Raw genomic sequence first — 72089 nt, forward strand, 5'->3', positions numbered from 1 at the left:
GTGATACTTAACCAGTGTTTTTCAAAGTGTGTGCTGACACATGAAATGATTGTTTTATGAAATTACTGCTGATTTACTCCCAGTAAAGCAGGCCATTACCACTCCAGAAGAAAGGGAACTCTTACATATTAGAAAAATAATCTGTTCAAAAATTAATATTTACATTGCTGTTGTCTGTATCAAAGCATTACCTAGGATCATGCTTGGTACTATAATGACATTAAAAGTCAGTTGCTGACCCTGTGCGATTATAAACTAAATAGGTTATGCATTTATGTAACCCAGACTACTTCCTATTCAAGTCCTCAGCGCACCTAAACGGCATGCACCACCAATGCTCCCTGGATGCTCCAAGCGTGCTTCTTCTGGACCTCAAACTCCAATTTCCTTTCTGCTGAACACCAAGGTACATGCAAGGGGAGGGGGAAGGGGAGCAAATGTAGCATGAATGGGGAACATACCAGAGCATGCACCCAGGCTCAGCAGATCAAAATTAGTATTGGATCCACAGTGTTTTTTGAGAGGACAAGGTTGTCCTATACAATTAGCTTTAATGAATTTTTCTTTTGAATCAGCTTAATTTTGGGAAAAAAAAAACCCAACCTTTTTGCACGCACCTTCACAACCTTTCAGATCTGCAAAGCCTTTCAGTTTCTCATGCACATGTGCTCTGGTCAGCAGAACGTATTTTGGGTTTTGGTTAAAGCAAAGCTAGAGCATGATAGTAAGGCTCCAAACAAGTGCAGCAAAACCATTTCTTCTGTCATTAGTGACTTTTTATGTCCATAATGAACCTGGCAGAATGGAGGGCACTAAATACCAAAGTTATCCAGCTAATAATTACCCCCAGGGCACACACGTGCACTCTTCTTTTGTACTCCACCCTAAGCTTTCATCTGAAAAGAATCAGTGATAAAGTCAGCTAGCTATATTTTCCCATTTGAAATCAAACCAATGCCAACCTGATCTTAGAGAAGGTGTCTACCACCTGGGTTTCCCTTTAGTAAATTGGCAAAGAAACTTTGAGGCAATTACCTGATATAGTTTTCCCTAAGGCAGAGAAGAGACAGGTTGGGGAGGGGGGTGCCAGGATACAGAGCCTTTGCACTGCAACCACATGAAGCGGAAGGAATGGAAAATTGTAAAGGAATAGGTATGAATGAAAGAAAAATAGAGAATACAGGGAAAAGATAGAAGTAGATGAATGAAAGAGGTGTGGAGAAGCATGTAAGGAGGGGAAGGAGAATATGGGATAGAAAGGCTGACAGAGAATGGGATAATGAAAAAATTAGAGACAAAAATAAGAACTAGATAACTCCAGGATTTGGGAGCAGAACAGAAGCCTTTTTGGATGTGCTTTGCAAGGTTTTCAGGGGGCTTTTGGCCTTCAAATATTTGTTTACATTTTTGGACATACCACTTTACTTGAGGAAGAATGTGTTTTAAATATCTTGATTTTTAAGAGGCTCAATTTCCTCAGTCACGAATTTATAATTGAAAATAAACATGAGAAAAAGATGGGATTTAATTATGACTTAGCAAAGTGATTATAGGACTTGTCTGTAAAGAAAAGGACCCATGTTAAACTTGCATGTACCTCTTTCCATAATTACACATTCAGAGTTGTATGTATGCTTCTGTGCTTTGCTGGTTGGAATTTTAAAGCTCCCCATTTAGTTTCAAATGTGTCCTTTGAAAGTGTAATTTTACCACTTTTAGTCAACAAAATGCTATCAGTAGCTAATCGCCGAAGATATTTCACACTTCACATCATCTATTTGTTCCATTCACTGGAAGTGTCATATTCTATTTTGAACTCACTTAAAAGCTTGATTTGTCATCATGCTCTCTGGAGGAGCCACTGCATGCAGGCTGCATGAGTCCTGTCCTCCCCAGTACTCCATTACTTGTAAATACACTACAAAAAGAAGAGGCAAGTCTGTCTTCAACAGGCAGAAAAAACTGTCTCGCTGTTACACATGCGTGAAATGATCCGTGTATGTTCCCCATTTAAGGAGGACAGATTTCATGCTCATCAAAGCACTTCGGTGCTCCAATTATTTATGTTCTTTAGAAAGCACAGTCATTCTGTGAGAACTGTAGTGCTCAAATGGTCCATGAAGTCTTTAGGAAAGACACTGTCTATTCCTTGGGACCACCTTGCAACCTAAATCATCCATACAAACTTCTGAAAGAAGCTCATTTTGAGGAATTTCTGTACTCAGATGGTGTTGCACATTCCCAAGTAATTATGTAATAGAATGTGAAAAATGTTACAGCGCCTTTCATGCACAAGGTAGCCCAGAGCACTTTGCAATAAAACACTAATAATGTTGTGTGGGCTTCAGAGGTACAAGTTGTTGCCCTTAAGTGCTCAGCAAGAAGCAACCTTGGATTCAGAACACATTTACACTAAGAGGAAAAGATTGTAAGAACACTGATGTCACTGTTATCTTTTATGAAAACCACCATGGGAAAGCTACTGTGATCTAGGATTTTAATTTTTTTTTTAAAGGAAAGGCAGTAGTCCTTGTTTCTTATATACATATATATGCACGTGCACACATACACACACATGTGTGTGTGTGTGTGTGTGTGTGTGTGTGTGTGTGTGTGTGTGTGTATATAAAGTTTGTATGTATATGCACATATATATACTTCCCTAGCCTGATCTTCCAGATTCAGAATATTGCTGTATGTAACTAAGCAAAAGGTGTTACTAGTTACTGCTTAGTCTTCCTCTGCCAGTTAACATTGATTGCTTCAGATGACCTGATGATGAAAGTGGAAAAGTATCTGTATTTTCACGTATATGCTGCTATCTCTTAGACTAGAATTTATTTAGCCTACATGGGCTTGCTTAGATTTCCATCAATTTGACCTTGAGAGTGGGAAGAGTTACAGAGCTGACAAGTATTTGGTACGGTTCAGTATCCTCTCAGTCAGGATGTTTCTGGCCCACAGCCCTGGCTACGGGCAAGTTCAACGTTACAGCTCTGATACTGCCAGAACAGCGTCTTCTGTTTTGGGTAAAATAAGGACTAGCAGATACATTTTCAAAAATGCCAGCTACTTCACAAACTGCAATTATAAGCCACATTTTGGGTTTTGGGTTATATTTATCTAAAACATTTCATAGAATTGGTAAGTTCAGCTTCTATTTTTACTTACATCACATACACATAGTTTTAAATATGGCACCATCTGTGCTCACAGGCCTGGGTTTAGCTTGACATCTTTCACACAGTTAATTTGCTCTATTATTTTGTTTCAGAATGAGCATCTCACTGGTACATAGAGGCCTGCTAAGTTTGTTCAGTGAAATCAATCCAAATTTTGAGCCCCCTGACTTATGACTTCAGAATATATTTGAGAAGTTGAACTTTTCTCATAAATTTACTGCAAAATGTCTGGAGATTTTCTTCGATGACTCCAGTGACAACCTCTACAGAGATGTGTCTGTGACATGAAAAAAATGATTCCTTAAGAACTACAAAAGGAAAAAGCCTACAGAAACGGCTATAGACTAAAGCAGAAAGACAGCTGATTTCAGTGTAAGAAAAGCTGTAAGGCAGTATTCTGTTCTAAATGTAGTAGCTTTAGGCTTTTTTTCGTTTCCTTTTTCTCAAATGTTCCTTTTACTCTTTTGTTCTGGTGCAAGTACTTGAACATTTTTTTTCTCATGGAAGTACACAATCGGAGCTGGGGAGCAGAGAAAGTAATATACTCCACAAGGAAAACTTTATCCATTCTTTTAAGGATGCTGTTCTTGATTCTAGTTCTGATTTTTTTCTTATTTTTAAATAAAAATGCAAAAATAAAAAGAACTTCTGCAAAAGGAAAGCAAGTTCTTAGCAAAGTGATTAGCTGCACAAAGCAACAAACGAGTGTAAATGGAAAACTACCAGATAAGTATTTTTAGCTGTAGTAAGAAAATCACCTTTCCTTGCTGCACATCTCATTTTCCTTGGATTATAGCACTAGCTTATGAACCAGAATTTCCCAGTGACTGCAATATCAGTAAGAAGAAGGACTGTAATACTGGTTTCTTATTATATGCCAATGGCATCAGGCATTAAACATGGCTAAAATGCTTCAGTTTCAACAAATTTTTAATTTGTTCAAATTATAAAGAGGGCAAAATTACATTTTAATTCTTACAACTTTTACAGCCACAGGAAGAATAAGGTAGGTTACAAGAATAAGGGAGGAAAATACCTAAAGAGGGAGATGAATATGAAAATTAAATATGATGTCTTACTTATTATTAGCTTTATGGTCTGAAAGGAGGGAATTAAGGCTTTGAAGAGAGCATTTTGGTATTTAAAGCTCCCACATCCCTTCTTCTCTTTCTTCCACAGCTTACTGCTCTGTGGCAGACAGGAGCATACACTCATGCTTTAGCACCTGTTGTTGCTCTCCCTCTAACCATGCCTGCCATCCCAGCTACACTTTTTTTGTTGCTGTAATTTCAAGTAAATTGGAGGTTGATACACAGGAGAACATAATGCCTTTCTGAACTTCAGAGTAGCTAAGAAAACCAACTCAACTCAAATTCCTTGAGAACTGCCAGGGCCAAAAGGGCAAAGTTTGGCTCCAAGCCTAGGAAAAGAAGGTATGCAGCACACTGCTAAACCCTTGTCACTCTGACCTCTTGCCTCTCAAGGAGACAAAACTTTGCCAGAAAGACAGATCTCAGTAGCGCTCAGCAAAGCAGCAGCTGTTGTTACAACTAGGAACACATACTAGAGCAGTTCCACCAGTAAAACTGAAGACTAACTTAAAAATCTACAGTATTTCCAGTAGGTTGTCCCCAATTACCTTTTTTATTAAAATGGAGTGTATTATTTTGAGTACAGTACTTAAGAATGTATAAGAAATATAATACTTCAGAGAAGATAATATTACTATTGGATCCACAATAAAGTTGCTCATTTTACCTGAAGGGGCTTTCAGTTGGGGGTCTGGGGTGTCTTTTTTGACCCCCAAGCATTTTCATAGATCCCCATATAAAGAATGTAAAGTGTATTTGCAGTAGGCTTACTTTGCTTGGTTATCTTTTTGTTTTCTTTCTTACCTTACCAATATCATGTTCCAGTGACACAGAGACAGGGTGATTTAAGCATCTCAGTAAAGATACAAGGGCATAATTTCAAGCCTTGCTCAGGACTCCCAGTGAGGGACATCTCCTGTCCACCCATATGTAAATGGACGATTGTTCATTGAGGCCAAGGAGTCAGAGGCAGCCAGAGACGGTGGTAGCTGCATCGCTCTTGTATGCTGTTGGCCACAGAAACTGGTGAACCTTAACCCTATTAGGTTGGCAGGTCACGGATGCTCAGGTGGACTGCTGCCTTTGACCAGTGACATAAAGGAAATACACTGCACTAAATGGCTGTTAAAGCATATTTTATTGTACGGCAATTTGCAATACAGAGAATGGGTAGTTTTTAAAACATATATATGTACAAAATTACAGAGAACGCAGTGATGTGTAGCTTTGAGGCAGAGCAAACTGCATGAACACCACAGTTCTACTTGTAAACAGTATAAATTAAGTTTCAAAAGTTTTTGCACTTTAGAGCCTGCTTATTTATATAATATACAGTCTTTAATAGAAGTTGGCACAGACAACCAACATTCACTGAATTTGTTCCCCATACATGTATGAAAATACACTTTATTTTAAATACTTTGCTTTATACTCACTAGGAAACCTGCACAGCTGGGGTTTATTTGTTATTTAGCCACCTAATGACTAATTTCATTTATGCCCAGCTATCTATAATTACAACTCAAAGGGCTAAAACTGTAGAAAAAGGACTTATTTTTACAAACTGTGTAACACATTTGAACCTACATTCCGCATGGCTGTGTTGAATTTTTGTTAACCATAATGAGCGTTTTCTCACATAATGAGATACGTGGAACAAAATGGCCTTGAGTCATGATGTTACCAGTCCTAAGGATACCAATAAGAAAGAATTAGGCCTGATCAGTAATGCAGTGTGAGCGCAATACTGAAATCTCTGGTGTTTTTAGAAGTTACTCCAATCAATGAGTAGCCTGTACAGGGTCAGACAAATAGTGAATAGTGAGAAATACACACTGTAACAAACACGGCAGGGCTAGCATTAAAGGCATTTAAGCTACGGTTGAGATACTGAGTTGACTTTCAATTAGCTGACACGATCAAAAACATCTTGGAAGTAGTTTTCCCCCCAAGATCATAAAGTGTCTTGACTATATGAATAAATATATCCCTTTGGTTTCTGCTGGATTAGGTATCTTTCACTTTCTCTACTAAAAAGTTATCCTATTCATGTTGCGCAGCAGCAGGCTGGGGAAAAATAAAACCTATGTACCAGGACCTGTGTATGAACAGACTGTCTGCCACCATGCACTGCCGCAGAGCCTTTTAGCTTAATGGGGTCTGCTGGGGTGGGCATCCTCCCAGTGCTCCTTGCAGGAGTGGCCCGTAGATATTTTGCTTAGAGTATATATTTTAACAGGCTGTACAGATGTGAAATTGTGATTTATTTTTGCTAACATAACTGTTTATGCTAACATAATTTTATAGTCAATACAATGATAGTTACATTGAAAAACATTTAACCCATGCTAGGTCATAACCGTACTTCTAAGAGCAATTAAGTAAGAGAAGTTACAGCACATCTCACTAAGCCACTAATGTATGTTGAACAGGCATGAGGTGGATATAAGAACACTCGTCATCAGAATGTTTTTGGAGTATCTCACAGAAATCATTGCCTCAAATGCTTACTATGCCACAATTAAAAGGGTCAGAAACAATATAGGACAAAGTAATACTTCCGAGTCAACTGAATAAAAATAATCTTATTTACAGATTGTCAGGAAAAACACAAAAGGCTTTTCCTTTTAGAATAAATACGTGTATTAAGGGAACACATCCACTAGCTAACAAAACAACTTTGTGCAATTAATTGAACAGTTCTTAAATACTAAATGAAAACATAAAAACAAAAGAGTACAGTAGTGCAACCATGGCAGAGCATAAACCTGATGTTTGCTGTTTTACATTTCAGGTAGAAGGCAAGGTAGCTTTTCAAAGCAAAACAAATAAAAGCCTTATATAATTCATTATTTCCATGTAAAAATAGATGCTTCCATTTCTAATTTTAAACAAATAATTTCATTCCAAGTTCTCTTACTTCACCTTGCATTCTATCTAGTATTAAGGGAATGTTCAGACTTCATGCAACTGATAATTGCAGGATTTCTAAAAACAGCACCAGCTGAGCTATAGCTGCATTTCAATTTGATAGTGCTTTTTCTAGTAATGTTGACCATTTAACTATAACAAGGTAATAGTTTTCAACCCTGAATCTTATTTAAAAAACAACAGCAAAATAAATCCCCTGCTGTTTCAAATTAAAGTTGCTTTATCTGACACAAATAAAAATTACATAGCTTAAAAAAAGAGATTTCATTTACAAAGCTTGGCCAAATAACATGAGAGCAATTTTGGTCATTAAAATAAATTAGAAGAATTCAAAATATCCATGGCCCAATCCTGCAGAGAGAAAAATAGGTGTGAAGGTAGGTCCCTGAAATTACTTCCTTCAATGAGGCTCTCTACAGCCATGGACATTCACATGGCACTCTCTAGGATAAGAACCTTAGAAAGCAGTAACTGCACATGCACACACACACTGCTAACTGTATGGATCTGGAACCTGCACTTGAAAGCAACACCTCACAAATTTTGTAATGGTGATGAGAAGGCCATGGGTGACCCAGTAAGCTATAGCTACTCAAAAAAGGGGGAGTTGCAAAGAACACAGCCAAACTCCTCTTGGTAGCAGCAGACAGTGTAATGGGAAAATGGCTAAAAATTGTGACTTGGGAAACTCAGGCTAGGCATGGGGAAAAGTTTTTCACCAGAAGGGGAGGGCAAGCATGAGAACAGGTTGTCCAAAGAGGTGGTGGGATCACTGTCTTTGGGAGTTTTCACAACTTCTCCTGGAAAGCCACTGCTAATCTGATCTAGAGCTGGCAACAGTCCAGCTTTGAGTGGGAAGTAGGACAAAACCACTTCCAGAAGTCCTTCCAAACAACTTCATGTGAGTCCGTGTACGCAACTAAAATGTATTGGTCATGCAGGTGTGTCAACAAGGTCTATGGAAACACATTTCACCTCACTTACTACAGGCCAAGGCCACAGATGCTGTCAGATACTGTGGTTCAGCTGTCACACAGTAGAACACTGAGCCCCAGCCTAAGCCCTGGAAGTTAACAAGTTAATAACACTGAAAGAGCAATACTTTGGAATGAAAGGAACAGCTTATGATTATGAAGGAATTTTATGCTAGGAAGACACTCCATAAAGCCTACAGTTTGTGAGCTCACACTTCAGAAACCAAGAGTAGGATTGTCTCCCTCTCTCTGTACTGCTGCAGGAGAGAACATCTGGAAGTATAACCCATCAGTGCTCTACTTCCATTTCATTCCTTTGTGGAAAGAGGAGTTGTGTTTTGTTGTTGTGTTGGTTTTTTTTTTTAAAGGCCCTCGATGTGTTCAGTTAAGTGTAGTTCTCTCCTGAGAAAACAATATATGTGCCCCCATCACAATTTTGGTACACCTACATCTCTTTCAGTCTCTGCTACCTACTCCAGAAAAGTCTCAAGACTAGTGAGGCTTCTGCAGTGTTGGGTTGGAGACTGCTACAACCCTGAAATCTCCTGTGTGGAATAAGGTAGGTCTGCATGTGAAGATTGCATCAATACTTCGAAGATGATAAAATTTCTCTTACAAGGCTAGAAGAAAAAGTGAAATAAAATGTCTTAATTCATCTGGCATTGCATTCCTCTGTCTCTTTAGAGTACACTTTCCGTTAGTTGCTTAAGGACTAGCTACTCTGGATGAGAGGTTTGAAAGGACGCCTAAAACACCGCTCTTCTTACTTTAAGACAGTACTTTTTTCAATGAGATGAATCATTCTATTTCTGAGAACTCTGCATTTTATAAAACTCGTAACAAAGCACAAGCTATACAGTGTTCAGATACAGCGCTGATAAAATACCGTAACAGCTGCTAGTTGTATGGGTTTCCTATCAGTCTGTAAAACTTTACTCAAGGCTGATTTAATGAACCATGTTTCACCTTGGAGATGTTTTCTTAATACACACAGAAAAGACTGAAATAGTTGGGTCTAGAAGGGCTCCTTTCTCATTCCAATTAAAATTAGTGAAAGCTGCGAAGAACTGGACCACGTTTGCTGATCGTAGAAATACATACAAATTGTACTAAAATACAGGACTGCTGGGAACTTCTATAAGCAGTAACAATTTAGGTTTTAGAGATGCTGGCACCTAGACCCACCACCTGCTAGTGAGTTTCTCAGAGGTTTCTTAAAATCGGCCAACATTGTTCTCATTAAGATAAGTAGTTCCTGTTCATGCCAGGGATTTCTTTTAATGAACAGCTGATATAGATGCTTGTGCATGTGCAGCAATTCTTTTACCTGTGGGTTTAAAACTTCAAAAAATCATAAAGAATATCAGTTAAAACATACTCCTCAGTACTATGACAACCCCTCAGTTAGTGTCTGAATGGAATACATTTGAAAAACGGAGAAAGGACAATCTGTATCTCTATATAATATTAGTAATAACCGAGTCTAAACAGACATGTAGGTATTGGGTCATTAATTCATCTCAGTAATCCTAAATATCACAGATACTATAGTTTCTCTGGAATTTGGAACTGTGATGATCTCTGCAAATATTTCAATCCATGTAGGATCAAATCAAAAGTCTATTTCTCAGTTTTGAATCAAACCCCAAGCCCCAAAATTAAATAAAACTCTAACTCACCAACTTTTTTGTAATTACAACAGAACTCCATACATCTGCCACTGTGTGCTCGCAAGGGAACCCCATTCCACTTACTGCCCTGAATTTAGGCTTTACTTGAAACTAGGAAACCTTTTAATGGTTTGGAGTTTTGCTGGGAAATGTTTCATTGAGGAATAACTTAAGGCCTTCAAAAAACTACATAAGCAGACAAGAGCAAAAAGAAATGAAATTAATTAAGGCTGGAATTTTTTCTTTGCCTATGAGTGATACGTGACATTATCAATAGCATATTTTGTATGTAAGAAATATTGACGCCATGAAGAAACAAGCAGGAAAAGGAAGTAAAATATATTACAATATTGTATGTACTGAGTATTCTAGCATTGATTCTGAGCTCTTTTCATTGGCTTATATTACTTAGGAAAGGTAATACCAGGGCCTAAAGGACAAACCAAGTGCATAAATGTGAATGAGTAGAAAGTAGAAGCTGGATTTTTTCGATGATATGCAGCTTCTAAATACACAAATGTGTAAGTCCAGTAAAAAAAATACATTATTGAAATCCTTCATTTATCCTTTAAAAAAAAAAACAGTAAAAATATACAAGTAAGTTTTTTAGGTCAGAAAAAGAATCTGTCATTCAAACATTGCAACAGTTCTTCGTGAGTGCCGATTTTTTGACAGGTGTCCCAGCCAGGCTGGTGACTGACCTCGTATCATCTTCATTGTCACTTCGTTTTCTCACTTCCCTGTAAATAAAAAAATAAATAGGGACAAAGCTCAATAAACTTATTTCTATTCATGTTCACTATTCTGTTTCTCTCAGCATGTCTTATACTGCTGTCATTATTGCTTTTTAAGTTAAATTCATAAACTTTCTGTAAAACAGCATATAAATAAATATAAATAAAATTTTCAGTACATGCAATCAAGCATACCTTAAGTTTTTACTTTGGAAATAGCATCAATATTTATATACAAATCACTCTTAGTGAGAGAAATATAATAACTTCTGATACCCAATAACCAGTCTCATGTTCTTCCTTTCCTTTTGCTCATTTTTTCTTTAATTTGGTAACTGTCACTATCACCCCAGAAACTAAACATGTTCATAGCTGAAAGTATAAAACTAAATAATATGCAATTTCAAGTACACATCTATCCTTAGAGTATATTGTTGGATGTTCTGTTACAAATGTAGGCTTAAAATTTTTATATATACCTGTGATTATTGATTTTGTATTCCTATTATGGGCATCCTAGAATGTCAAAAGCCAGCTCTAAAATTTCCTGCTTATTGTGCTATTTAAGTCATCCTTACGTCAGCAGAATAAACTCATCGTGTTCCTCTCAAAATACCATATTATTCAACATAATAATGCTGGCAGAAAGGAACCCTAAAAAGAGGTAATAGGTCAGTCTAGCAGTCAATCTGCTCTAATGAAATGTTACTGTAGAAATTTTATTTCAAAATTCAGAAATGTTCTGTCAACAAATAAGAGTTACTAAGTCTTGAGTAAAGAAAAGAATCACAGCCAACCATTCCAGAATAAAGTCTCTAGGTAATGTCTACAGTATTTGAGGATTGCTGAAGTTAGCAAGGTGAACTGTCAAAATTTTATTTTTGAGATTCTGAAAAACAGAAAGGCTCCAACTGGAAAAAGTTTAATCCTGGAAACAAACAAATTTATCATTTTTAAACATTCGGGGTCATTTTACAACTGTGATTAGTGTTACCTAACTGTACTGTATATGTTCTCAACTTCACAATCTACTGCTGCATTCACAGGCAGGTTCCTGTAAACCAGTCATTCAACAAATCAACCATTTACTTTGCACTGACACCGGGAGATAAATGAATGGCTGTGTTCTTGCTCCACCTTTGATGTACTTGTTTTCCTGGCAATACAGGTATTTTTCAAAGTCCTGACTGAAGAAACAATAATCCTGCCCAGAAAACCAATACTTTTTATTCAAGCAATTTTAATTAAAAGTATTTTACCATGAAATAACCAAATACCAACTAAGTGTCAAAAAGTATATTTTTGCTGCTGCAAAAATTAAATGAATACGGTATGCAATTATGGCCTTAGGCTCCACGTTTCAAATTTAAAATTCAGAAACAGAATCTATTACATACTGCCAACTCCTCAAAATAAAATGGTAATAAAGAAGGGTTTAAAAATGTAGTAAAAGCATCAAGTTTGGCTCATCCTTTATCATTGAAATACCAGGTTGCTGGATGGATACAATCAGAATATCTATCTTTCAAATAATTTAGACAAAGTGACAACAAAGAAAATACCTGGGATTAGAACCATCTGTAATAAAACTATGTATAATGATCTGGTAGACAAATCAGAATGTGTATGAATGCATATGAAAGAATTTAATTATATGTAAAACTGTATGTAAAATGTATTAAAAATTATTTTTGTATATACATACATATATATGTAAGAATTAAGAAAGTAAATCCATGTATCTCATTAAAAAGTCATTCACCAAACAGGTTTTAAAGGTGTGAGTTCCATAACTAAGCTCCAATATTAATATTAAGACAGTAGCGTAACATCTGAAAGCAAAAATGTGTTATCTGATTAAACTGAGGAAAAAATCCTGTTTTGCATTGATATATAATGACTTAACATAGCATCCTTTTTTAATTTAATTTGCTGAATTAGATGTTGGTACAATTTTAAATACATGTGTGTATGTCTTTGTGTGTATATACATATATAATGTGCATTTTATAAAACACACGCAGATGTGTTTATTTGAAAATAGAAACATGGCTACTTACCGAGCAAGATGAAGAACTGCTTCTACAATATTAGAACCGTCTTTAGCACTTGTTTCACAGAATAGTGCATTGTAATTCTGTGAGCAGAAAATAAAATGTTAAGTCCGCAAGGCTTAAATGTTTTTTTTCTAGGTGTTTTAACTTACAACTGGTTCCCTCAGTAACTCCAAAGAATTATTACACACCCATTTAAATGAAAAGGATTCATTCTGGTCCTCTTCCTTCTCTAATACAGTCACTTTAATAGTGGATAAAGTATAATTAATTTTAGTTTTATGGTTTTTATATTCAGTATATTTTAATTAACAAACTGAGTTAAAAACAAATTATACTCTCAATGTCCAATCTAAATCCTCTTGCTCACAAGACTGCAAAATGGGAAAAGAGATGCTGGGAGAGTTTACTGAAGCTACGCTGTTAGCTACTCTTTACCCATAGCAACTGGTATTCTAGCTTAACCAGGAATATTATTCTGTAAGTAACAGACATGATACCTGCCCTAGTGAAGTAATTTGACTGTGCAAGCACTCATCGACTCAAGACTCTATGGTCCACTTGTCCTGCAAAATACAGGACACAGGCATTCTTCCCTTACCACCTAATAAAAATATGGAAAAATTGTCCGTACTTTTATTTACAGCAGAGAGTTACTTCCCCCCGCCCCTTTTTCCTGCAGATCTGGCAGGAATAAAAGACAGTGTCTTGAAGATGAAAATATTTCACTCAAACTAGACAAGCACAAGTTAGGTAGAGAGCCTCATCCCCTCATACTTGCTTTAGCAATTTTTCTCTGGAAGCATAACAGCTCAGTCTCCCAGTCCACGTGCTTTTTGGACCACAAAGACTGTGAAGAACATGTCAGCCAATAATGAAGGTCAGGTCAGTGGACTCCGGCATGAGATTTCAGCCAGAACACGCCATCAGCAGAATAACTTTCTTGAAAAGTATCCAGTAATACTGATGACTAGATTTGAAATTAATGACCAGAAAATGACTTGTGTTTACTAGCACTTCGCATACTTTTCAGTTTAAAGTTCACTAGCACTTCGCATACTTTTCAGTTTAAAGTTCCTTAGAGCATTTTATACTGAAAAAGCAGACATAGACCTTACCATGGCCAGCTTTTCTCCGTAGTTTATAGGCACACATTTTTGTCCTTGTTCTGTAACTGCTTGGCGGAGATCTGCTTTGTTTCCCACCATCATAATTGGAATATTCTCATGAGTTGCATCCTGTAAAGCATATTTTATTTCTTTATTGCAAGAACACTCAGAATACATAAAGATCACTAACATTGTCATGTAACTCGAGCAAGTAATCATACTGATTTCCTTCCCACAAAAAGAAGTTTTGCACACTATCAAAAAAAAATTTTTTTTAAATCATGCTGAGAGCTTTTCATGAGAAAGTCCATACTTTAAGCACCAGCTTAAACATGAGTTTGCAAAGATGTGCATGTATTCCCATAAGACCTGTTAGCCAACAAGGAATTTCATGTGTCCAATTAATCTAATAGAAACAGTCACTATATCTAAATGCTGTATGAGTAAATTACTATAGGAAAAGAGATTGATCCTGCTACCATGATTAAAAAAAAAGTTTTCAGAAGGGGAAATTAAGTTCTCACTAATCACTTTCCCTCCTATTAAATGCATCTGGTACAGGAACAAAACCTTTTTCTTTAAATGTATTCAGACAAACAAACAAGATGTAAAAACAGAATACTGAAAATTTCACTTGGACTATAGCTAATTTATAGAATTTAACATATTGGTTTAACATGCAGAGCACACAAGGAATACTGAAGACATCTACGGAGGGATATCTGAAATGATCTAGCACTCATGTTCATTTCAAAAGGAAGTGGCTGGAAACAGTGTGATTACATGATACTCTTTTATAGAAAACATCACAGTGCACTAATTTTACCACTGACTGAATATGTCAGGATATAGTTTAATACCCTGAGGAATTCCATTTAACTTGTACTTCTATTAGACTTTGCAGTTTGGCTAATTTGCTATACCACTATTCAAGCTTTATAAATCAAGCCAGTCTCTCTAAAAAAGACTTTGGAATTCTGAACCAAATAATGAGCTTCTCAACAGCAACACTCAATTCCTGACTTTAAATAATAAGATAACAACACAGTGAAATACAGCTTGCAAGTTTTATATAATTTAAGTTTCTTACCTCAATCATATCCACCCATTCTCGTACATTAAGAAAACTTCTTTCACATGTTACATCATATAACAGTAAGACACCATCTGCTCTTCTAAAGTATGATTTAGCAATACTTCGAAATCTTTTAGGAAAAAAGAAGACTTGTGTAAGGCCACATTTACAAAAAAGAATTCTAATTTCATGTCATTAACAACATAGCATTACTTGATTACACTACTAAATAGATTTGTCCCATCCACATTGTGTGTTTTCTCACAGCTGAATTCTTAGAAAAGTTTTTGAAAATTACTTAAACAGATCTACAAATGCTCCATAAAAATCCATAGGATTCTATCCTAATCACCAATCAAAACTTTTTTTATATTAAAAAAAACTATAGTTTATCTAGTACAGACACCTGCTTTGCACTGGGCTTTGATTACATGGCAAGGCTTTTAGGCTCACACAAATTCAGAAACTGAACAGGTTACTCTGCTACATTTGAAGAAAATATGAACTCAATAAACTCAGTCCAGGAATTAATTTATCAAGCTATAGAGAGCTGTTTTTTCCATCAACATAACAATGAAGTATGCCAACTAAGCATTTATGTTATATAAGAAATATTTTTCACAAAGGAGAGTAATTGGGTCTCTACCTACTTCACATAATCCACTTAGACAAAAGTAAACACATATGGCCCCATACAGATCATAGCTTGTGAACAGATTAAACTGCCTTCCCAGGTGTCAGAGTAACCTCTTAATAAGCACCAACAGCATTACTTCTGTAAAGAAGTAATGGTTCTTTACAGGTAAGGATGCCATTGGATTTTGTGGAAATCCAATACAGTAATCTGAGCATCCTTGACATACGTTCAGCAATCTGTACAATTCTGCTGTAGATCTCTCCAGGGTCTTTGGAGGAAGAGAGAAGATATTTCATTCACTGAATACAATGCAAATCAGGATCAGGAATTTCAAGGGAAGTGGTCACGAAAATCTCTCAGATTGAGCCTGTTCAGAAATACAGGTCTATAAGGACAAAGCAAGCAATGGAAGAAACAATGTACTCCTACTCCCTCCTTTTATAGTAATGTAAGAGAGGGAGACATACAGATGTAATTAATTAATGCTGAGTTGAATCTCAACTAGTACTCTCTGCACAGATAAAAGGTAATCTCACGCATCGCCATAGTGAACAGATAAATGCTCCACCTGTCTCAGTCACAGCAGAGCAAAATCACATCTGTCTACAGAGGCATGTGGCCAATATCGACATATTTACAATAGGGCCATGTAATATTTATTGCTTTCTTTTTTTTTTGCACCTAGATGAAAAAAGGCAAACATCATTTAGAAACAAAACAACTGAAATTACATAAGTTGCAGAGAATCACTAACCTCTCTTGCCCAGCTGTGTCCCACAGTTGTAGCACTGTAGGTTCTCCATCAACAACTAGTCTTTTCATTTGAAAATCCACACCTGAAAAGAATGTGTATAGTCTAGTCAATATTAACTTTACAAACATCAATAACATTAACAGATCACAGAAAATGAAAAGTAATGTTCCATATAAAAGGGCAGCATAAACGTTACTTCAAATGACATCTCTTTTAATAAATTGTGAGATTTCAATAATTCCTATAAGCCTAAAATGCAGTAATCCCCTGAGTATGGGAATGAATATTCCATTTGACTTTAGAAAAACATTTAAAGGAATATTTTGCCCACATATTTTCCCAGGAGCACTGATACAAATTTGGTGTTATGACAAGCAAACAAGAAGATCCCTCTCTGCTTTATTTTACCAAATAGTTTTATGGAATAAGAGAAAATGTTTCATAAAGCAGATTCTATTTCAAATGCCAAAGAGAGGGAAAAAAAATCAGTTGGAACAAAAATCCTGACTCAAAGCAGATGAAACAAATACACATAGCTATGATTTCACTAGAAGATGAAAATTCAGTCTTTGGAATCAATAAGACAAGTTTGTTAGCTGATGGTTATGATAATATACAGAACAAGCCAGTCAGAAATCCCTCCAGCAGCTTTTGAACTAAAGCTTCAATAACATTTTGAAGAAATGGAGATCACAAATAGAATGAAAGACATCAAATGATAGTATGAAAGACTAAAGAAGTAGGAAAGAGCTGAGAAGACAGGATGGCAATGGAAAATGCAGAAAAGACTTTGTAAACAGGTTCTAAGAACATCACACTAAAACTCCCTTTATTGGTGCTTTATATTGTTCAGGAACAGGTTTCACGCTTTATACAGAGAAACTAAATTGAAGTAGTACCCTATTCTCCACTCTAAATAGCAGTTACACACTTGTAGGCTTTAGCAGACATTTAGATCTTACAGGCTAAGAAACTGCATGTGTATAGTTAGGAAATCCCTGGGGATCACAGAGCTTGTTCTTTTCACCCATCACTGTTGCAGAATAGTATAAATTCATTTTAGTATTTTAAGAAGAAAAAAAATCATACCCAGGGTTGCACTGGTATTGCCTCGAAATTCATTCTTACAGAGTCTCATAAGGAAACTGGATTTTCCCACTGCTGCATCTCCAGCAAGAACTATCTTGTAAGCCTTCTCTGAACTTGGGTATTTCGGAGTACTTTCTCTTTCATCTGACTGAAAGTAAAAAGATTCTGATTCAATTCATTTAAGAAATCTCACAATATAGTTCTGGACATCAATTTTTTATTCATTTATTTTTTAATAACTGGTTACCTGAGGTGGAATAGCAGATATGTATTTCCTTGTGGAGGCAACTGAGCTGCTTCGACTTACTGGTCGTGAAGGCTTCCAGTCTAATACCGTACTGCTGTTGTCAGGACTGTATGTTTCTTCATCCCTGATATCTGGAACCTGAAAGTACAAACCAGTGTGGTAGCTCCAGCAAGAAAAGTATGCTTTTTTTGGAAAGGCAGAGCTAAGACTGAATGAAACTTCTGTTCGTAACAGTTTGAAAAAATATTTCAAAACTTCCTTTAAAAAATTTTCTGTAAGACATAACTCTCCAGAGTACTACTACTAAAGCTAAACTAAATAGAACACAGCAGATAGCTTTAATCAGCACTATTCCTGGCATTTTCAAAAGCAAACTGATTGGACACAGTGAAAGACCTGCTCTCAAAAAACCTGTCTTCTACCATTAATGCTGCTACTCTTGCTACGTGGTCCTCAGTAAAGATCTCCGTTTCTCTGTCAATAAAATGGAGACAATAACCCTTTCTAAAGTGCTCTGACACTTATTGCGTAAACTGATGTATGCACTAACAATATTATTCTTATATATGTCATCTTTCCATTCACTGCCACAGCACAGTAAGAACATTTGAATTGAAACCTATTTTAGTTCTATGGTATTCGCTTTTTAATTAGAAAACGGACTTCTGCCTCCAGGCGGTTTAACAACCTTTAAAAATACGAAACGTACTTTGAAACGCAAATTACCGATTAAAGTCTAACGAAGCTATCAAAACAGTTTTTTTTTTTTTTTTTTTTAAGAGTAAAATTCTACAGAAAAGTTCTCAGTAATCTAATTTAAATGCATATAACCCAAATACTTAGGGCAAAGATCCATTTCATTTTAAAAACAGGAAGTTAATTTTGTCTCCAACCAAAGGTTGTTTTTAGAAATGCAGCAAGTCTAGCACTTACATCAGTATCGGAAGCATCACCACCAAAGCTTTCTTGCATACACTGTGACCTTTGAAAAATCCTTTGATGCCTGTATTCCACTTCTGAATCATATTCATTTGAGTCTCTGAGGGTAGACAAACCACTGTCAAAACAGCTCTCAGGTAAGCTGTCAACCTCACAGTTTATCCTTTGCATAGGATCACAAAGAGCTAAAGAATCATAATCTTCATCCACACAAGAAGAATGAGATGATCTAGTAAGAAATAAAAAAAAAAAAAGAAAAGAAAATCAACAACAACATTTTATTTTACAGTTCTTTTTACCAACAAAATCTGAGCCATTCTGGAATGGTCAATAGATAGAAATGCTAGCTACATATTTTAAGGCATATGTCACTGCCTTGTTTTGCCTTCCCACTTAAAGAGTCTTTTTAATCATATCTGCTCATGTTCACATTCATTTATGTAATCTGATGAAGACTTCCCAAGACTAAGAACGCCTATTTATTCATACTTAAAATAATTGTTTTAAAGAGAGTCAGAAAACAAAGCACTATGAAGATATCAAAGGCAGAAAATGATAGCTCAGTGCTAATGGTTTTGCTAATGTCACATATGGGAAATGACCTTGATGTGCTGTATCTAATTTATATGAATGCATCCAGCCCTTTGCTCACAGATTCATACAGGCCAATAGGTAACAACTATGAACACAGACAAGTAGGCAATGGAGTTCAGAATTTCAGTGGAGGAAGAAGCTGCAGAGACATGTTTTGTTACAGTTTGGTTGGCTATGTAAAACTTAAGGCACTAAACGGAAGTCCCTTCTTTCCATTCTCCCCTCCTTCAAAATAACATCTTTTTTTTGTTCTGGATGTCATAATACATAAGGATACTAAAACGGATGCAGCAATGGCAGCATGGCTTACAGAAAAAAAGAGTTTACTTTTATTTGTGCAAAAGGAGCTGCAGAAAAGAAAGATGAGTAGAGGGAATCTTAAAAGAATCAATCTCTTAAAAAGTGTATTATGACTACAATCATCATCCGGTTCCTGCAGCAAGGTGTGGACATGCACAAATTAAAGTGAGGTAAAAAATGTCTCAAAGTCATGGCAGAGAGGAAAGAACCAGTTTGGCTCCGTCCTATGGGAACGGACACGAAGCACTGAGCTGCTCCAACAACCAAGGCCAGTGTGATTCCTTGTAAAGCTGCTTTGCTGCTGGAGCCAGGCGCTCCCAACACAACGGCACACTACAGAAGAGCACACAGCGGGCATTCTCGGGATTATGAAGCTGTTACCAAGGCCAGTATAATTCCCCTCTGCAAGTGGGCTAACCAGAGATGTTAGAGGCAACATTTTTTTACTGCAACAATATTCAGAACTGTCTTATTTCCATGCTCCCAGCATAATCAATATTCATGTGAAGGAGCATTATCTTTGCTTTGGAATATCACAATATCCATGCTGTTTGTATCCAATATCCATTGTGTACCCACAAGCCTATAGCAAATCACTGAAATATTAAAGAAGGGGGCATGCTATAATAAAGTTAAGAGAGTCAGGCATTCCCTGAAATAAAGTTCTTTATTAGTCAATTTTCAACATCACTGAAGCATGGATTCAACGGTGGGAATTCCATATGTGCTTAAAGCAACTTAGACTAAGATATATTATGCAACTGAAAAAGTATACTTGGTAATGTAAATTGCTTAAAACAGGTTCAAATGCAAATCAGTATTTCTGAACAGTGATCTGATGTTAGGAGACAAACTGCTGAAAATGAACAAGGCATTTTGGGAAATTCAATCTCACTCTCTCCTTTGATACTACTAAATCATACCTGTTGAGGGTAAGTTTTATCCCAGCACATAAACTTTCTTCTAAAGAAGCTTGTGTTTCTCACTTTCATTCGAATGCAAAGGATTGCACCAAACAGCAGATATTAATAAATATTCTCAGAGAAGGATATCACTAAACCTCCTAAATAGGTTTTACTCATCCCTTCCCTAACCTCAGAAAATTACTCAGTCCAATGTGCAGCTTGGTAATGGACACATCTTACAAAATTTGCAGAGGGTCCGACATAAGAGAATTGGTTTTATCTGCATTCAGCAGAAGGACTCAGTTCATGGCAAGCAAAACTTTATAGCCAGCAAACATCTCCCTCAAACGGAGATAGCAGAATCAGTAACAGTACTGAATGAATTTGGATATTATTAGTATGAAGCCAACTTAATCCCTACAAAAGATATTCAACCCACTGGCAAAATGTAAAACAGAGGCTACATAAGAACTCTGTTAAAGATCTCTGTACAGTTTGAAGTAACACCAAAAGAATAAGACAAAACAGTATCAGTTGGGTAAGAACATACATTTTTAATGACAGTTCCAGCTATTTTAAAAAAAGAAAAAAAGTTCTACAGCTTTTGAGGCAGAATCCAACACTCAGTGATGTCAATGAGAGCCTTGCAATGAATTGAGGAAGTTCTGATCAATGACTTGCATCCAGTAAGTATAAAACCAAAGCAGCTCTGATCATTTATATTTGCATTTAGATAACTTTCTGTTCTCTGTGACTCTTACTGTGTTAACACCCAAGTGCACTTACTACTCTTGCACATCAGTGCAAGATGACAATGCGTATTTATTTGAAGAATTAGGCCCAAATACCTTTGTGACAATTATTACACAGGAAAACCAGACATACAGGCTAAAGATATTAATAAAAAATGCTTTATTTTCTATGTACTGAGGAAACTACTTAGTAGAGGTCCTCAGTAGCTTTTTGGCTCCTTGGAGAAAGGGAGGGAGACTGAGAAACAAATTAGAATCAAAATAAGCTAAGATCAAACACAAAGCTGTTCAAATTCTGTGCAAGTTCATTAATTAGCACTGAAAAGAGTTTTCCTGTCCTCTCTGAAGTCATCAAAAAGATTCCTGTTGATTTCATTATACTTTGGATCAAATGCTATAGGTCACACATTCTTTCTGAATCAGACAGAATTATTCTGTTATTTGACAGTATTCGGTCTTCCAAGATGTTTGCAATGTTCCATCCTTTTTAAACTTAGTAAAAGCAAAACTGGCTTACCTGTCATACCGGGGGTTTAGAGGAGACTGTCCACCACTACATTTGGGACTGTTTCTGGAAACAGTATTTCCTGGGGAGGTATTTGCTAGCCGCTGCAACAGACACATAACAAATGCATGATAGGTTTGATACAAACAGTTTAAGCATCCAGGTTTGTGATGATAAAAGTGTAAATCCTCAAAATTACTACTGTGTACTTTCATGTATATTCAACTGCTTACTTTTAATTAAACCTCTTCCTTTAAATGCTCCTGGACATCAACGCATTACATTACATGCAGCACGTTATAGATATCATTTAGGCTCCGTTGTTGCTTTAACACTGGATCTGCTGGCCACACTCAATCACAAAAGATAACGGAATTTCCCAAAAGGGTGATGTCAATGACTATACCTCTAACACTTTGAAATAACGAACTTTGAAAAGTAATATTTAGAGAACAGGCAAGAGAATTTTCCTTGTGTTCTTTAAAAGACAGCCAGTACATGCATGTTGATGACTAAGATGGAAGAGGAAATGTCACTGGCTGAGCTGGTTCCAGTAGAGATACTTTCTGGTTCTTGAGTGGGACTGTGGAGAAGACAGGTCTCAACTGACAGCACCTGACAAAGTCTTTCTTACATTCTGCCCTCCCTCCTTTAAATTCACTCACTGAGAACAGTTTCTTCTCTATTCTCTGTAACCTGCCTCCCTTCCTTAAGTTTATGGGCATAGAGGAAGGAAATGCTCTTGTTGCATCTGTAGTGAAACTCCGGGAGCCTGTATCAGCAAAAGGCACTCACATTCACTGATATGGTATGCTGGAAACAGGCAACGACCACTGTTTTCCTCCTTTCTGGCCAATATGGTCTCTGGGCCCACTGCTCTGGCTCTGTCCTTCTGAAACAATTGGCTGGTTTTGTGGTGACATAAGCCTTGCCTGACCATTGGTTTTGGAGTTAAAAATTTTTCCCAGCATGACAAAATGGTAAACTAAGATAGGCATTTTCACTGCCTTCAATCCTTCCACGCTCTGGTTTGGAGGATGGTAGGTTACAACTGTTAAAATAGATCCCGGTACAGCAGAGATGGCCCCAAATGGTCTGAATGAGTTCTGTACTACCAGAGGTCCCTGCTACCCCTTTGTCCAGTAGCTTGCCTTGATAAAAGTTGAGATTAGACTGAGGCTTTGCCAAGAGGAAAGCAGTTTCCTAAGAAAGTGCATTTTTGGTTGTAGAACGTTTCAATGTAAACAATATGAACACATTCACTTCAGTACAAAGGAAGCTGCTGATTTATTCACCTCATCAGATACATTTGGCCACAGCATATAAAAATTTACTACTTTCTAAAGCACCTCAGAAAGCAGCTGTGCTCTAACATAAGCTCTGTTATTTTACAAAATCCAAGCAAACTAACAAAAACCCAACTATTTAAGTGTAAACCCAAAACGAGTTCATTGAAAGAAACTGAGTTTTCTGAGTATGCACTGAAGTACAAATTTGCACTCAATGTATTCTTTCTAAAACCTACTTGTAAAAGATAATATAATTGTATTATGTTTTATAATTAATAATTAACACATATAAATCATATATTCATATATAAATCAATGGTTAAAACAATATACAATTATGTATAATATTAAAATATAATTACATACCAACGACCTGTTGTACTTGCTCAAACTGTTTTCCAGTGCACTTCTTAAGCCATCATTGCTGTCATGTAGCTTTCTATTAGCTGATCTAACAGAGAAACATAGTTTAATTTGCAAGAGTATAGCAAAGAAAACTTATTTAATAAGATATATAACTTATAACAAAGAAAATCTGAAAAAATACATATCAAAAAAACTATTTTTTTTTGATGAGCACTAAGGAGTAATTTGGGCCAGAACTGTGTTATTGTATACTCAAATGACTGTAGATTAGAAAAGCACTGTGAATTTTAAAATCCAGTGGTGACCTACGAAATGCTGTTTCACTTTACACTTACATGACCTGACATGCTCTGTGATCAGCTGAGGAAAAAAGGACAACACTGTAGGAACAGTTGTAACAAACCACAACAGGGCACTAAACTGGAACAGCCATTTTTGAGATAAAATGTGACTATACTTTAAGCGTTGCTGAGATAACTCTAAGGAGAGATGTTCAGTTACTTAACAGAAAGGATACAATTAAGATAAAGAAATTAACTAAAGATATGAAACTATTCACGGTGGTACTGCTTGAAAACAAAAATCTGTTTGGGCGTGCCTTGTACAGCACTGCACACACTTAGAACTTTCCAGATAACGGTAAGACAGGGAGTTACCGGAGAAATGAAGTCAATAAAAAAGGAGCCAAGTAATAATACTGAGAACAGAATGGATATACTCAGATTTCATTCAGCTTATAAAGTCAATGAGGCTAGTGAAAAAAAGAAAAAAACCCAAAGTGTTATTGGCTCAGTAATCACATACTACCAAATACTGAATTCAAGAAAGTGCCAGCTTTGGTTAATCCTTTTGGGTCACTTAAGTCAGTGGAGAGCTCTGCTTAAAAACCAATGGCATAAGATGATCCTCTATGTCTCTGTTTAACAAGCAGAGAGGAAAAAAAATGGAAAAAGTATTTTAGAAGGCATAAGGAGAGACATCGTGGATTAGCTGCCAAAAACTTTCATGCATAAGACATATAAACACCCGGTGCGCAGTTACTTTAGGCTAAAAACAGGAAATCAAGAGGGCAATTAATGCCACTCCAAATGAGTCCAGACTTCTCAAACTGAAGTTTTGAAGGGACAAGATGTGATCTGCCTTTTTTTGTTTTGAAAAGGAAGAGATTAAATGAAAACACCAGAGAAGAATACAAAACTCAGATAGCACAGCAATTACTTGTCACATGAGCATCCAGCTCAACAATACAGGAACACAAATCTAAGATGAAATGATATAGATTTGCAGAGTCCTTTCTATGAGAATTGAGGCCATTTCAATATTTGACTTGATATTTTTTCCCAAAATGAATCCAAGCCTTTTACATAACTAGAAAACTATCTACCCCTAAACATTGTTGGACAAAATCTGTTACTAGAAGACTGAATTACTGTGAACTTACTGAAGTATTTCAATTTGTCTTTCCAGATTATCTCTGTCTTCAGTATACTCTCGGATCATTTCTAGATCTCTGTAAAAAAAATAAGTAAGTTATTCTTTACAGAGGTCCTCTTGCCTTTTTTTTTTTTCTTTTTTTGTCCTCTGCTAAGGCAGTACTATAACTCAACAGTCAACATTTTTCAAAGGTGGTAAATATACAGTGGGGAAAAAATATAATGTTTTAAGATATTTCTAAATTCATATTTTTCTCTTTTTACATTTTGGATTGCTGAAATATGTTAAAAGCAATTTTATGCATAAGGAAAAAATTTGATTACTTCATTGATCTCAGCCATTGTATGTCCACAAAAGCTGTGAATGAAGATAATAGTATCATGAAACTGTCATACAGGCACCATTAAATGAATATGAATATATGGAAGCAGCTCTCATTTGCTTTCAGGAAAACATGGTTGAGATTGATGTGGGAGGCTTTCAAACTTTATTTTCCCTGACATTCATAGAGTTATTCATGTGAGTGCAAGTCACGGAGGAAAACAGTGCCTGATGCTATAACTTTTACTCCTAACTGAAGTTCCAGTAAAATCAATGGGCTTCCTCACATGATTGTAAGAGTTTGTATCATGTCAGGTACTTGCTCTTTCAGAGCCCCGATAACCTAAGTGAACAGCAGTTATGGCATACTTTGCACACTGTCAAATGCATACTTGTCAATTACAGCAAATTAAGAAAATAAAGTTACCAACTGCATACATAATAACTACAATAGATAACAGATTTCTTCCCCTGTTGAAAATATTATCATGTAAAAATACCTTACCTCTCAGTGTTCAAACTCTGATCTGCATACTCGCTTTTCAAACTATCCAATTCACTCTGCAGAAAAGCTATATTTGTTTGTGCTTCTAAAAGATCTTTCTTAAGTTTCTGATTTTCCTTAAAAAAAAGAAAGTAGATATTAGTTAGATGCTAGCTGTCAGTCACTTCTGTAAAATGTTGACATATTGTAACACTAAAACAAAAACCACCAGAATTATGCTAGTCAATAATCTAGCCTCTAAGAACATTACTGAATTTTGATTTTTCAATTTCTGCTATATAAAAATGAGATTATATCATTTCAAGCCATTTCGAAATATTATACCTGCAATGTGTATCCATTTAAATAGAAGGCTTGTTCCCCTCAAGATGAAGATCCCCATATACCTACCAACAACTTAGAAAGTATATTTCTTAGCTTAATCACCAAAACACCTAGGACAAAATGCGAAAAAACAATCTAAATTAATATAAATTAATTTGTTAATGATAATCATCTCTTACCAGCAACATATCATGTATCCTTTTTTTCAGTTCAACCACATCTTCCTTGTGATTTATGTTTTTGGATTGCTCCTCTAGCTAAAAGAATAAACACACGAAAAATTAATGTATGTTCTTGACTGAACATAAGAACGTAAAAAGTAATGGATGTCATATTAAATTACCCCAAATGTGTTCAGTTATGAAAGTTTTTAAAATCTATAGTTTTCCCAATTGCATGAGTAAGCAGCATGCCTTCCAAAAAAATTCCAGTTTCATAATTTACTTTTAAGTGAATACTTAAAAACATTTAATATGCGCTCTGTACTCTGTAGATTTGCCAGAAGTATTTATTCTGTGTTATTAGTGACACAAAAGCTAGATACTAAGATAGAAACAGGTATGCCGCCACTAAATAAATAATTAAAAAACACGCTACCTCATCAACATCAGTTCTCCGTAGTATCTGTAACACAAGCTTTCATTATTTCGCATGAGAATATCCATTTCTATCAATGCTGTAATTTCATAAGAACCTCTGTGGTTGCTATAATGTTGCTAACACTTGTAGCAAACGCTAATCACAAAATTAAAACTAGATTACAAAATAACCCAAACCAATATTCATACCTGAGATGTTGGTTTGTCTTAAAGAGTTAGGTATTAACTGAAAAATTCACATTGGATTTAAGTTTAGACTAGTAATAACTAGTTCCACTTTTGATTTCATTTTAAGATTACAGTTTAAACCCACCTCTACCATTAACATTTGCAGTACTGAGAGAACTGGACTTGTTTGCCAAAAGGCACCATATTATTATAACATAGTACATCACTATATTTGGCCTTGCCAATTTCACCTAATTCTATGAATTACGAACACTTGGAGGCAATATATTAGGCTATTTCTAATGTATCAAATAGCAGACAACATAATTGCAATATTAATATTAACACAACCTAAAACTTCTTCTTCAAGTCGCCCATTACTAATACACATTAAATTAAAAAGCTATAGTTGTGATTATCCATCTTCCAGAAGGCACTTCATCAGGTCAGCATTTCTTACAATATCTGAGCCATGACTTCAAGCCACTTACCTTCTTAAGTTTTTTTATCGTCACCTGAAGATCCCCAACTTCAGTATCATACTGGCGCTTCAGTTCATTTAGTGCTTCTTCAGCTTTTCGTTTCTCCTGTAATATGTTATCTTATTAAGAGTCAAGACAGGTTTCAAATGTTTCTTTAAAAAATGCAGTCATCAATTTGAAAAGCCAAACATTTTCCTTTTAGACTGATTTGTGTAATTTTGTCTTTCCATTAAGTCAATGGCTACCTTTCTTAGGATCCACAGATATTGATTCTGTTATTGCCATTCACTTATAAAATATTCACAAAAATGAAATACTAAACAGCTGGAAGCAAAGATGTAGGTCAATTTGGTGTTCGTTATTCATGTCATATTCTCCTGTGCTTAACATTCCCAATGTCTAAAATAAAACTGAAAGAAGTATTGTTCAAATTTTCTGTGAGTATTTATATATGAAAATATACAAACACACACACAAATCAGTGTTACACATATTCCAGGAAATTAATCCTCTTTTTCAAAGCAGCCTTCTATAGCTCAAAATACAACGTTCTAATAATAGTTTTATTGTACCACCATCAGTTATTTATTTATTCCTGTTTATCTTTTAAAATTTATCCCTTGTAAGCGTTTGAATATTACAGGCCCATGCTTTGTAAAAGGTATGTGGGTGACAGCATCTTTAATAATGCAGTTTCATGTAGACTTGGACCGAATATTAAACCTAGTGAGTGACTGTTTTATTTTAATCAAAACCAAGAAATTTTGAAAGGAAGCTACCCCAAAAACAGTTTTGAACTGACAATGAAAAGAATGGTATGTTCCCAGGGCTATGCATGAGCATGTGTTTAACTAGCTCCAGTCACTCCCTGGTATTTAAGTACACAGTTTCACTACACAAGAACCCAGTATTCAGCACGGCTACATGGTGTCCATGAGACCAGTTGGGTTTTCAGGCAGAAACAGAGAGACGGACAGGGACTTTGCTCACAATTCAGTTCTTTCCTATGTTATGCTGACATCCGTGTGTTAAAATGGTAATCAACCAAAGTAATCAGTTTAGACTGGATTCTCTTGCTGTTGGCACCTACGTAGATTGCTAATGTATGAGTTGTTGGTAACTGTTTGCTTCTCTTAAAGAAAAATATATAGGGAGATATGCTCAAACTGCAGATACTATCACACAGAAGAAGGTGCTGCAGTTGCATGAATGAGATCATTCTGACAAACAATAGTCTTGAGTACAGGCATTAAGATTAGTGGCTTAGTACAATCCCACAAAGCAAATATCTTACATTTACTCTCAGGGCGTTTTAGTAGGTGGAGTAAGTGGAGCTATGAGCTAAATGGAACATTCAGGAGTAAAAACCGTAAAGAGAGCCATGAGAAACAAGTTACAGCCCATCTTTGATATTTATATCTAGGCATGAAAGGTGAAATACCAACCCACACATTTTTTTTTCTTTCTTTTCTTCTTCTTTTTAGCACTTCAAGCCAAAGAACAGATCTTTCACTAGTATTGCAAAGTACACGGAATTTTGCTGAATCATGAGGCTTTCTTTTTAGAACATGTAAAAACACATCTGTGCATTAACCATTCATATTCAGTGTTTTCACATATTGCTGGTACATAATTGAGGATGTTCTTAAATGAAGACACATTTCCCAGTCATCTTTTTACAGTATTGAACAAGATTCTTCAATTTTGTTTCAGTGATTTACCATCTTGTACAGAAAGGACATTTTCCAAAACAAATGTATTTGTTTCCTGAACATAAATGCTTACTATTTCTTTAAACAGGAAAAATATTTGCACTGAGAGTTGCAGTTTCATTAATTAAATACATTATGATACACTGTTTTTCCTGGAGTGATATTTTAACATTTTTATGCCATTACATTTTCTTTCCAGAAAAACAACTGAAACATGTTATGGTAGGAGTGTTTCCTTCTGTACAGAAAAGATGAAGTTTGAAACAAATCTATCAGAATACCATTTACCCCACTGATCAGTTACCATAAGCTGTTTAAAATCAGCAAGTTTGCTGTTCGCGCTTTGCTGCTGCTTATTCTGCAAATGCTTTGGTGAAAGAACTCATACCAAAAATGTTCAGTATGCTGTGTCCTACCAGACCAATAATAATGGCCACAGTATGTTTTCATTGCTGAATTTATTATGTCCACGTTAGAAGATTTTACAGGAATTTGTATTCTTTGCATATTATAAAGTTAGGTTGCTCATATGTGAATTTAGTAACACTTTAACTTGAAGTAGACAACAAAGATAGGGTGGTTTTATTGTGCTGCTTTCTACTTAGAACAACATAATCACCTGGGGTTCAACTGTATCTTTCAATAAGCAAGGGGAAGAGGATTCTTTGCCATCAAGTCTACAAGTGGGCTAAAACAATGGCTAAAACTTCAGCACACTGCAATAACAGAGAATTTCCCATCAACTTCAAGAGGTTCGGGCTTTCAAAAATATCCTCCCTCTTGTCTACAACTCTTTAAAATGTAATTACAGGATCTGAACATACCAACAGGGGAAAGAAAGACCACTGCTGCAGGCAGATTCACAAATTAAGAACAAATGATCTGAGCTTTAATTTCTACACAAATTCATCTACTACTAGTACTAGAATTAGATTCCTTTCTTTCCTGGTGAAAGGTCATTTTTCCAATCTGCTTCCAATACTGGACTCAGAAACAAATTCCTCTACCTCACCACTTTCTCACAGAAAGGAAAGGAGAATTTTCCTTTGTTTATTTCATCGGAGCACCTGTTCCTCTTTGGAAGAGCATTAAGTGACTATATTTCCTATCTCATGGACAGCTTCTTTTCTTCCAGGCCCTGCCTTCAGTGGCTTGAATCAGTCCATCAGGATCAAAGAATCACTTGGTCATCAGTTCTTCCTAAGACCACTGAGAGTTTGGTAACTGTGAAATTCTGTAAATACAAAATACTCACTTCCTTTTTAACTTTATGCTCTGCAGCCTGTATCCGTTGTTCCATCTCTTCCTCCAGCTCACTGAGCTGAACTGCTGCTTTATCCTGAGCTCTAAAATTTAAAAGTAAATACAGGCTTACGAATTACCCTCTGGCTTCTCAGCAAATTTGTGTTAAACACAGCTGCCTATATAAGCTCAAACAAACTAGACAGACAGACACAGAAACAGCTGAACACTGCCCAGACTTTGGAAGGAGTGCGTTTGGGAGCCAAAACCACAAGTTAATTTGAAAATACAGGCAAATTAGATTTTAAATAACAGTAGACAACAGATTATCAGTATGAAATAAATCACATCTGCATTTCGAAATTTAAATTACAGAAATGTAAGGCCCCCTCTGCTTTCCTATGAAGAGATTTCAAAAGGATAACTATAGTATCTTTCATCACCACACAAAGAACTCTATGAGCTAATCTGTTCGGTTTCAGTAGCGATGATGCAAGATCACAAGGACCAAGTAATTACAATAGGTAAATACATCCTCTAAAGCTGGAGAAGCAAAAAGATGTTTTGTTAAATGAAAGTGTAATAGTAATGCATGCTAAAACTCAATGTTACAGCCAAGGAAGAGAAATCAAAATATTTTATGTATTAAACATAAGAATGTAGCCTTAAAAATTTGGTCCAGGTCTTATCCAAAAATATAAGCAGGGAATCATTTGTAATCTGCTATATGTGCTTATGCACATGTATGCTTATAAACTATACTCTCTGAGCTCAGTTTATGAAAATATTGTTTGGCACATTTTGGCATTAACTCACAGTAATTTATCTCACCAAGTGTGATGGAGGAAAAGTAACTGCGTAACTGAACTAGAAACATCGCTTAATATACCTTTTCACAGCAATGGCTAAGGTTTCCATCTCCGTGCTTTGAAGTTTGATCTCTCGGATGAAGTTCTTAATGACATGTTCGTAAGGCTGGATTAATCTTGGTTCCACTATGTGTATGTTCTGATACAGAACACTGACTTGTTCTTGTCTGAAAAAGACAGATACCATTTTAATACAGTTCCTTGGAACAGTGCTATATACAAAGCATGAAAAATTCATTCCAGATGAGGATGTTCCTCTTTACTGCAGATTTTTAAATTTAACAAGTTAATATAGACTTTGAGCATTTGGCATAATGTTTGCAATTTTCTAAATTATTTTTACTCTTTCTTTTTCTTTACTATAGTATAGTTACCATTGCAAAAAAGCCTTTAAGTCCATTCTTCTTCCTTCTGTTGGTGATGTACTGAAGAGTGTGCCACTGGAGTAATCCATAATATAAATCAAGATTGTTGGTGCCTGTAATGTTAATCGTGATCTGTGGAGATTACATGTAGTAAGAGGCTGCACGTAAAGTAAAAATGAGTAGGAATGCCAGCCACCTAAGTCGTAATGGACATTGGGAGTGGGGAGAGGTTGAGCATATTTCCTTCAATGGGAAAAAAAAAGGAGGAGGAGGTGGCAGCCTGACACTGTGATCTGCTAGCTAGACTGCAGCTATCTTGAAAACTAAATACAGGGAACAGTATTCTCCCAGCCAAATGGGACAAACTGCAGCTTCACAAACTCATGTGGGAATCACCAGCAGCAAAGATTGTTACCCACACAAAGTTTGATGCTCTCTCAACTGTAGGACTTTGAGTTTTTACATCTCTTTTGTTTCAGTGGGTGCAGGATAAGCTGTAGGGGAAAAGATAATACAGCTTTCTGGTTTAAAGAAAACTTCTGTTTCTGAGGACTGCACTCTTAACAACAGCCCTATTTTGAATCAAAATAAAAAAAATCATGTTTATAAGAGATTCTGTCTGTATCCGATTATCATTCGAAGGATAACAGATATACCTCATGAAGAAATAAGACAAAAAAAGTCTCTGTAGATCCTTTAGTTATTAAAAACCTTCCTGAAATACATACTGCTTCTTTAAAGCTGCCCCAATGCAGGAAAACAAAATTCTGATTCCCCTTTGATCTGAACTTGTTTCTATAGATTACATACCATTCTGATTGTCAAAGCCAACAGTTTTGACAAGATACAAAAACAGAAAATAGCATAAGCACCAACACATTATTACACAGACTACTACATAAGGAACTCTAATTTCTGGTGATACCGTTAATAATGTCACCTAACAGTTTGTGTTCATGCTGGCTAGTTTTGCTTATCTCAATTGTTATAAGCCCTTTGATCGGCAAAATTTCTATGACAACAGAATTTAGCAGTCCCAATGGATATTGAAGCCGATTACCCTACAGACTATATACTAGAACACAGAACAGGTGTTCAAGGACTTACAAATCAAACAGACAAAAGAAAAACACACACACAAACACACAAGGAGAAAGTAGGCCTAGAAAGGCAGAAGCAGGCCCGTGATGAGATAATATAGCATACCAGTGGCAGAAAAGCAAACGCAACTTCTGTTGTGCAAGTTCCAGTCCAGCACCCTAACAGATCACAAATACATGTCCTTCTGTTATTGCTATGGGAAAACTTAAACTGCAATTCAATAAAAAGTTTCCAAGACTCTCCTCGTTAAACAGCTGACAATCTCCAATCTTCCATGAAGGCAGCATTACTTAATAGATTCACTATGCCCCTGATATAAACTATCAGTGTATATATCCTCTGCATTTTTTTTCCTGTCTGAAGCATTTCCACAGTTTCAACTATCAACATACCAGTGCTATGTTCCTTGAATATTATTTCCCATTCAAGTATAACTTATTTTATTACAGCAGTGCTGTGATTGTTACCATAGCTCAAATTCCCATTTTAAAAAACGGAAATATTTCCACAAGACCATAAAATATATTTCCAGATGAAATGCTGGCATTCATTGAATATACAGAAACAACAACACAAAGGAACACAGATTTACTGACGCCAGTGGCATTTCTGTGTAGCTACAGTATCCTCTTGCAAAAGGTTTCCTTTACAAAGGCTAATGTTTTAGCTGTATTAAGTCTTTTCAGAAGTTAAGTCAAATTTAATGTTTGTTAAGGTTATCTAAAGTTAAGTCAAACTCTTTGAATATCTTTCAATGTACAGAGTTTCATTTTCTTAACATACTTTAAACAGAATAGTATCAAGGTTCACAGATAGTCACAATAATATGTAGGTTTATCTGACCATCAGATGGTACAAACTATGTATGAATAACGCATCATTAAAGAACTCCCTAAATGCAGGCTTATTCAATTAATAATTCACATTTAAAAACAGATAAGGACATTTTCCTCAGCACAACGTTGAGTTAAAATAGCACTGACATTATCAGTACCATCACCAATACCAAAACTTGGAAAAGCCCCCAAATAAAAGTCAGGTTTTAGATTTAAAATCTGCCACTTCCACTTTGTTCTATTACAACATTAAGCCACGCGCAAGATTTTGCACTAAAGGATTACTGCACAAGGGAAACTGGAATGGTCCTGACATCAGTCTGTATCACAGAATCAATCTGAGATTTAGGTATATCAGACCCCAATTAAATTGCAAACGTACAAGAAATCTGTAATATTTAAATGCTTTGGTTTCCAACTACAAGCAACTGGGCAAACAATAAGCTTAGTATCTCACGGTGTTACCATTTACAGGATTCCTACCACATCTCCAGTGATGCTGACTGGGCTTGAAGCTGGAGCCTGACTGTACTTCCAATATTACAAGATGTGGTCTTTCTCTCTTTGGAATTCTGTTTGGTTTTCATAGTTGGGACTGGGAGCTGGTAACATAAACTGAGTATCTTGCTGAGTGTCATAAATTCCTAGAAGAGCAAACAGAACTACTCAGAACTTCAGGAGCTGTCCTTCGGGGCTGTGAACTCCTGGCCAAAACAGCCAATAGATTAATCCAGAATAGTTTCAGACATTAGATAGATGCAGCCAGTGTGCATATTCAGTATTATCTGCTAAAAGCTGAAGAACGTCACTTCCTCAAACAGTCTGAATACACACATACCCCTTTGAAACAGTGGCAAGTAAAACAGAAATGGCACTAGCCACAGCAAGCCTGACAGAACTTACCAATCTGCCAAAGCAGATAAATTCAGCACTATCTAGGCCAATGTATATGATCTTTAGGAATATGAAATACAAACGTGAAACCTGTGTTCTGAAATTTTCTTTTTTCATTTAAATTGTACCATTGCCAAGAAGATACCTGCTAATAACCTTTTTTCTAGAAAGCAAACACAAACTGTATTCTAACAAATTTTAACTGCAAAATTAGTTGTTACTTGATGCTAGCATAAACCCATTACTTGAGCCAAAGTTTTCCTAGTTGTCTTACTTGTCACAGGTTCCTGAATTACAGCTGGATATTTAAGGACCTACATCACTTTTTTCATATGAGCATACTCACAAGAATATGCTGGGTGATGCTGGTACTCTTATCTTCCTCACCCAATCCTGTGCAGGGTTAGTTAGCTGCTGCCTTCAAACCAAACAAAGGTACCTCCATAAAAATACAGTGTACCTCAGATTGTTCATATTCCGTGTTCAAAAATAGCACGTGTGTGATAATATTGCCCAAGGTCTCCTGCCCAGGAGATTATCGTTGGCCATAGCCAAGGTATGAAGGTATACAGTGCCTTCTGCTGATGGCCTAGACAATCAACCAATTAGTCTGGCCTTTCCCTACTCTATTTTGTGTCAGGAGTAGATGACATTTGTAGTAGAATATTGTAATATTTCTGCAACTTTTGCGTTTTGTTCTCTTTACAAGAATGTCACAGCCACTCCCTCTTGCAGCTTCTTTTCGTTAGAGTTTATGAAAAAATACACGAAAAGATAGAAAGCTGTCTCTCCACACTGCTGTGCCTCTACTATACAGCTAAGTCTGCTTTATAATGCAGTTTTCAGAACACAAAGTAGTTATTGTGAGAGTTTATTCTGGCTCTGTGATACAAAAACCTCTTTATATTCATTCTTCCTCCTCAGCCTAGCGATAGCTAGATTCAAAATGCCTCAATGACCTAGTTTTATGAAGCACTAGTTAGGCTTAAGAAGCAAAACAATACTCATAAAACCGCAACTATCCAAGATCCTGGAAGGGGCCTGGAAGGCTTTTTTTAAATTCAAATTGGCAGCTGAAATCCTTGGTGACACTCACCTGAGTGCTCCTATAGCAACTCTGCAAGAAATCTTAATTAAAAATATGGCATAACAACTACTGCACCAACAGAGAAAGAGAGAAGAATTTAAAGTCATGCAACAATATTGATGAGATTCTATTTAATCACTTATGCCTTTGCTAAGCAGTAATATACCTTCACGAACTGGGAAGACTGCCACTGATTTAATCACTCCAAATATCTGTGATGAATTAGCAGCAAGCACACTGTGGTAACGTTTTATAGATTTGCAGGATTTTAGAAGGATGCAGCTATAGCCACTGTTTATCAACACGCAATAAGTATTTGATTATTATGAGAAGAATTGTTCTGAATCATCTCCTTCCATATTTTAAGACACTTCTCTTTTCTCCACGTACTTCAGTAAACATTAGTGACACCAGTGCAGCAGTACACATTAGTTGGAATGAATATTGCCTAATTTGTTTGTTTCCAGTTCTCCTTGGATATATGGTATTTCTCCTCGCAAATTCATTAGTTATTCAAAATTACTCACCAAGGAAGATTTTGCAAATAGATTTCACTGAGCTGACTCCTGAACACTGAATAGTCAGTGTTTTTGCTGGAAAAAAAGAGGCAACTAAAATGCTCTGTTTCAGACAAATTCGTAAGAAGTGCTCAGGTTTTGCACTCTAAATTAGTCTTCCTTGAAATCCAGAAATCCCTTTTAAATGGATTTAGCTGTGCTCCATTAAGTCCCACACTTCCACTGCTCCAAGACACTAATGCACAGAAAGAGGTTTTTCAATACGATGTGAAAGAAACTCTCTCACTGTGGACTCTCTGGCTCTACCTGTAATTATCTACCACACATGCCTTTTTGCTGCTTTTCCCAGCTAGTACAGGCACAGAGTACTAGAGACCAAAAAAAGTATAGCTTCTGGCCACATACTGCTCTGGTTTTATTTTACCTCATCTCAAAGGTTATTCAGCCAAAGTATAGGAAAGAGACCTTCCTGAACCAAAATGCTACATCCTGACTTTAAACACCTACAAATTCACTCCATCACGTGCTTCAAAGGATCAAACTGATAACGCTTTGCTCATTTTTTGTGTTATCCTCATGAAAAAAACACCCTTTACATACTAGACAACAACAGAATTCTGTGTTGCGATATAATGCTGAGCTTACTATAATTTAAAAAAATGTGCTGGTACTTTATGTAAAAATATTATTTAGTAATTGTAATTAGTGAATATTAGCACAGCTTCACATAAGAGCTAACATAAGCAAAGTTACTACATTCATTTGGTTTCAGAGAGCTGCCCAGAGGACTACAAAATGGAAATAAAACTGCCCCAATGATAACACAGTCTGTGACCTGATAGATTTAAAACACCAAGGCAGGACATAGGAAGAGCAGGAAAAAAGAAACAGGGATTAAATAAAGGTATCAGATACTCAGATGACATTAAGTGGTGTAATTTCATGTAAACCCACAGGGCTACGCCAACTCACACCAATTTATAGTATTATTTTAGTTTGCTGAATGAACAGTGACAGGTCAACTAACAGTCCAGCTGAGTCCTAGTACATACTACACTCTGAATGCAGCTCAGAGGGAGTTGAGGGAATTCATCAGAGAAGAACCACTCCATACTTGCTCGATTACTTGAACATATTCCCTATGCAACTGCCAGAGAGAGGATGTTATGTCACATGGACCCTTAGTCCGACCCAAGGGGCTGTATTCGCAGTATAGTTTTCCACCGAGAGTGAAGCAAAGTGCAATAAGCTAGTGGAAAAAAGGAGAAAAATCAAATATTTGTCAGTGACATTATAATACTACTTTTCCTTACATGGTAAAGATTCAGTGTTTCTGCCAACACTTATTTTGTTTATATTTACTTGGGTCTGCTTCAGATAGGCGCAAACCTACAAAGTCATCAGCAGGATTTCTGGGCCCACCTATGCAGACCACTCTGGAGAGGATAAAGCAGCAAAACAATATGAAACTTAGACTGGAGAAAGCTGTGAACCTCACCATTTGGCCACCACTCTCACTTATTACTCCTCTCAAAAGCTAGCTAGGATGGTATTGGCAAACAGCCTACCCAGGCTGCAATTACCTGTGTTCTCCCATGCATCTGCTTTCAGACAACAGCACTGCTATCCATCCACAAAGGTCAGTGATGCACGTGGCTCCACTGAATATAGCAAGCTTCATTCCCCAAATGTACTGGAGTCACTGATAGGGCTCCTATGCGCTTTTCGGGAACCTTCATAACAGGCTTCAGAGCTCATCAAGAATTCTATCTCTGTGACAAATCAAGGCCTAGACAATCACCAGAGAAACCTCACCAAATTTGTATGAATAGATCAGAAGGACCTATTCTGGTAGAAAAACAAATCTGTGTCCTCAGTGAAAACAAAAGCTTCTGCTCTTCCAGAGGATATGAGGCAAAAGGGCAAAGAGCCCGAGATGTTGTGAACAGCCAGGAACGATGCCTCTGCAAATGACAGAGAACTGGCAGGGCCACTGCCTATACAGAAGCCAGAATCGAGAAAGTTAAAATGCAAATTCATTATTCTTGGTATACGTACTTCCTGAATGGAAGAGTATTTTTCCTATTTGTTTTGTGAAAATATAATGTATGTGGCACTCACAATTTTAAGAAACTCTTCTTAATCTTTATCAACATGAACATCCACAGAACATCATAAAGTAAATATACAGAACTTCACAGTGCCCATTTTAAAACAAATAATAAATAAATAAATACATACAGATCAGGAAGGGTAATGCAAAAGAGTAAAGACATGACACATCTGGCTAACTGTGCTAGGCACGTAAAGATCTTCCACTTATGATCAGGCAGGATGTTAAACTGCTGCCAGTTTCCTTGCCGTGGGTACAGAATAACGAGGAACAGTAACAACCTGGTAGACCCTGTTCTCACCACCTTGAGGTACAAGTGGAAAGTGGCTATTTGTATAAGAAGGGGGTCAGGAAGCACGGCAAATACAGTATGTTTTATCCTCCTTGGGCTGTAGAGCGGAGCGGGACTGGGCTTGTAACAAGGGGCAAGAAAACTGAACCAAGATGTTCTCCAGCAAGACTATTTTTGGAGTTTAAGTAATATATCCCCATCTTTCTCAACACCATGCCTTGCCAATTCTCTGTCCGCTTCTGTCCTCACTTTTATCTTCTTTTTTGTCCATATTCTTACAGGTAGACTTAAGGTCCCCAAACATTTCTCTACATATTCTTGACCCAGAAATCTCACAGGCACAGGAAAAATAAAGCTTTTATTTTTGTAGGTGCAGGTAAAAGCAAAGCCAACCACCACTACACTATCTAGTTAACTAACAATAATAACGCACTCCTGTTTCTAAGTTTTAGAACCCTATTCCCTTGGCCTCCTCCCAATGTAGATGAACTTGTAAAAATCACTCTCCACCACTTGTAACAACTCTACTCTGGTATGGGCACGAAGGGATGAGATACAAGGTGGTCCAAGCCAGAAAAAGGCAGCGAGAGAAAGGTCAGGCATTACACATCTGATAATGATCCTTACACTGGAAGCCGATAACCTATGCATGCCACCAAGAGAGAAAGAAGTATCTTATTCAGAAAAGCAGACAATCTGGATATGCCATCTTACTATTCACCAGAAAAGATCCACCAGAGCTGTTTCAAGACTGGAAAGGATCTACTTTTGCCACAGCAACAATTTTTTCTAAATTAAATGCCTTGAAGAAAAACAGATTATATGAAATACTAACATAGTATAAAATTCAAAGTATTTCGCAGCCTGAAGCACAGTATTTTTTAATATTGTGTTTTCTTTTTCTGTACCTGCCCCGTCACAAACAGGCCCGTATTGAAAGAAGAGAATCAAATTTGTCACCCCTTAGATAAGAGGGTCTGGGCAAGGAAGTGGCAGCTGATTCCCAGGGAAGGAGTTTTTAATATTTCCAAGGAATAAATACACTTTACTTTTTAAAGACAGAAACAATTTTGAGCAAGTAGTGGGGCAGGAGCGGAAGACACAGAGACAGGAAAGAGAAAGTCTGTAGAAAAGGAGTGTTCAGAAGCACATGGCTATAGCACATGATGGTGAAACAAGAAAATTTCAGGAAAATAAATGCTATAAAGTTCCTTGTCACAGATCCTGTTCTGTGACAATAAAAACTAAGGTAGCTCAGAAAGTTTTCTAGTTCACAGGAAGGCATTCATAAGGCTTCCAGCAGAGCATGTTTATCAAACCCCTGTCATGATGTTAAAAGAGAAGACATAATGTTCATGGCACACATCCTCTCCCTGGCACTGTGACAAAGGGGGTTCAAGCAGTTGTCCTTCTCTTGAGTTTGCCTTGATCTCCTCTCCTCCTTTGACTTCTAAGGAACTCTCTCCAACGTCGATACCATGGCTCATCATCTCTTGGATGTCAACACAAATCGCCAACAGAAGTTCAGGCTGCGCTCAGGATTGACTCTTTTGGCAAAAATCCATTCTGGCTTGTGACGGCAAGAGCACAATGGGTTTTGGACTGTTTTTTACGTGGCAGAGCTCCTCTTCTTTGATGTAGCACAGCAGTATGTCCCATGAGCATCACCTACGTTCACTGTTTAAGTAGCTAATGTAAAAAACAATGCTCTTTTCTCCCTTTATCACATGTCCACCAGATCCCCATTTCCTACATGGCTCCAGATGAGAAAACTGGGGGTGAAGTATTATCATGATTACAGCAAGAGACTTTGCAATTGTACGATGCACAAGTTCTTGCAGTCTGGCAGCACTGAAACAAGAGCTGGATAAGCAATCAACTTGGCCCAAAGAAATGCAAGGCTCATCAGTAAAGCAGACCCCAAGATCAAAAAACAAAGTAATGAAGTATGAGGACTGCCAGAAGCAAGAGTAATTAACTCAAAATAGAGATACAAACTTCTCCAGATTCATCCATTCATTCATGCTCAAACTAATTTAGTCCATTTTCCAATCAGACTGTCCAGTCTGCCAAATATAACATAAAAATTGCTTGGCATGGCTTGAGGGGATTCAGTTTATTCCCAGAACGATCGAAAAATACACAAGAACATGCAATACACAGAGTTCCATATCTTAATATCTCTGATTTAAGGTCTTGAAGGTTGAAATTTGAAAGTCTGTTTTCTGAGGAGTTTTTGCTGATTATTTACAGACACAAATAACTGCCATAGGAGTCACAGGTACAGGTTTTGTCTTCAAGTGTCAGTGGATGTTGAATCATTTTTTTGTTCAAGTTGAGGAGTGAAAAGTATTGCCACTAGGAGATTTTCAGAGATACTTAAAGGAGCATATGCCTGTGAAGGGAGTGGAGGGAAGCTTTTCATCTTACCACTGAAATCTAAACAGATACGCAGATTACCATGCAACAGCTAGTAACAGCTAAACCCTTCCAGTGCAGGCAACGCAGTGGAACGCTCACTACCTGGAGCACCAAGGAGGTAAGTGTCTCAACTTTTTATCAACAACTATCACTGTGAATACGTGTTTTTTAGAGGTATAAACTAATGAATGTGTCTAAGTTCCCAGTAAAAGAGATCTCCTATGGCTCACACAACTATACTCCAGTTGGCAACTTGCTATATATAAACTAAAGTCATTGCAATCTTTTGTGTTTAATTACTCATTACACTTGATTGAATGTAACAAGAAAGAAGGAGTAGCTGCATTTTAAATGACTTGAATGCAAAAGACACCAACTCCCATGCAATTCCACTAAAATCTGATTTCACACATTATACTAGGTCACTAGCCTGGAAAGACTTTCCACTTTTTTGTGCTAGCGGCACAATTGCCCACTAAGTACGTGTAAAGATTAAGACAAACAATACTTTGACTCACAGAGACTACCTTACCAAGAAATACAACTGAGTCAGCCCTGAAAATCTGTTCAGACAAGGAAGGAACACAAGAGGCAGAAAAAAATTCTTCGTGCTGCTCATCCTGTTTAACAACCAGCGATACAGCCACAACTCCAGCACAGACTTGGATGTTTTGCAATGTAAGCTAACTGAACTGTGCAACCAACACACCAAACTACAAAAAGGCAGGATCCATCCCATAATAAACCTATTACATTAAGAACAGACTTACCGAATACTGATCTCTGTTACCAGCTTTTGCACCCCTCTACAAAGGCTTAGTTGTGTTTTTAAAAGCTCATTCACAGAAACAGGGGCTGAGCCATGTGCATTCTTATCAATAAAAAATTCTCTTCAATTTCCATGGGCATTGATCAACCTTAAAAATGATATAGACCACAGCTGTTAACTGATTTTAGTCCTATTTTTATCTCACTAGTTCAATATCCTATGCCTCTGCAGAAACCAAAATAACATCAAAGCAGATGTTATTTTGCTAGACTGGGGCTGGAACACACAGCATCTTGAAGTACTAAATCCCCAAATTCCCATGTAACTGAGATCAGAAATATGATCAACCAACTCCATTCATCTGGGTTTGAGGACTTCCTTCTTTGTGATTATTTTTCTCACAGTTTTCAATGCAAACATTGTAGCAAAACATAGGAAGACTAATAAACTACCATGTGAGAACACCGACTGTAAACTGCTTCACAGTATTGAAGATACAAACATGTTCCCAGCTGAGTATGTTTTTCAAAGTACTGTCTTTTGCTAACATGTGAACCGATAAACAATTAAGAAATACATAATTTAAATAAAAAGATAAACAACTTCTAAGAAGTACCAGCTTGTACTTTATATGGCTCTGTTATATTCTGTTGCTTAAAATCTCTCTCAGGCCCAGACCTAAAACAACTTCAACACATTCATTACTTATTCACACAAGTGGTCCTAACAACTTCAGTGGGACTACTCACATGAAAAAAGTTACATACATGTTTCAACAGAGAAGAGATTGGGCCCCAAATGAAAAGAAGCTGAGCTGTAACAAAGCTCTGCTTCCAGTGCTTCAGGACAGGAAAGAGAAAGAACAAGAAAAACAAAGGGCACAGTGTTCTTCAGCTGACGTTGGTACACACCTAATAAATACAGCCAACTGTGAAGGATGTTCAAAGCTATTTATAAAGCTAAAAACGAATAGGAACCATTTACCTCAAGTAACTGCCCACCTGATATGCATGTATTTAATTATCAACATCTAGTTCTGTCTGCTTGCAACTGGATGCCTAAGAATCACAGTGCAATACAATTAAATGTCTCTACACTCAAGCCAAAGAGAGCTATTCCCATTCCCTCCTACTATCCTCTTGGACAAACAACCGGACTATATTCTAACTACTGCTGCAAACATAGCAAACCAAGATACTGAGATAGGCTTATTGCCAAAGGAGATAGATGCTTTCACAAGCCATCACTGTTCATGAGTCATATTTTTTCCATCTCGTATTGCGTTTCTGCCTGTCTTTAGATTAAGTTATGAATTACTTCTGCAAACTTTCAGACGAGGGGCTCTCTTTTTCTTTCTTTACCAGAAAGGTACATGTAGTAGGGAAGGCCATCATGAAGTAGGTAAGAAACATCAAGATGAAGTTTTGCTATCAAATTTGGGATAAGACTAATCAATGTTATTCACTCTCCCAGTCAAAAGGGAAAAGAACAATCTAATACACCTAAACAGAAGAAGAATTTTTAACTAACTGAAAATTTCCTTGAAGAAACTTTTCATCTCAAGATCTGAGCACATTTTAAAATGTGGCTAGGGCCATATTATTGGAGTAGGTAAGGATTTTAAGGTGCATTATAGGGAGAACTGGATGTTACAAGTTTGCCAAGGATTTGATACATGCTCCCAATAAAACAACAAACTCTACATTAGATTTGGCTGAAGAATTAGACGTGAACGAATATGTTTTTTATTAGCTTCTGTATATCTCTCACAGCCAGAGCCCACTGTAGCCTTTCATAGTTCCTCTGTATATTTTTATGAATCTACTTGATTACTATTATTGCTTTCATTTCTCTCTTAACTAGCTACCAAGCCCTTCAATTCGGATTGCTTGTTTTTCAGCTTAACTTAAAATTCTTAAAGCAAGCAGAGTTACTCTGTACTTTTCAGGGCCGACAGTTTCATACAAATTTAGAGCAGCTCAAGTTTCAAGCACATTACGGTTAATCACCAAAACGTACCTGTGCAAAATGGAAACAGCTTTCTACTAACCAATCTATATTAATTTTTATTCCGAAACAATCCACCATCACTTTTCTTCACGCTGAACCTGCTTTTAGTGACCTCGAGGGAAAAGGCTCTGACTTCAGTAAACTCCTCGGTTGAGAGCCGCCTGCGTGAGCACAGCTAACTCGCAAGCAGAACTGCTGTTCGTTTGCATTTACCAGGAAAATGGTGCAAGAAAGAACGTAGAGAGGAGGGGGAAAAAAGAAGGAAAAAGTCTGGTGTGCTGACTTGGCAGCACTGCGCGGGCAGCCTGTTTCAAGGGCCTGCTTTTCCCACGCAGGTGCCTGGCGGAGCAGCGGGGGCAGGAAAGCACCCTGCGCGCTGGCCAACAGGGCTGGCAACCCCCGGGCGCCGGAAGGCAGGTGTCGGCAGGAACCTAACACCTGCAAACACCCTGACGCCGGCCGAAGGGGTCGAGCCGATCTCTCCTGCGGCCGTTCTCCGACTCGATACTGCATCAGCAGCGGGACCAGCTGCTGCGAGAAGGGGCTTCTGCCTCTCCGGACCGGGGCAAAACCGGCGGCTTCTGCGAGGAGCCAAACGCCCTGCCGGCGTCTCCGGCGCCCCGGGTGCCCGCGGCTCAGGGCGGGCAGCAGGCGGGCTCGGCTCCTGAGCCCACCCCCGCCCCAAATGGCCGCAGGGGCTCCCCAGCCCGCCGCTCGGCACCGGGGCGGCTCCCCTGAGATGGCGGCCCGCCCGGCCGCCCCGCCCCCCCACGGGACCCCAACGGCCGTCCCCCAACGGCCGGGGCGCGGGGCTCACCTGGGGATGTACCTCGCCTCGTCCCCGAGCCGCACCTCGAAGTCCCTCCAGGGCTGCTCCAGCCTCTCGGCGGTCCATGTCGCCGCCGCCGCCGCCTCCTCTTCCTCCGGCTCCCCGGGCCGCCGCCGGGTGGCGCCGTGGAAGCCGCGGGCGAACTCGGGGAAGGTGATGGCGCCGTCGCGGTCGCTGTCGAGGCGCTGGAAGATGGCCTCGGCCTCGGCCGGCCGCACCCGCAGCTCGGCGCAGAGCGCCGCGAAGTCCTCCCGCTCGATGCGGCCCGAGCCGCTGGCGTCGCAGGCCAGGAACAGGGCGCGCAGGCGGGACAGCTCGTCCGCCGCCTCGGCGGGCTCCATGGGCCGCCGCGCTCCTCTGCCCGCGGCCAGCGAGGGGCGAGCCGCCGCGCCCCGACCTGGCGGCGCAACTTGGCCGAGCGGCTCGGCTCGGCGGGGCGGGCCGCGCTCCGCCCCGGGGCCCCGCCGAGCCGGGAGCGGCCGGCCGGGAGGCGGCACCCGCGGCCGCAGGTGGCGGCCCGAGGCGGCGGGGCGGGCGCGCCCCTGTCCGCGGCCCGCCTCCGTGCGGGAGGGGGCTGCCGCGCTCCTGCGAGCCCCAGCACTGCGCGGTTACCGTGACACCTGCAGCCTCCTCCGCGGCTTCCAGCAGAACAACAGTGGAGGCTTTGGTCCTGGCAGACCCGGGGCTGCACTGGGTACACTCTTGTTGACCCCGAGTAGGTTTGGAGTTACGCATACGCAAGGAATTGCAGACTCAGTGCACTCTGCTATCACCAGTGATTTAGGGAGGTCCTTGGTTAAAAAGCTGTCTTAAACTGCAAATGCAAGAGCTAGTTTCAATACAGTAAAGCAAAGGAGATGGATTTTAGTGATCAGTATAGAAGAACTACCATCTTTCTTGACAGAAGTCAAGATTTTCGACTTTCTTGCAGTCGTTGGAAAAACTCAGATTTCACTGGAAGCAGTTAATTTTTTTAACAAGAATTTTTGAAGTCCCCTGCACTTAATCCCATTTATGGCTTACCTGCAGCATCTGCAAAACGTAAACTGTTTATACCAAGTTGTGATAGAGTTAAACGCAATACAAATCCATCTGCTAACAAACCGTGTTTCCTTATTGACTGAAGTATATCCTCAGGCTAAATACGTGATCCAGCAAGACACAAGTAGTCCAGCTGACCTCTCATTACAATAAATCACATACTGTAAAGGAGGACTATAAAGTGCTACACCTAGGAGGTGTGGAATGCCCTCAAACAAAATTGTATTCAAGCTTTTGTTCCTTATTTTGTCAGGCATAGACAGACTCAGCCAAAAAATCTGCCAACAATCTTTCTGTATTCAATAAAACTATCAGTGAAATGCTCCCTGCACTTTAGATAAACGTATCTGTTAAGTAACTCCAAATATAAATTTTAGCTTAAAAGAAAAAGACTGAAGAACTTTAATATACAATTTTACACATTTTTCCACTGCATTTCTGTTACATAATTACAAAACTACTAAGAGTAGCAGAAATGGTATTATTCTTAAATTCTCAGATTCTAGCAAAATCTAGTGTTCCAGTAAAGCAGTTAATTTAACATAAAGGTCTTTCTATTCCATGTTTTCTCACCTGCAGTCTGGCCCACCAAATTTCTGTACCCAAAGAGTCAGCAGAATATCATAAAGCCCTTAAAAGCCATCAAAAGAAACAAAATGAGCTTGCTTACGCCCTCCAGCTCTTTGTTAATGCAAGAGTCTGGAGATCTGGCTTTGAACTTCTTCAACCTCCGGAGACAAATTGCAGCAGTCTTTCCAGGGCTTGAATGTGTCTCAGACAGGGAGTTCCCACTCAAATCACTGTGTTCACCTACTTGTTCGCCTTTGTGACTACAAGCTTATGTGTGATGTTTGTCTGTATTCTGTGTCCTGGCCCCTCTCTTACTCACCCCTTTGTGCACATCTCTTGCGGTATTGTCTGCCTTGGACTGCCAGTGCAGACATACGCTTTGGACGTATTGCCCCATCTTTTTTCTCCGAGATTTAACATCAACTTCTCCCAAACCTTTCCACGTAATCCTGCTCTTACACGACTTGAGCCTTTACCCTCCTGCTGCAAAGGTCTGCATCTTTGTTTTCTTAAAAGCTGTATGTTTCTACATATGCAATACAAGTAAATAATACAGAGTACTGAAAACAAATGGAAATCTTCATCTGAAGTTTTGAATCAAGCAATGTAAAAGATCTGCAATATTTGCCAATACGATGCCTACATGGGGCAGACTTCTGCTTTTATATGCAAGCAATCCCTTGTGAATTCAATGGATGTCATGAAAGAGACCTTGGCCTTTGCTATCTTCCTTATTTCCACTGTTACAGAAGTTTTGTCACATAAATCTTGGGCATTGGAATGAAGTATGGTATGTCTTTTAGCATTGTTATGGGACAGGTATATCCTGAAAACAGATGGCACCAGCACTGTTATACAATACCAAGCAACCAGCACTTGCTTCGCAGGCCATACAGTCAAATGGTCCAAACCAACCACCACAGAGGTAACAAGCAAAAGACAATTTTTGAAGAGACCTGAGAATGGGCAGTGAGGGCAGGATCCCAGCAGGGAATGACAAACCAAGGCTTTGTTCTGAAATTATATGCCTATTATTAGCAGGATCTGTCACTTCAAATCCAGCTCTGAACTAAATATGCAAAAGCAAAGCATTGCTTCTGTGACCTAGTAGTTTGTATCTGGCACAGAAGGAAACTTCTATTCCTAAGTAAGATACCACAGCTACAGATACAGAAATAGCCCAAGTGTAATATTCAGTGTTTTATCTCATTGTACCAAACTAACTTGAGCATCCGTTCTAGCTGAAAAGACAGAATCAACTAATAATATAAAAACTTATGTTTGAAAACAGTTAGTATTATGCACAGGTATCATACCTGTCATGGCGCCATGACAACTAATTAATAAAACATACTGTTTCTCCACTCAGCGACACAAAGTTTACTGCCACTGCAGTCACCATATACTTCAAAGCACCACAGTCCCAGTTGGACCCTCCATCTCTTCCATTTATACCTGTATCTGTTCATGAACCTCCCTCTCTCCCTACCATTAGGGGAGGCAGCACCGAGTGTGCAGATGGGTGAAGGGGCTGGTGAAGGGCTGGCATACAGAGTGCAGCAGCTATGCGAGGTCTTCAGTGGTAAGATTTCTTTCCCTTCTTTGCCTTTCTCCTATCATGCCTTTATTTGTGCTTCTTATGACAAGGATGGGATTTGCAGCTGTTAACCAATGCTTTTATCACAAGATACACCTCATGTGAAACATAAAGAGATAGGTCCACATACTTAAATCCCAAACCTGGGCAGATAATAGACAGCTACTATTTCCCTGTATAATTTTTAGTACTGCTGTATATGACTCCTCCTTTTCAATTACAAGTTAAGGATAATATACTTAGTAATACAGTAATACAGTCATGTAGACTGTACTTCTCATTTTCAGATCTATTGCATCTTTATAGTCCTCTGAAGAGAAAAAAGCATAATCCATACCTCAAAAAAATTAAGTTGAGGCCAAGAATTCAAGTAATTTGCATAATATTGCAAAGGAAGTCAATTTTAGGATTAGATTTTATCAAAAAATGAGAGACAACCTGACATAAAACCTCTTCTTCAAAGCAGTGATATATTTAAAAGCCAAAAATATTCCTCAAGATAGGCAGAATTTTTCATTCAACTGAAGTTGTTCAACTGAAGTGTTAGCAGTTGGGACAGAGAGGTCATGAAAGACTTTCACTGTTTTATTGATTTCTTTAATGGACTTCATATCAGAACTAAAGTGGCAACCATAGAGATGGAGCATCTGCAAGCCTGCAAGAGAGAAAAAAGACCATTAATAAAAGAATAGTAAAGCACCCAAGATGCTTTTTCAGAAATGATGAAGTATTGACAGCAAAATTTTGACAACAGAATAACCTTTTTAAAAGCTCTTGTCCATGGTCAATTGAATAGCTGGAGAGACATCGGAATGACCAGTAGTGATTGCTGGGCCCAGTTTGGAGGCATTAGCAGTCATCCTCGTGCTGCTCTAACAAGAGTATTCCAACCCCAGAAATGGCAAAAAAAGACTATTTTAAAGACATGCTGTCAATTCACCCATTCTCAAAATCTGTAATGAGTTTGAATAACATAAGCAGCCAGCAATCAAGGTTTATGAACTTTACCCTTTGCAGGAAGGCTTTCATGATGATTTTTATAATATCTTGGGTTTTTTATTTTCACCTATTTTTTTTAAATATTAGGAATTCTGATAAATACCAGTTGCTTGTCAGTGAACAAGAACTGGAGTGGAAATTTGGCTAATGTCAGTATATTGTACAAGCTGAGTGAAATGAAAAAAGAAATCACTAAAACCTCAGTTCTACCAGCAGTTAGGCAAGTATCACTTCCTCAGAAACACAGGGTGAATGAGAATTGAAAGATTCACAAACGTCCTCAGAAAACAAAGGCTTTTATTCACTTTTCAATCCCAACAGGCTCAAAGAAGTCAGAGCTGCTAGATCCACGCTGTCATATTTTCCTGTGGTAAGGCTACTATTACATTGCTAGAGCAAGCAATGATTACATTGCACTGTGGAGAGAAAACCTGACCACTGATTAATTTTTTACTATTTCTTCCTCCATGGCCATGAAAGAAATTAATCTAAACCAAAACTCTCTGAGTCCATTGAAGAATAGAACTGAAAAGAAAAAGTTACTCTGTGCACATAGAAATAACATGACAATGGAAAAGGCATGTATTACATCAGAATTATTACATGATGCTTATTATTAACAGTCTGAATTACACTGTAGATTATGTATTTTTTGGTGCCTGCTCTGAGATGATGAATTCCCTATGAGTCAGGCTCCTAAGTTCCCTATAGAAGGCACGAAGAGAGTCACTGGTAGTGTTGTAATGGCCAGAGTATTCTGAAGACATAAGCAAAATAAGATTTCTAGGAGAAGGTATTTTTTTTAGCTTGTGTAGTTGGAAAACATAGAAGCTATCAGGTACACCAGGTTCCCGTGTGTGTGTCTGTGTGTGTGTGTGTGTGTGTGTGTGTGTGTGTGTGTGTGTGTGTGTGTGTGTGAAAATCTGCATATATTTTTCTATTATAATAGTCTAAAAAAATTCATCTATTTACAAACCCTCTCTTGAAGAACCAAACTTTGAAGAACTTTGGAGAAATGGGCATCTCAAAATGCAATTCCCCCATCTACACTCCAGCTAACGATAAGAAATGCTGATGACAGAGGATGGACATGTCCTTTTCAGGACTGAAGACAACAACTTAAGACCAAAGGGACAAACCTCCTTCCATTTAGCATTAGTTCTGACCTTTTTTCTGCAAATTGGTGCCAAAGCTCTTCTTTAAAAAATACAGCAAGGGCCAGGTTTTCTTTGCAAACAGAGAGGTCACTGTTTCATCCTCTTCTTACCTTCATTTCTTGCTCAGTGTATTAGAATACTTCCCCAGAAACAGTGAATCAAGTTTAATTCACTGCCTTGCCTGAAGCAATTTGAACTTACTTTTCTCCTTCCTCAGTAAAGTATCCTAACAAGGCTTTTTGGGACAATGGAGCAATGGAGATCAGGAGAGTTCATCTGCTCAAAGCCACTGCTCAAAGTATAATTTCTGCCTTTTACAGTGCATGATAACTGGATAAAATAACAGTCTTTGCAGCCCTATGCCAGTGCATCACTGATCCATCTTGCATTTCTATCTAGCTCAAGAATCTTTTATTATTTTCATCAGTTCTTGCAAAGTGATATATATTCAATTATTTGAACAGCTAGAAGACAGCATAAAAAACAGGGTTCTTTATACAGAGCAAGAAGTATTTGAATCTGTTTCGATAGAGAAGACGTCTGAACCAGTCTCCCAAGTAGTTTGTGACGCTTTTACCTAATTTAGATTATTTTATAAAGATATCACAAAACTAGTACCTCTTTCTACTTTATCTTGAGTATAAGGGGCTGCCACTGTTTCATTATGTGAAGACTTCTACTGTTCATATTAGGCAAACTGAGTATTGACATCAATCAGATCAGGCCCTTAAAGAACATGGAAAGAATGTCCCATTTTTGGACCCCAAGAGGATTTTGGTTGTTGAGGTGCTCAGCACAGACACACCTGAGGGACTACTGGACATGTCTGGGCAGTTTCCCCAGGAAAGCTAAAATTAGGCCATGCCCTACTGATAGCAGTTTTGGATGGCATGTCTCCATCCCTTTGACTGCAACTAACAATGCAAACAGTGCCAGAACTCAAAGACAGTGAAACTCAATCATCTATACTGTTAAATTACTTAAAACAAGCCCCTGGCCCAGAACAACTTACGTTCTCCCAAATGATTCCTGCACACAGTTTGAGAGATTGGATAAGACAGTTTGCACATAGTCACCCTGCTCTGGAAATAAGAGAGTTTAATAGTTATGACGGGGAAATTCCATGGCAGTTGGTTTCAGTGCCAGAGAACAGTTCTGGTATATTTAATTTACTAGGGTGGAAATAGCCCACGTAGAAATAGGCCTTTGTACTTATAAAAGATCAAAATAACAACTGCGATTACATTATTATTAGGATTAAAAATGTCATATCTGGAAAGAGTTATTTCATAGCCAGGCCATAAGTGCTGAGTAAATGTGAACACAACTAATCTGAATGTTCTCCACCTTAGCAAGGTTAATTCTGAATCATTTGATAAGTTAAAATATGTGCATTCAAAAAACATTAAATAATTATTTATTGCAAGGTACACAATACTGCTTTAATAGTATGGAGAGGCTGGACAAGAACACAGGTGTAGTAATAGCATCCCGCAAGGATATACCAAATAGGGAACTTTCAAAGGAAGTTCATGAGTTTATTATATCAAAGAAGATTAAAGGTTGCATGACTCAGAACTGAAAAGGAAAAAACAAACAATAAAGGAATTGCAAAGTTATAAAGCTATACTAATTCTTCTGGAACGTAACATAGAATAGTGTGGTTGTTAATCTTGAAGGGTGAGATTTTGTCATGGTTCCTAGACAAAAGATCTGAAATTTTTTCTGTCAGAGTTTCTACCAGTTTAAGAGATCTTCTTTGCTCAAAGTATATTTTTATAACAGCTTAAGACTGAATTACAGACAAGAGAAGGCATCTCAGCAACTAGTATAGAATCAGAAAAAATAAATTAAATTCTATTGGACGTATTCTCTTTCAAAAATGCAATGAAACGAGACTCTTTCTCATCTGCCATCAAGTCATAAGGAAAAAGCTGATGTTGTTATAAGTCTAAACCCATTAACAAACTTAATATTCCCTTTAAATTTGTGCATTATCTTTCAGACTTAAAGATTTACAAAATTGGAGAAGACTACAAAAATAAGTATTTAAAATGCATGCAATTTTTCTACAGGTCAAGCTTCTTTCACAAATTGTACTGTAATCAACCTTTGCTCAGAAATCTTTTATGAAGTGAGTGTACTGATGTTAATGTATGGAATAAACTTTTGGTGAATACCACAGAATGTCCATGAAAAGTGAATTCTGTATATCTAAAAACATGTGCTTTTAGTGGCAGTTGGATCCTCCTCCTCTTGACTCCTGACTTTTGAAACACAAATATAACAATTGCCACTCATTTGGCTGCATTAAGTTAGAATTTAGCTGTGATGAGGTCTAAATGCTTTAGTAAATGACATCATTGGGCTAAAGCTTTTAGATATATTCATACTGTATTTCACACCACTTTGTACCTGTATGACAGTTAACATACTGAGCTCTGCTGACTTTTTTTTATTATTATTACTATTACAAATGGGCCATCACATTCATCCACCTGGTTAGGGTACCCAAACATATCGTGTGACTTCATGCCTCTCACAGAAACGAGGACTACTCTAATTTCAAACAGTCAGCATGAACTGTTAACATTACGCTAAACCCAAGGATGATCCAGCAGATCAAAGTAAATTGTCTAAGATCCAGTGTCAATGTTGTGTATAATTTTTCTTACCTTTAACATAAACTTGTTTGAAAATGTAGCCTTTAAATAAAATATAGCCATATGCAAACAAATTTATTTTATTCTTCATGATTTTCTGTACTATATACTATTAAAGGTACCAGTTAAAATAGCTGTGTCATAATGCTGTAAAATATTCTACTCTTGAGAGCTGTATCATCATCCGTCATTTTGAAAAAATAATGTAAAACATAAATGTTGGTAGTTTAACAATGCCACTCTTAATGAAAAAAACATTGGGACACACTGCACTGCCAACAAACTACAGTAAGGTTAACACAAACTAGTTGCATTTTAAAAGTTCACCTTGAATGAGCTGAGAAACATATTCTGCATATGACAGTAATAATGCTTTCATATTCCCACTAAATTATCAGAATCTAACAGAAAATGCTGCAATTGTAGTTAAGGACTAAAAATATGTTTTTTTCTGGAAAGCCAGACTCTTACCTCTTGCAGTTAATAGAGTCTTTTAATTGCATCCAAAATGACATCTCTGCAGAAACTGAGCTTCACATATTCCAGATTGACACGGCAGAAGCTCGCCAACAAGCACACCCTGATACCCACAAACAAAAAAATGAGTTAACCCTAAATTCTGCCAAGTATTTTTAAGAAGACCTTTATGAATTCTGTAAGCACAGAGATCTATGCATAACATCATCTTAAGGGCGGAGGCTTTATTTTTGGAAAACTATAAATTAGTATTAAATGAAGAATTCTAAAAACTGTTGATCAGGTTCGAATTTCATTTTCTATGTTTTACAGAAATCAAGGGAGAGAAAGGGAAGTGATATACACACTGGGAAAGGAAAAAAACCTCTAGAAATAACAGCAGAATTTGTAAACGTTAGTAACAGAAGATGAATTTCTGTGTATAACTTTCAAGGTCAGGAAAAGACACTTTATCCACATGTCCAATTTAAATAGCTAATTCTTCTCTTCTTCAGCATATCAGTGCTGAAGAAATTTCAGTAAGAACCTGAAGATATTTCAGTAAGGACAAGTCAATACAAGATTCTAACACTGAACCGTTTAGGAGTTCAAATGTTGTTTGTGGTTCATTTGTTTCTCAGAAGAAATTTTGATAGGGTTTTTCAAAAGGGGTGGCATGTAACTAGCCAGTGTGAGTCCAAAAGCAGGCCTTAGTGGCCTGCCTGAAAGCTATAAAAGTGATATAAGTAATGTAGAGGTCTAAAACGCCTCTATCCATTTTGATAGTTATCTACACTTTAGAACAAATATATTTCAAATCTCTCAAATCTATTTCAAATTTTGTTTCTAAGATCTGTCTACTCTGTCCCACTAAATGGGATTACAAGCATGGCTTGATAATTGAGAGTTCCTATTTGCAAGGAGGCAGCAGAATACAATGGTCTCTCACAAAAGCAAAATTTTTGTCTCCTTTTTTTTGAATGGAATACACTTTGAGTTATCACTAACTTCATCTTCTCAGACAGGCAAATGAGTTAAGAATTGAAGTAAAACACAGAGTAAAGGCTGAATACAGAGAATCAGTTTGCTCACTATTCCTTTGAACCATGTAACATTACCTTTTTCTCATCTACGCACGGCAAATGATTCCTTTATCTTCCACTGTAACATTACTGCAGACGTCAGGTGGAGATCTTCTAGCTGTTGAGAGGAGGAATGTCAGTGCTGTAAGCACACATTCCTGACTCCTAGCAAACTGCTGGCAAAATTTTCTGAACTCTTGAGCACAAAACACTCCTAACAGATCTATGTGTACAGACTGATGTAGAATCATAATCTTCACCAATCAAATTAGTACACCATCAATTTGTTTGCTGCTTTCATCTAATTTAAAACTTATATTGATTCTCCTAGAACTTATACAGTCCTCAGTGCAGAGATGAGGATTTCCAATGCAAGATCTTTGAAGCAGAGACCATTTTTTCAACATACATCTTTGTACATTTCACAACATAACAGATCCCTAAAACCTGACTTATGTCTCTAGAAAAAACTTCAATGTAAACAGTCAAACTTCTGTAGCAGCCATTAATGCGGTTCTAAAGCATCACAGAAATTAATCTTACCATTAACAAATGTTAATATGTTGAAATTAGCACAATAGCTGCATCTATACTAGCATAATATATTATACTATTATACCACTTAACTGCATCAGGAATGATCCTAGATACTAGAATGGAGTTGTCTATGCTAAATGTTACTACACCATTTTCTGGCAAAAATTTGGCCTGCTCTAAGTAGCGTTCTCCAAACAATTCTCAGGCAATTAGAACGGTTCAGAGATCATTGCCCAAGCTGAGTCTGCATGCAGTCTTGACTGCATGAAGAATGTGCCATTATATGTTGGTTGGGTTGGTTTCAGTACCCAGGAATATTCCCGGACACATTCCTTTACTTACTAGTAGAGATGTAGTCTTACAATTCTCTAAACAGAGCCATGGTTGTTCTCACAGGACCACTGCAGTGCTAATTAATTGCGAAAAAGAATTGTCAAGTAGCACATTTCTGGTAAAGAAATGCTGCATAATCTAGAAACATATGAAGATGTCTACCCCTATGATGAAAAAAAAGAAGACTCTCTTTCTTCAAAACTCCCATTTCCCAAAAATGGTAAGCAATGGTAAGAGTTTCTAACTGTTCTGTGGCATTTGTGTGGGTTCAGTAGCTGAACTTGAACCAGTCCATATAAATACAAGGCAATTCTTAGATTCATCAAGAATTCTGCAAATAACTTCAGCAAGGTCAGGTCAGGCAACCTAAGCAACAGGTAATAAATAGAGTACATATCAAAGCTGAATAATAGAAAGGGGCATATATGACAAATCTTTGGACTGGCTGTTCTTCTAGACTTTTCAAAATAATTAAATGCAAGATGTACCAGTGGTATTCACTTAATCTCTGTAACTTGACCAAAAGGGTATTTCTCCTTTGTTCTAGCCCACTTTGGAGACTGCTAACCCTCTCCTGTAGGATACAATACTTACGTTCTGCACTGCAGTTTCAACTGTCTTTAATTCCATCTGAGTAAGTGACGTGCAGAACCCACCAAAGGTGTCTGCAGTTACAAGGCTGAAAGAAGACATGAGAAAAATTAATTTTAACTGACATATCCTGAAGAATCAGTATTTACTATCCAGTCTGAATCATGGGAACACTAAAAACAAACTTAAATGTAACCATGCAAGTAAAATGATCAAAGTCAATAGGACAAGCTACCTACTTAAACATGGTTGCAAGTCTTGGTGGGAGTGAGGACATAGCCAACAGGACTTCCAAAATGAAATTGATTCCATCACATTTAAATAAACACAGAAACAAGCATAACATGATTTTGGACTTTTGAAAAAGATCTGATTGCTTTTTATACAATAACTGGTTTCATGAAAGTAAGAGCAATCACTGTAATTCAAAGCAAAGCATCTAAGAGCTTAGGGAAAATAAGTGGCAATGAGGGATTTACCAGTCTATCTCAGGTGTAACCTATAGCTTGAAATATGAGGATCATTCTCATTTTAATTATTTTTTGTGACTCTTTAATTGATATTTTAACATGAATACATACTATACTACAAAGCCTGTCTACCATGCAGTAAGATGTAAGAGCTTGTTTTCAATTAAGATTTTTATAATTAGTGCCCATTTTCAAAGAACATAATTATGTCTAAGCAGCTATTTTTGTTCACTTATTGCAACCCAAAGAATAAGCTTAGAAAATGATTATGTGTTAGTTAGTAACTAGCAAAAGCTAAACAAAAATTGTCTATTTTTCAATAAAAGATGGGGCAGGAAAGTACTACTTAGAAACAATTCCACAGAAAGACATAAATATAAAATTGTAACTAATCACAACTGAGAAATTAAAATCAATTCTGATGACTTCACTCATTTCAGTTTTGATAAAATTTGACTATTGATGTCACAAGATGTAAATAATCTGATGTAAATAATGCTCTGACGTAAATAATCTTGTGATTAAATTATTGCTGAAAGATGGTCACTGACAGTTGCATCCCATGAAGAAGAATTGTGGGTTTCAGGTATGTAAGGATGCACATATGTTAAACTAAAAAAACCAGAAGTCTCCTTGAGCTGACACAATCCAAATAAGACATAGGCGATTTGTTTGGCTGAAGAAAGAAGGAGCTGGGCAGCAGGGGTAATATTTGGTTCTGGACACAAGTTAGTTCCTGAAAGCTAGCTCAAGGCTATATGTACCTGTTTTCCCCTTTGTAAGAAAGAGGAAGATTTAAAAGTCTGGGTTGTTGAAAGAGACTGTGCAAATTTTTCTGTTGAGGGACATAAACCTTTGACTGTATCAGTTACGCTACAGAGAACTGCAGTGCTTTCTACTTCCTGGTATCTAAGAAAAAATGGGAGAAAAGATGTTTGGCTTTGGAATGGTTATCCTTTATGTCTAAAATGTAAATTGAAAGAGGAAGCCTGCAAAAGCAGAAAGTAGTCCTTGATGGTCAAGAAGCTAGACCTGATTTTCAAGTCTGCAGGACTATCACTTCTGCTATGATAATAATGCAAACACAAGAGGATCACCCTTAAGTAGCAACACTAACAGGGAAAATTACAGTTCTCTGCCTGTGGATTCACTGTAGCTTTAAATAATGCACACATTCCCGAAAAGTTTCCCAATGTAAATGCTAACCTCAAAAGAAACCGTATATGAAACAACAGGCATCACGTGGCACTCACTATGCCTTAGTGATTCATTCTTTACATTCATATGCAGTAAAAGTAATTTCCTAAATACTTCCAGAAATCTTACCAAGAAGTGCAACATACCTCTTGGTCTGATTTATAGCAAGAATTTCCAACTCTTTGAGGACACCTATACTGAATGTGCAACTGAGAGCAGGAACAAATGATGGCATAAAGACCTCTTGCTAAAACCTGTAAAACTAGAAACATAGGTGAGGGCATGAAACCTCACTCGTGTGTGTGCTGAATCAGCATCACCATATAAAGCAATAATAAAAAATAACTCTAAGATATTAAGGATAACCCTCAGAAGACATTTATACTGAGCTCAAGTCCAGATATGGACTTTTGGATTCCAAGGCCCAGCTGCAATAAAAGAAGTTTTGAAATGTCTAAGTATAGTTTGTATCTTCTTCGAAGATAACTTCCCAAAGGACAGTAAGGGCACTGCGGGGAAGAAGGAAGAAAGGAGAAGGCAGGCCCACTCTACTACTACACATGGACAAGGAAAGAAGAGTCTGCTTTTTCTTGTACATCATGAAAGGATGGCACAGAATGCTGGAAAAGAGAGGAAAACAAACAGATACAGCTTTCCAGTATTTGAGTTCTAGTCAAATACAATGCAGGTATGTCCCATCTTCTTTTCTAGACATGCAGTCAGGTCAAAATGTAGCCCAGAGAGGCAAAATTATACACCATCTGCATGAGAAGACCACTGCTAAGCATTTCTTTTTTTGAAATCCTTGAATGGCTAGAACAGCTCTTCTTGTGTGATAAAATATAGGAAGAGCACTTTCCTTCTAAATTATACAATTTTATTTCATCCTTAATGAGATATTAAACCAGGCAACCTATCCTTGCAAAATAAATTGATGCAATTATTTTAGGGTTAGAATATTCAGTCAGTCTAACTCATTGATAAGTGCTGGAGCATAAATGGAAAGGCTTTTCGTCCGATCTATCAAATGCAGAGAACACTGGAGTCAATGTAGAAGGTACTCACAGCCATGGAAGTCCCTTAAAATTATCCCTATAATTTATTACACACAGCACTAAGCTAAGTATAATTACCAAAAGCACAAGTAGTCAACACAAATGCACTTTAATTCACTTTTATCACAGCAGAAAAAAAGAGTATTCACTTCTGGATTAACTGATAAGTTTACGTAAGTTATGTATGAATGGACAAGAGCAAACAGAAATAAACTGGATATTATTATAACACTGAACTCTATAAAAACCAAAAAAGGCAACAAAAAATACACGTTACTATAGGTACCTATGAAACCCTGTTCAGAATCTTAATACACTGTGATTCAGGATAGGAAATTGAAAATGTTCTGAAAAGCTCTTTTGCTCTTTTACCAATTCTGCTCTCTGTATTTTAATTAGAAGCCTCTTTAAACATGGAACTATGATAAAAAGAGTGCCTTCATTACATCTGCTGGTAACTATTCACTCAACATGAAGCTCTGAAACCCATGACGCACAACAACTCCATCAGAGAAGACAGTCTTCTTTTTAAATGTAAATAATTCTCTTATTAGAAAGAGATTCAATTTGTTACAATCAGAATACTAAGACTTACAATCATAAACAAGAAATAGAGCCATAATAAGTGTAAGTCACTTCCCTGTTTCTCTGTAAATCTATTAACAGATAGAGTTGTTTTTTTACTACAGAAAAACAGAAATCTAGAATTCAAGTATGAGATACATAAAGATCAAACTGCCTTCATTGTACAAATAATTATACATAGACAATTCTTTTTCTAGATTTTCTAAATGAGAATACAGTAGCAAGAAATTTAATCACAAGTCATGTGAGAAAAAATACTCTCACTGTAATGACTTAGGGAACCTATGATGAAGTTACTGATAGTGTAAATCTTTGTTTCAAGCTGGCAAATCACATCAGAAGAAGCTAAAAGTGCACAAAAAATGTTCTAAAGCTACTTTACCATGTAAACAGTTAGGAAATTGTGAATGAGAGAGGAGAAGCATCAGCAGCAGAGGTCATCATAGTACTTTAGGGTCAGAAAGGGATTTAGATAGTAACTTATATAGCACCCTCTAAGGAAAAACAGTCTACATGAAATAATTGTTATATAAGTGAAAATAATCCTTTGGAAAAGCCATGGAGAGTATTTTCCTCTGGTTCAAGATCAAACAGGAGATCTGTCACAGATACATAACTATTTAAATTTTCATTAACAATCACGATGGAGTTGAGAATATTCTTATTAAACTTGTAGATGTTATCCAGCTGTGAATACCTGCAAGCAAGTAAAATAGTAGGATCAGAATTCAAAAATACTTTGGCAAGTTGGAAAATACAAATTAGTGAAGACAAGTGTAAGACAGTACACTAAGGCAGGCATGGCTGACTGCAGACACTAGTTGAGAAAAAAAATGGATAGGCAGTAATTCTCCAGCAAAAAATCTAGGGGGTATGTGGATCATAAGATGGGCATCAATCAGCAGTGCAATGGCATTGCCAAGAAAGCAAACATCATACTGTGATGTATATAGAGGAGCACAGCCTCAGAGACACCTGAAGTAAACTTCCACTCTGTGCAGCTCTAATAGAGTCTCAGTGGGAGAACTATGCCCGGTTTTTGCCACATGGATCAGTTGGAGAGATTCCTGAAGAGAAAAACAAAAATAATCACAGCCTAGGAAACATGACCCTATACAAAAGGGCTGAAAAAACTAGGGTTGTTCAGAAAAACAGTGAACAGAAATAGAACAATCTTCAATATAAAAGGCTACTGCAAGGGATGTTGGGAACCACCTGTTGATCACTAGGAAAAAAAAAATCTAACAGTAAGGAATATATTGCTTCTAGACAACATAACATAACGTAAGAAGGCAGAAGGGCTATATCAGAACCATCTAGCCCAGTATCCTACCTCTGACTAGCTAAAAGCAAATTACACATATGACATTTCCCCTTATTACTCTTCCAGCCTGTAAGCATTTCCAGCCCTCATCTACTGAGACTCTACCACTGAGGATTTTAAAGAAAGGGGTTAAAAGACATATCCCTAAAGAATAATCTAGGTAGGTATGATATCCTACTTGGGGCATAGGCCCTTTGAGACCTATTTTCTCTGATTCCATGAAAAGGAAAAAGAAAAGCACCAGCAACATGATGGGAAGAGGTCTTTGTAAGCTGCCAGGAATACCTGAGGTGGAAGAACATCACATTCAACATTGCAAGATAGAGTCCTACCTCTAGGTGCCTCAGGAAGAAAAGGCGGGGAAATACCAGCTGAGCTTAAAGGTTCCTCCAGCATGTAAGACCAAACCAAATCTGCCAAATTCCAGGTCTCAAAACCAGCAATTATATTCAGGCTTTAAGTTAAACAGAGCTGTGTTGCACTCAAGTATCCGTTCTAGAGTATGTCATAGAATTTGCTTATACACCTTCCCTTCACAGGCTAAGCAAAAAATTAAACAGTGCTACTTATCTTAAGAGAGCAAACAAACAGAGCCTTGTGCTAGCATATTACAGTTCTCACATGCTAGTCATCTAGTCCTTGGTATTCCAGTCACCTGAATCCTCATATATATACACGTACATGTATATGTGTGTGTATATATATGTATGTATGTATATAAAGAATATATATATATAAAAAAAAAAATAAAATCATCCGTTCACACACATACACACGCTTGAGATGGTATTTTCCTGATTACAAATGTTTCTGGTCAACCATCAAATATATCAACAACAATTAACACTTTTTTTCTTACAAATCCTTAAAATAACCATCCAGACTTTTTTTAAAACTTTTTTTCTGAAAAAATCTGAAAAAAATCTCATATCAATCTTAAGATTAAGATTCAAATCCAACTCTTAAAAAAAAAAAAGAAAAAAGAAAAAAACCATTTCTGGTCCAAGAAAATGTACCTTTTTCAACCAAAATTCTCACTGACATTTGAGACCAGCATCATCCAAAATAGAAGCTGAAACAGCTAATCATGAAACTCAGTACCAAACAAACTACAAATATTCTCTGAAACACATCTACACAGGAGCCATTCATTTTCATTAATTTCTGTGGCAGTCTGTGTAAGTAGCATGCATGTACACACATACCCATACACACATACACTCATGCACATGAACACACAGAATGGCCTCAGAGGTGAGCAGAGAAATTGCAACTCAGAATGAGAAAACGCATGCCAATATATTTTCTATATAACACTATCTTCATATTCATTGTGACCTGAGCAAATGCTGTTCCAGTCACTACAGATATGCATAAATATTGAATATATTCCATGAATATGTGCCTGAATTAGTATGCAGATAATGGTCCCATGTCTGTTTGAAATATCACATATAATTGGATAACTAAAGAAAAAAAAATCAAATCAATATACGCATAGAACAGTGTTCTGAAAGATAATTTTTAAAGGAAAATGATCATATAAGTTACATGGATCATACCTTTGCTGTTGTTTTCTGGTTTCATTTTCACTAAACCATTAAGATCTGGCATTTTGTTCAGGAACAAAATTATAAGCTGCCTGCTTTTCAACAACTTGGTCACAGTATTTCTTTGAAATGAGTATCTGAGCTAAAACATCACTATATAAAATCTCAGTTAAATACATGACAGTTTTAAAATGGAAAAACAAAATGCTTTTAAGCTTTCCAAAAAGAAAATATTTTGAATAGACAAAAAGCCTATTTTGCTGTTAACATACATGCAAACACCACTAATAAGGAGAAAAAAAAAAGGGGGGGGGGGAATGTGCTATTTGCAGTGTCTATAACCACCAGAAAGGAAATGAGCAACAGTCAATGCATGTGTAAAATATTTGTTATGGATTCACATTTAAAGAAAAAAATCTACTGAATCAGAGATTGCTCGGCCTGAATTCTCCAGGGAATCCAGGGACCAACCAAAGTACATTCTTTCCTGTGAATAAATGCTTGGAAAGGACAAAACCTTTCTTCTGTAATGGTCTACATCCTACATAAATTACTGTCAGTTATTCCAGCCAAGAATAACAGTTTGTTTAAACTGTCAGCAGTATTTCCCTTCTTTTAAAAAAAAAGTTTATTAGCCTCTTCTTTTCTTTCTGGGATGAGATATTGACACCTAATCACAGCTGCCACAACTAAAAGTCACAGAGATTTACAAATATTCTTTACAAGTATAAAAGCCTTGCATATATACCTATAAATGATTACTGACCATTTTTCCTACTCGCTATTCTCCAACACACATACCTACTTATTAAATTCACTTTTCTGTGAGGGATTCCATATCTAGAGAAAAGTTCCAAAAGTACATTTGTTTGTAATCTCTACATGTAGTATCTGATCTGTGTCTTATGAAAAAGCATAAAACACACAGATGAATAATAAAACATTTTGATTCAACTCCACACATTATAAACATAAGAGCATTTGATACATGAAGATTTTACCAAGACAATATATGGCAAACAGAGCTTCAATCTTGATTTTTAAATAGGAAATAAGTAAATGCACTACTAAATACAATCACAGCAATTGCTGTAAACTTCAAACCATAAGACATTTTTAAAAGTTTCTTATTCAGCTGTAAATCTTTGTTAGTAGCATGGATATTTTTATTAGGGTTGTGCACATAGGATTTTCTATTTCAGGAGATTCTAGATCACACTGGGGAGAAAAGTTACTAGTTACCCATAGAACAACATGATTGGGGTCCCCATGTTACTTCAAGGGTGGTGTGAGGGGGGCCCAGCTGAGATTGGGCAGGCAGAGGGGAGCATAGGAGGAGGAAGACAACAAGAAAAGCTGACTCTGGTAAATTTTCATTCAAGGAGTGAGTTTGTATGTTTGTGTAACAGAAGTCCGATTGCTAAGGCAGGCCCCGCACATACCTGCGTAGTTTTGCTATGCTCATGGTTTATTCTAAACAAAGGTAATGAGCAAAATAAAACATTCAAATATATGCAAGTCTGCATAGCAAGTATCATTCTCATCTTCATAATTGCATCACTGTGACAAAATATTTGTCTTAACCAAGGATTTCTGGCACATTTTCTGCTTATAGAAGGGAATGAAACAAACACTAACAATTGCAGTGTGATTAGTATACATTTATTCTTTAGTGAAGCCCACTGTGTATTCTTTACACAGAAGGTTACACACACAGTCTATGTTTGAATGTTCATAATTAGTGATGAAAATTCTACGACCCCCCCCAATTTTAATATATTTCTTACAGAAAAAAAAGAGACAGAAAATGAAGGAGAATACTAATATTTTATAAACCTCTGACAAGTGTCTTACCCTCTCTTGCTTGTTGCTGTAGAACTCAGATCAAGATAAAGCTGGCAACAGCTGCCTGCCAAAGCCTGAACTCCTACATCAGTCACCTTTTTACAGCCACACATACCAAGATACCTGCAGATTTCATAACAAATGATTACTTCTGAAGTATGTCTGATCAGAGCATAACAGCACAAAATCAAGAAACAGGCATATTTTCAAGATGATCTATACAGACTTACTAAATGCTTTAAAATAAACATAGCAGTAGGACCATTAAGCATAACAGAAATAGTGTAAGTTGATAACTCAACAGTTCATAAACTCTGTATTAACATATATATATGTGTGTGTATATATATACATATATATATACACACACACACACATATATAACCTCTCAGTCCTTTTGCTTACATTATATATAAGCAGCTTCACAGTGTAAAAAGAAAAATTGTACCAAAAATTGTTAATGACAAGGATTTTTACTAGATCATCAAGGTGATCTCTGTAGAGATCTTACACTAAATTTTTATACTAAGATGCCTCCCCCACCTCGTCCTCAGGCTTTTATATACACACACTTAGTTTTGAGAAGGAAAATGTAATGATTCCTAGAATATAAATGAATTATATAGAACTAAGGGTTACAGTTAATGTTCTATAAACAAGTTGCTTCATTTGAATTCTAAATGTGAGATCCAATAGCTTTGCTTGCAATTCTCATGCCTAAGCAGCTTATGACTGTCAATCTTATATCATACCACAAAAACCGAGTGGTGCGTGTTTATTCATGAATTTGGGAAATTTATAACTGTGTCTCAACAGTGGGGGATTTTAGAGCACTACTTGACCAATTAAGAGCTAAAAAAGCAGATCGTTACGAAGGCATGTCTTACATCAGAATATATGTATCATATGCCAGAATAAAATTTATGTCAAATCCCCATATCAAATAACACCATGAAATCCTCTTATTTTAAAGAGACTGCAAGAATATGTTCTTCCTGTTGAAGTCTATTATCATGGAGCTACAAACATGAGCAGTATTTGTTTGTCCTAGAATTTCATGAGTATGTTCAAAGGCTCACTACAAAAGTAGCACTGTATTCCCACTTCGACGCCCACTTTCATCAATGAGTAGCAGGCATAGCTAGAACATATAGCAACACAGTTAATGAGCATGAGGAAGGCCCACTTCAATTTTTATCATCAGGCACTATCAAAACACCCAAGACTGATAGACAAAAGCAGTCTCTGGTACCTCACCATTTTCACCCTTTCCAAATTCATAGAACCTCACAGGAAGTTAAAAGGAATTATGGGAAATTACAGCTTCAGTGAATTCAGGATTTTGTAGTAGTGGAAGAAAGCTTAACTCCTTTCTAAAGTATACGGCATGTCAGTATCTCAGTCCTTAAATAAATTTGGTAACAGTTTTTTCATTTACCTTCATTTCCATATGTTTATAAGGTTATAAAAAATAATATTCTGTTACAAGCAGTGAAGTGCTTGTCAGTATTTATATTTCAAATAATTAAGGAATTCTCCAGTAATTTAGTAATTCAAAATGTTGTAATTTTGCATAAAGTATCATGATTTCAATAGTATTTGCTTAAATGTGAATGTCTTTACAGAGTATTAATTTAACATTTTGATTGTACATAGAAAGACAAGTATTTTCTACAGAGAATCACCATCTTAGCCTACTGAGATGCACTGAGAAGGAAAATAAGTATCTCCATTTTTCATTAAATCATAATTGTTGAAAAACTTGTACATTTTGGCAGATAAAACAGCCTTCTACCAAATAAGACACCATTAAGAAGATCCACACTTGTAACCACTACTAGAATCAGGAAGACTAACTGTTGATTCAGAACTCACATACTACCACTGCAACATCTCTCATAAGGAAACCACAGTCTGCTTTTGAAACACCAGAGATTCCCAAGTGATTTCTGCAATGACCGAAATACTCATCCTTACAAAACTACTGTACATATAAATATTTTCCTTTTGGCATTCAAATTCGTACGTGATTGCTCATAGATAGGTGCTGACATCCACTAGGCTTTTATCTGTCACTTGTGAACAGGAGCTGAGAACTAAATACTCCAGTTTAGGACACTGTCACAATAAAATGGACAACATAGTCTCTCACCTAAAATGCATCACACAAAGGGAAAAGAAATGAAAACATTCTTTAGCTATGTGCCCTCTCTCTGTAGGAGCATCTAATGGCAGCTGAAAACAACAAAACGCAATAGTCATTCATGCTTACCAAAGTTGTCTGCAGTTATCATTAACCTAACATGTTATCATCAAAAACATACTAGGCACTACAGACCCTTAGCAGGACGTGGCCCTTGCTCCTTGAGAAATTTGCATTTTTCAAAAGACAAATGATGTGATAAGAAAATACAATATACAGTAATAACATTTAGGATTGATATTTAGAAAATGTTGATTTCATTAATACAAACATGTAGCGTGGCTGGATCCTCTGCTCATAATGATCCATTCTCTGCTGCAAAATCAGAAGTCATCAATATTTTCTTGCCTCTGCTAGTCCATTTATAGAAATGCAGGACTGCCACATTGATTTAACAAAATCATGGAAACAATCATTTAAACAAAATCAGGGAAACATCAAATCTAAGATCATTAATGCAAGAAGCAAAAAATCCATACTTATTCTAACATTTTTCAATTTTCTTTGAAAGTACACTGGCTTGTATATATATAAATATACTGGACTTGTCATGTCAACACAGTTGAAATCACTGATAGAGAAGGACTGACAACTTCTGTTATATTTCAGGTACAGTTCTGGTATATTGTGGGAACAAACAAGCACAACAGAAACTTAAAACAACCCCAGGGAAGAAACAGGTAGTCAAATATTAATCTCTGTATCAGAATCTCCTTCTTTGGGGATCAGCATGATCTCTCAAGAATATCTAATCTTACAAAATTTTCTTCCTGATAGGTCATAATTCTCAGACATAAAAACTGAAGATTTTGGTGAATGAAAATTTGAATCTTGATTCTCAGTAGGACACCATCTAACACAGATCTAAACGTAAGCATCAGTCTCTTGGCCTATCCCTATTCTGTGCTGTCAAAAAAAACAAGCAAAAACTTCCAGAAAAATGACAGGAAACAAGCAGTCTTTGGATCAGTGAGGCTGCTGTCGAAAAGGCTGAATGGAGATGGAAGAGAGGGCGAAAAGGCAGAAAACATGAGAAAAATCAGGTTATTTGCAAATTACTTTGAAAACTTTGTGAGAATACTACAAGCAGGAAATTTACCTGTTACTGACATTGTATCTTGCTCCTGTTATACAGCATAATGCTTTTCATGTTATTTCTTGATAGTTATCTATCTAGGTAGCTACTTACTTAAAGGAAAAGCAGCAATTAAATATTGCTTTGCTTACAGTACATATGCATTAGTGTACAAATTCACTTTGTATTTATGTTATTCTAGTGAGGTATTACATACAGCTATGGATAAATACCCTACAGGTAGGCTAAATATTCTGCAATCGTTCTATATATATAAAGAACCACCATAAGAGGAACTACTACATCCTCAAAACATAGGGAATATTAACAATAATTATTACAAGTATAATTTGAATATTGTCTTGTCTCAGTCCCTTTCACATAGATTATATATCTGAAGGAAAATATCTATAATAAAGGCACTCAAATGTACTATGCTGGTAAAAAGGAGGGGGAAAATGTTCTGATCTTCCTTAAAGCTCTGTAAACAAGTGAATACCACTGAAATTAACAACATTAGAAAAGGATGGATAGAAAACATCTCATTGACCAATTCTGCCTTGTTATGAAAGTGTCATATATGCTCTCAAATCTAAGTTTGGCTTTCAGACCATTAAGTTTTGTGTGCCTGAACTCTGTAGCTAAACTGTATCATGCTATGTAAGTGCATATATTCAAGAAAAGCATATTTTTATACAGAATAAAGGAGGGGGGAAGCCTTAACTATATTAAGGAACTAAAAACTTCTTTCCCATTTTTAATTAAATTTAAGAAACTAGTGCTTAACAAACACAGCATGAAAGGCCTCTCAGCATGAAATAAATTAATACAATTAGAATAGCAAGGCAAGTATTTATCACAAACAGTCCTATGTTTATTCAGACGTGGAGCCCCTACAAATTAACTGTATTGAACACAGAATTCTGCCAGTAAAAATAAATGAAGAAGAGAAGAGCTTCTTTAACCAAGGGGCTTCCTATACAGTAATTACAGCCCAACAGATGAACAATGTTCCTGTTAATGAGAGATTAGTTGGATGCATAAAAATATACATAAGTTTGTGTCAGATCACAGTGAATTACTGGACAAAACAGACATCATTCAAACTACTAACACAGCTCTTACTCCAAAGCTGCTCTTCTTTGTACAAAGTATTATTATTTTCTCCTTCTTAGAGCCAAGGGCATAGTTCTAGCTTTCTCATGCACCCATTAATAAAGACTGAGCCACACTAAAAGGTATTACCAAAAAGCTCATGCTATTGACCAGTTTTGCTTCTATGGATAGAAATCTAGAGAATAAATCTCAAAGTGGTATGCATAGTCAAATTATTCTGTAAATTCCCTCCTCATAACATATCATCATAGGAAAGTTGCTGAGAAGGCAGTGATCAAGCAGTACTTGCAGGTAGGACACATCTGGAAGAAGAAGAGAAAAGAGGTAGAACATACTGTACTGGCATAGTACTCATGTAGTATCTTCAGACCATGTTCATCTGGCATGAGGTAAAGCCATCCCATGGTCATGCTATCTTTAACAGGTTTGGAATATTGAATAGGATCCGCAATGAGTGTCTGTCAACTCCCTACTTCCAACACATCCATTGGGAAGGGGGATAGAGTAGAATGCCTCCTCTGTAACTTCCTACGTATCAACCCTCACTCCTTCTCTCCTGGTTAGACCCTTCTAGCCACAGTGTCTGGTACAATTTAACTCAGAACCCTGAAAGGACTCAGCCCCTCTCTGAGGACTTAGATTATGGCAACACAGAATCCATTAGAAAGGAGGAAGGAAGTAGGAGCAATGACAAAAATATTAAAAGAGTAAGTGACCTGGCTATCCCTAAAAGCAGTAACAGATGTTGAGATATGTAGCCATTCCAGGACTTCTTCAGAGTTTATTAGCATGCATATATCATGTAAAATCATGTCACATATCTAACATATCATTACATAAACCTGTGTAATGAAAAATGCTTAGTTTCCAAAATTGAACTTACAGAAGCTTTAAAATTTTAGAACTGAGTAATTCTAATTCACAGTCTTTGCACAAAGCCTTATATTGTAACTTCAGTGGTATAATAATATACCACATTCATCAGGGCTCAGCATAGCTCATAGTAAGAAAATTAGGAAATCTTCATTCTCTTTCTACACTATTTGCTGTTTAGCATCATTAAATAGCATTGCACTAAACACAGCTTCTGCCTCCCCCCCACCCCTGGACTCTTTGGAGGAACACATCAATAAAGTATCTTAATTCTTGAGAAATACAACAAACTCTCTTAAAAATTCTTTTGAGGGATAAATAAATAACAACATCTTACATTACTCATTGTGCTCTTACTTAAGTAAAAGCAACTTGCCAGAAGTCAGAGTATCAATAACAAAAAGCAGAATAAAGACAAAACTCTGCACTTCTTCAGTCTTAACTCTCTACTCACTTCTCTAGAGTGTCTTACTACCAGAGCTATTGCTGAGCAATAACAGGTACCAAAAAAAGACCTCACTTGCAGCTGTACTTGCAACTCAAGTCTCATATGGCTTAAACTGCCTTGAAAATATGGAGCATAGTTAGTGACTAACTAGAATTATTCACTAGACACCTTTTGTATTCTGCAACAAATAAGACAAACTGCATCTTGAAACTGCTCTTCACTGATCCCAAAGGAGTCTCTCAGGACAAGGTGGTAGATTTTACAGCCCTTTTCACATGGCAAATATACACTCAGACAAGAAAGTCCCTGTTCTAAATTCTCATCGTAAGTCTGCAGCTGGAGACTTTATGATGTGCTCATTTCCTGAAGCTAGGATACTAAATTGAGAATTGCTGAGAATTTCACCTGAACAGGGCTTTATCTTACTTTCACTTCCTGCAGTACTTTATTATTCATTATTAACATTTTCCTTTGACATCTTTCTTTCCCTCTCATACTTTAAAGATATTTTTAGAAATCTATTTGTTCCACATGATACCTGATCCTGGTTACTCTTTTTTTCTCTCTCCCAAAACATGTTATCCCCTTTCAGGAAGAACAAGGGCAAAATCGGTTATTTTGTATTCTCTGCCTCTAATCCGAATTCTACTATTTATGCAGTTCTACTAGTTCTAAACATGAGAGGATTTCCCCTCTCTGTATACTGCATAACCTGTTCCATCAGTTTTGACATTCTGCAGAACATTAGGGTCACTCCCACCTTAAAAAACATACTATTGAGTGATTTAGGTTAGAGGTATGCATAATATTTAATGCAAGCCCTACGTGTAAGCACAGAAACAGGTGTTCCTTTGAAAGGGCTAAAAGGGAAGTCAGAGAGTAACCACCCGGAACTGCAGTGAAAATCTAATTACAGGATATGGATCCTGGCTGGCTTGTTTAGAACTAAATATTTTGTTGCACGTGGCAACCACCTGTTTTCACTCTGTCATGCAACAGCACTTAGACATATAGGAAATGGAACCACAACTCAATAGTTAAGTACTAAGAATACATCTACACTGCAGTCCTTACTCTGATCAAAGCTTGTGAGCCATGCCTGAACTTGCATTCATGTTGTTCTAGCTGCACTGCTGCAGCACGATGGAGCCCAACTCAGGTCACCATAAACAGCCCCAGCAGTTAAGTATGTCCTTGAACAGTTAGTCTGCACTGCATTTCTGTCTACTCTGATTCCAACACTTAGCCAAGATAGTTTAAAGCTAGCTTAAAGCTAGCAGATACATCTATAACATGTATACTACAAACTGTGGTGAAGAAAATCTCAAGATAACTGCAACTAAGCTATCCAGAATACCACAATTACAGCAGCACAGAACTTACCGTGCGCTGAACTGCCCACCAGAAACACAGAGCTGTGTTCTGCAAAGTTGGTCTCAGGACCCATCCTGTCACATTTCAAATTACCCATACGACTTCTACACTTACCTGCCTCATTCAGCCCGGACACGTCCCTAATGAATTAGTGCTCCCCTAGACTGTGAAATCCAGTTTGTCCTGTGAAGCGTATGGCAGCTACACAGACTGTCTTCACTAGCTATGAAAGTCAGGCCACTTACTGAAGTGGTTCTTCAAATAAGTAAATTTCGACGTCCAACCATGAAAATGAAAACACTGACTAAAGATTATGTCAAAATTACTACAGAAGAGACTGTTGTTATTACGTGAGTTAGAAAGCTCTTATTACTGAAATGGCATATTCCACCAATAATGCTGTTGCATACTTTGGAGACTATACTAAAGAGTTTCTATTTGCATCTAGATACATTTCTATCTGCTTTTTGAAACAAAAATCTCCTTCCTTCCCACCTGCCACAGAAGAAACATAAAACTATACACACAGACAAATCAGACTGAACCCTGAGAGAGGGTTTGGAGACTTAGATACTCCTGTAACATCGATCAGTATTCTACCAAGTTCCCTTTACACCAGCCAGGGTTCTAGCCCATCATATTCAATTCCTATTGATTCAAGAAGAAGTAACTCCACAGTGTGGAGCAGAAATGTGACCTGAGTCTTGATATATAGTGATTTATGCTGGTTCATGGTATTGCATGATAACAAATAAGAATCATAGATGCGGGGTCAGTAGTTTGTCATACAAAGACATTTTTATGCCATTCTAAATAAAAGTTCAGACAGATGCTAAACTAACAGAAAGCATTTAAGCATCCTCAGAGCTTTGAAACCTACATGACTTATTTGCTGAAAAAAATCAGATAGATGAGCAAGGTTCTTTGGGTTCCCATCATCCTAATTCAAAACACACATTTTTTCCACAGAATGTTGAAGATCTGCTTTGATAACAGTACAGATGACTACTATTATTTTCCTTTCTGCTTAGTTTTTAATCTAATTTACCTGAAAGAATGCACCATACAGCAAAATTCTTGAATTCTGAGAAAAACAGTCTTCTCTGGAAAAAGCAGAAGTGGTATTAATTTTCATCAAATGATATTGCAACAATACATGAATTATGTCATCCTTATCATTAAATAAGTCATCAATTTAATTCACAAGTAACCAATCAACACCGCTTCAGATTGATGAAAATTGTTTCAGCGTGCTCAGCTTCTGGCAATTCTTTAAACTGGAGAAGACTGACATTATCATGAAAATGTCCATAAATTTTTGGAAAAGGCAACTTTCAGGACCTAAGGATTTCCTCTAGGAAATATCAGATACTTTCCTCTCTATATGTTGGTAACTGCTTTAGATTTAACCTAATTTATAAAACACATACAACACCACCAAAAGTCTTTCAAAGCATCAGATCTTATAATGAAGGACATGATGCACTTGCATGTTAGTGGACTACCACATGTAATCCATCTGTAGATCCATATCCATATAATCCTCCTGTAGATCTTTCTCAGAAATTTCAGACAAATTGAAAAAGAATTTGGCCATTTATCCAGATTTCTACATCTCTGGCAGCCTGATCAGAACTACAGCTCTATCCAGCTGCCAGACATCTAGAAATCAGCCTTTTGCAAATACAGAGATAGAACATCCAGTGAGTTAGCACATCTTGGACAAACTGGACTTTTTGCACACGTTAGTACTCAATCTGTACAGCTAACACAGGAGGTCCAAAACTTGTTGGACCATGTGCTGACCATTATGGAGTACATGCACACACATTTAGGATTTCTCAACTGAAACAGGGGAAA

General features: G+C 37.1%; 1 protein-coding gene and 1 long non-coding RNA gene across 2 annotated transcripts; both read right to left on the reverse strand.

Annotated features, from left to right (window-relative positions):
• Positions 1–5392: 5392 nt before the first annotated feature.
• On the reverse strand, positions 5393–44588 carry LOC112978799 (ras and EF-hand domain-containing protein). Its single transcript, XM_026092530.2, has 17 exons — positions 44077–44588; positions 30874–31020; positions 29998–30088; positions 27040–27135; positions 25961–26038; positions 25458–25573; positions 24639–24707; positions 23198–23282; positions 21555–21646; positions 18481–18715; positions 17548–17685; positions 17301–17448; positions 16212–16293; positions 14836–14950; positions 13755–13874; positions 12643–12719; positions 5393–10588 (listed from the first exon to the last, which is right to left on the reverse strand). Exons 1-17 carry the CDS (start codon positions 44427–44429, stop codon positions 10480–10482), a joined length of 2151 nt encoding a protein of 716 aa, XP_025948315.1. The 5' UTR covers positions 44430–44588; the 3' UTR covers positions 5393–10479.
• A 7997-nt stretch (positions 44589–52585) lies between these two features.
• Positions 52586–63251, reverse strand: LOC135325024 (uncharacterized). The gene is made up of 4 exons (XR_010386244.1): positions 63150–63251; positions 55118–55202; positions 53690–53771; positions 52586–52695 (listed from the first exon to the last, which is right to left on the reverse strand). It is a non-coding gene; the product is annotated as an uncharacterized LOC135325024 (long non-coding RNA).
• Between the last annotated feature and the right edge of the window lie 8838 nt (positions 63252–72089).

This window comes from Dromaius novaehollandiae, chromosome Z (assembly GCF_036370855.1).
Source record: "Dromaius novaehollandiae isolate bDroNov1 chromosome Z, bDroNov1.hap1, whole genome shotgun sequence".
Lineage (NCBI taxonomy): Eukaryota > Metazoa > Chordata > Aves > Casuariiformes > Dromaiidae > Dromaius > Dromaius novaehollandiae.

Coding starts and splice junctions, on each gene's coding strand:
- LOC112978799 (XM_026092530.2), bottom strand. CDS start 44,429: ATGGAGCCCGCCGAGGCGGCGGACGAGCTGTCCCGCCTGCGCGCCCTG. Junction 31,021..44,076: donor GAGGCGAGGTACATCCCCAG/GTGAGCCCCGCG, acceptor TGTCTTTTTCAG/ACAAGAACAAGTCAGTGTTC. Junction 25,574..25,960: donor GGATACATGATATGTTGCTG/GTAAGAGATGAT, acceptor CTTTTTTTTAAG/GAAAATCAGAAACTTAAGAA.